This window comes from Leucoraja erinacea, chromosome 3 (assembly GCF_028641065.1).
Source record: "Leucoraja erinacea ecotype New England chromosome 3, Leri_hhj_1, whole genome shotgun sequence".
NCBI classification, from domain to species: Eukaryota; Metazoa; Chordata; class Chondrichthyes; order Rajiformes; family Rajidae; genus Leucoraja; species Leucoraja erinaceus.
The window spans coordinates 104839970-104912058 of NC_073379.1; the positions used below are offsets into that span (position 1 = coordinate 104839970).

Genomic DNA, 72089 nt, shown 5'->3' on the forward strand with positions numbered 1-72089 from the left:
ATGCCTTTGATGCAACAAAATTTCCCAAGCATTTACAGGAATGTGACAAGCAAAACCTGGCACTGAGCCACATAAACAGAGTACGGTCAATGTGGCATGTGTTCTTCATTACGCACCTCCAATTGCACACGCAATCTCCACGCTGGTCCCAGAGGATCCACAATACTGGAAGTCTCCACTCTCTGCATCTACCATGAAGCAGTGCAGACCCCCGCATGATGACCATGCTTCAGTCAGCCCCACAACTCCACCCCAACATCCCTTGACAGTTCCGCACGGCCAAAACATCTTTTGTGGTAGTAAATGTCTCTGATGTTCAGACATTTAAATATTTGGACAGCACGCAAAAAAAGTTTTTCACTGTACCTACGTGACAGTAAACTAAACTAAAAACTAAACAACTCACAGCTTCCCCGCTGCTCTTACACAGCTTCACAGAACCTGCCGCTGGATAAACCAGGAGACGTTGATCCTCCTATCGGCAGTGTCTCACCCATCATTTTATTATCCAAACTCTCCATGGTGTTGATTCATATAGGGATATAGCTTCATAAATGCCATTCTGATCTATTGAACCACTTCAGAGATCATACTTCAGAGAGAGATTATTAATAAGAACCAAACCAAACTGTTCAGTTTTGGGCAACATGATATAGGAAAGATGTTGTCCAGCTGGAAAGGGTATAGAGAAGATTTACGAGGATGTTGCCAGGACTAGTGGGTGTGAGCTATAGGGAGAGGTTGAGTAGGCTGGGTCTCTATTCCTTGAAGTGCAGGGGGATGAAGGGTGATCTTATTGAGGTGTATAAAATCATGAAACAGTTAACTCGGGTAGATGCACGTAGTCTCTTCCCCAGGGTAGGTGAATCGAGGACCAGAAGACATAGGTTTAAGGTGAAGGGGAAAAGATGTAATCGGAATCCAATGGGGTAACTTTTTCACACAAAGGGTGGTGAGTGTATAGAACAAGCTGCCAGAGGAGGTCTAACTCCCTCTTAAATATATCCAATGAACTGGCCTCAACTACCTTCTGTGGCAGAGAATTCCAGAGATTCACCACTCTCTGTGTGAAAAATGTGTTTTTTTTTAGTACCGAGATGAGAAAAAAAAATTTCACACAGAGAGTGGTGAATCTATGGAATTCTCTGCCACAGAAGGTAGTTGAGGCCAGTTCATTGGCTATATTTAAGAGGGAGTTAGATGTGGCCCTTGTGGCTAAATGGATCAGGGGGTATGGAGAGAAGGCAGGTACAGGATACTGAGTTGGATGATCAGCCATGATCATATTGAATGGCGGTGCAGGCTCGAAGGGCCGAATGGCCTACTCCTGCACCTATTTTCTATGTTTCTATGTCTATGTTTCTATGTAGTTGAGGCTGGGACTATCCCAACATTTAAGAAACAGTTAGACAGGTACATAGATAGGAGAGGTTTGGAGGGATATGGACCAAACGCGGGCAGGTGGGATTAGTGTAGCTGGGACCTGTTGGCCGGAGTGGGCAAGTTGAGCCGAAGGGCCTGTTGCCACACTGTATCACGCGTTGACTGTAACTCTATGACACACACCCAAACCCTCCAGCAGAGGTCACTAGATAGCTGAGAAGCAATGGTCTTCTGCAGGGCAAACCAAAGATTATAGCTCCTCTAGTATCTTTGGGCAAAACAACTTGAAACATTACGGTGCATGTTATATGCTGACCTGCTGCTCAGGGAAATATTTGAATGTTAAAAGAATAATATACCACATATTTTGTACATTTTATTCATTCACAGAAATAAATAAATTGATTTTTATATGCAAAACACAGCCACTGATATGCACGCAGCAACTAAGTTGGACTTAGTTGTTAAAGAACATTGAGTACATACAGACAAACACAAAAAGCTGGAGTAACTCAGTGGGTCAGGCAGCATATCTGGAGAAACAAAATAGGTGGCGTTTTGGGTTGAGTCCCTTCTTCAGACTGAGAGTTAGGGAAAAGGAGAACACAAGATTTAGACTGGTACTTAGGACCAAATTAATGGAATATTTGCAGAAAGCAACGATAATCATGGAATTGTGGCGCCCACAATGGTCCATTGTTGGCTGTGGGGTAGGTGATAATGAGTTATATAAACAGTGGAACTCAACAGGACAACAGTAAAACTAGTACGATGACTAGGGTGGGGGAGAGACACAGAGAGAGGGGATGGCAGGGTTACTTGCAGTGTGGTAGATAGTAGAGAGGACAATGAAGGAGGCATTTGCCATGCTTGCTTTTGTTAGTCAGGGTACTGAGTCCAGGAGTTGGGTCATGTCATAACTGTACAAGATGTTGATAAGGCCACATTTTGAGCAGTGTGTCCAGTCCTGGCTGTCCTAATATAGATAGGGGGTTATTAAACTGAAAAGGGTGCAAACAAACGATGTTACCGCATCTCTAGAGCAAATAGAGGAAAACTATTTCCTTCAATTGTGGGATTAGAGATAAGATCTTTAATGGAAAACAGAAGTTAATGAAAGGTAAATTCAGAACAACGTGTAATAGACAGCCAATGATAGACACAAAAAGCTGGAGTAACTCAGCAGGTCAGACAGCATCTCTGGAGAAAAGAAATAGGTGACGTTTTGGGGCGAAACCCTTCTTCCAATCTGATCTTGCAGATTTGGCATTATTGCTAAAAGTTAACATTTCCCCACAAGAGTTAAGTCCACAGTTAAGCTTACTTCAATAGGGATTCGGTGAGAAATGCCAAGAAGGAAATACAGCTCCAGATACAAATTTTATGAGTTGTGATGTTTGGGAGTAGAAGGTCTAAATGTGGTGTCATAGTCACTGGGGAAGCAGAAACTGGTGCTTCTAATTTGCATGTAAATTTGGTTACAAATGCTCTATTCAAATCCATCAGAATTTCAGACTGACCATAACTGAAGAAGTTATTGAATTTGTGGATAGACAAAAATGCTGGGGAAACTCGAACAGAATAAAAGAATAAAAGAATATTTCGAACAGAATAAAAGAATAAAAAGCAAGTGTGAAACAGCATACAAAAAACAAAACAAGAATATTTATAAAGTGTCATAAACAATATCTATAAATAAATGAAATCGTATGTGTCCGAAAAGGAGCAGGAAGAAGCCAAAGCTTATTAATTTCCACCCCTTCATGTTACATATTGAGAAAAACAACCACATTGTCTTTGGCCCACTAAGAGAATGCCTCCCCAGTTTACTGTAGTCTATATAGAGGTGGATAAGGGTATTATCCACAAGGAATCTGACATGATTATGGCTGTGGAAAGTCAAGCCATAGTTTAGTTTAGTTTAGAGATACACGCAGAAACAGGCCCTTCGGCCCACCGATCCACACATATTAATACTATCTGACACATTAGCGCAATTTTACATTTGTACACAGTCAATTAGCCTACAAACCTGTACGTATTTGGAGGTCGGTGGGGGCGCTGCGAGTCGGCTGCCCTGCCAGCAACGTATCCGTTATTTCGACTTTTTTTGTTTTTTTTAGTGTGTCCAAATGTTTTAGTGTCTATCTGTACATATGGTGTGGGGGATTTTGGGGAGGGGAAAGGGGGGAACCATTTACGATCGCCTCCTCCATGTCGCCTCCCTCACGGCCTAACATCATGGATTGGATCGGCCTTTCCCGGAGTCGGGCCTAGAGCTACAGCAGCGGGCGCAGCGTGGACTTTCCATCGTGGAGCGGACAAACCCTTGCCGGGGGTCGCCAGAGAGGAGTGCTCCGATCGCTGGCCCGCGGACTGATACATCCTGAAGCCGCGATCTGCGGAGCTTCAGCAGCGGGCGCAGCGTGGACTTTCCATCGTGGAGTGGGACGAACCCTTGCCGGGGGTCGCCAGAGAGGAGTGCTCCGATCGCTGGCCTGATAACTTTGGCATCATGGGGCTGTGGTCTGCGGAGCTTCTAGCCGCGGGCGTGGCATGGACGTTCAATCTGGAGCCTGGGATCCCTCGCCACGGATCGCCAGAGAAGAGCTCCGACCGCCGGCTTGCGGCCTATAACAGCCTGAAGCCGCGGACTCCGGTAAGAAAACGCCGATTCAGGACATCCAAGCCGCGGAGTGCGTTTGACTGTCCCAACGTCGGAGTTTCAAATCATCCCGGCGAGAGGGCCTGTACATCCGGCCATCCGTAGCGGCGACTGATGAGGGTTTATGGCCCCGACCACGGGTGAACAAAGGAGGAGGACTGGCTGAACTTTGTGCCTTCCACCACAGTGAAGAATGCTGTGGTGGATGTTTGTGTTAAATCTTATTGCGTATTGTGTGTTCATTTTAATTGTATCGCTGCTGGCAAATTCATTTCACTGCACCTTCGGGTGTATGTGACGAATAAAATTGACTTTGACTTTGTGGGAGGAAACCGACGATCTCGGATAACCCAGGTCACGGGGAGAACGTACAGACTCTGTAAAGACAGCACACGCTGTCGGGATCGAACCCAGGACTCTGGCGCTGAAAGCGTTGAAAGCGCGGTAAGGCAACAACTCTACCGAGCTGCAAAGAGGATTAAAACAGTCAAGGATAATCCCATTGAGCCACTGAAAAATTGGGCACTGGAGGAAGACCTTAATCAACCACTGAAGAATTGCTGAGAGAGTAAGAAACTGTCATTGCTATCACAAACAATGGGGATTTGATTTGTGACTTTGCATAGGGCCATCTCGATTCTATGGCAGGCACAAAAGGTGACTGTGGAACAATGGTACAGGTTTGAGAGATACTATATCTTAATGGACATATCTTAATGGGCTAATGAGAGAAGAAAAAGATTGTAGATGGAACAATATTTTGCAAGGTGAAAGGGGTCAAAGCAAGTATTTTGTAAAGGGAAGGGTGATGATTGTTTGGAAGGAAATTGGGAAAATATCCGATGAGAAACATCTTATATTCAGCATTTATATATTGTCTAAAAGTGGGCTAAAAGGCAGGTGGGATGCTTAATTGTTGAATAGGAAAAGAGGTAAATAGTGCAGTAGTGAGGTCCTACAGAAAAAAAAGAACTTTTGGAGAGTTAAATTGTAGAGAGCAGAGAAATCAGATTGAAAAGAACAAATTCAGGACCAGCCACGGGAAGTCTGGACATGTTTGAGTAAGAGGTGAAGCAACAATGTCCACAGGATACATGAAGACTTTTGAAGACCAGTATAATGTTCAGGGACAACCCTCAATATTTATTTGCTCATTATAGAGTTGAAGTGCAAAATAAACTGGAAAAGCATGGGCTTCCTGTGCTTTCAAGTATTGTTTTTTTACTACATAAGGGCAGCAAAATTCAATGAAATAGATAGTGTGGTGTACTGTAGGCACGATAAGATTCTTGGGTCTATTCCTGATAATTGCTCCCAGCTAATTTGGTCGGATGGAACAAAGGAACAAAGGGTTGAATTTAGTAATGAAGGCAAAATTCTTGGAGTATGTCCAAATATTGGATGATATGATGGAAGAAACTTGGAATTGAGTTAACTTATTAAGTTTCGTTGGGCCAGACATCTTTGTTCATCCATATTTATTTGTGATTTTTCAAGAAAGATCCAACAGAACTATAATGCAAATTGTTTAGATAGATATAGATATGCCATTTATTGTCACTATACATGTACAGTGAAACTGAAAGCTGCTCGTACTCAGTGCATACATACAATTTAGCACAAAAAACAAGAAACAGAAAAAAAAACAAAAAACAGAAGGGAGAGATGGGGAGGGGGGGGGGGGGAAATAGGTGCACAAATTCTGCGGCGCTACATACATATATACATATATACAGATGGAAGTCCGTGTTGGGCGGTGTAGTCAAGTGCATGTGTGAATTTGAATTTATAGTAGATATAATTATCGGAAAGCAACTATTCCTGAGTCTGTTTGTCCTGGATTTGATGCACCTATAGCGCCTTCCAGAGGGCAGCAGGTCGAACAGTCCAAACGCAGGATGGGAGCTGTCTTTGATGATCTTCTTTGCCCTGCTAAGGCAGCGGGAGGTGTAGATGTCCATCAGGGAGGGGAGAGGGCAGCCAATGATCCTCTGCGCTGTCCTGGTTACCCTCTGAAGCCTCTCCCTGTCTGCCATGGTGCAGCTGCCATACCATGCTGTAATGCAGTATGTCAGCAGGCTCTCGATGGACGAGCGGTAGAAGGTCAGCAGCAGGTTAGAGTCCAGGTTGTGCTTCCTGAGGACCCTCAGGAAGTGCAGCCGCTGCTGAGCCTTCTTGATGACCGCTGTCGTGTTGTCCGTCCAGGAGATGTCAGCAGCAATATGGACGCCGAGAAACCGGAAGGTGTTGACCCTCTCCACACACTCGCCGTTGATGTGTAGTCGGTGCTGTGCCTCCTGAAGTCGACAATGAGCTCTATTGTTTTCCTGGTGTTCAGAGCCAGATTGTTTTCTGAGCACCAGGTTGTCAACTTCAGGACTTCCTCTCTGTAGGCTGCCTCGTCTCCCTTCGAAATAAGTCCGACCACAGTAGTGTCGTCAGCAAATTTGACGATGCGGTTGTTGTTGTGGGCCGGACTACAGTCGAAGGTGTAGAGACAGTATAAGAGGGGGCTTAGCACACAGCCCTGTGGGGAACCGGTACTCAACCTGTGAGTGGAGGAGAGGTGGGGGCCGAGTCTCACAGTCTGGGGCCGGTTGGTGAGGAAATCCTTTATCCAGGCACATGTGACAGTGGGGAGGCCGAGAGTGACCAGTTTACCAATGAGAATGTCCAGAATGATTGTATTAAAGGCTGAACTAAAATCCACAAAGAGCATCCGGACGTAGCTCTGCCCCTGCTCCAGATGGCTCAGCACAGAGTGGAGAGCTACGGTGATGGCGTCTTCTGTGGATTTGTTTTGGCGATAGGCGAATTGGTGGGGGTCGAGGTCTGGTGGTAGATAGTCCTTGATGTGCTGGAGGACCAACCTCTCGAAGCACTTCGTGATTACCGGAGTGAGGGCCACAGGACGGTAGTCATTAAGGCTGGTGATGGTAGACTTCTTCGGCACAGGGACGATTGTGGCTGATTTTAGGCAGGACGGAATAACTGCCTGGGCCAGGGAGAGGTTGAAAATTCTGGTGAAGATGGCAGTGAGCTGGTGGGCGCACGCTTTGAGCACCTTACCAGGTACTCCATCTGGGCCGGTAGCCTTCTTGGGGTTCACTGCCAGGAGCACCCGTCTGACATCGTGTTCCCTGACAGTGAGTGGAGTAGTACAGGAGCTAGGTGAGGGTGGAAACAGGGCTGTAGCAGGTGAATGCTGCTGTTGTGATGTTTCAAAGCGGGAGAAGAAGCAATTTAGCTTTTCTGCCAGCGGTGCACTCAGGTCTTCTGACTTTGTGGCACAGCCTCTGTAGTTGGTAATGTCTTGTATGCCCCGCCATACCTCCCGTGTATTATTGCTGGACAAGTGGGACTCTATGCTCCTCTTATGGTCCGCCTTGGCTTTTTTAATACCACTTTTCAGATCGGCTCGAGCAGCCCTGTACAGAGCTCTGTCACCTGACCTGAAGGCAGCATCGCGGGCTCTGAGGAGTGTGCGGACCTGGCTGGACATCCAGGGTTTCTGGTTTGGGAAAACCCGTATGTTTTTGTCTACATCATGTTTTGTTTCATCAATGCACATGTATTCTGGTGCCTTGAAAGTAAGATGCCTAAAATAATCCTCAGAAGACATGTACTATTGGCAAGGTCAGCTTCCATTCCACATCCCTCATTCCCCTGCTATGAAACGGATGGGAGCCTTGCTCGGCCATTCCTGAAAGCATTTGCCTTCAAGACAAGATCAGATAAGATTTCTTGCACTCACAAAGTTGTATGATCAACTGTTATGATTATACCCTAATTTTTATATAGAAATTATTAAATGAGTTTTTTAATTCTCCAGCAGTCTTCAGGAATTTAAACTCATTTTCTCTAGATTAGAAATCCAGGATTCTCTTCTGAACAACTAATTCAATAACATAGACACAAAATGCTGTTGTAACTCAGCAGGACAGGCAGCATCTCTGGAGAGAAGGAATGGGTGACGTTTCGGGTCGAGACCCTTCTTCAGACCCGCCCGATCAGTCTCGAACCAAAACATCACCCATTCCTTCTCTCCAGAGATGCTGCCTGTCCCGCTGAGTTACTCCAGCATTTTGGTTCTATCTTTGATTTAAACCAGCATTTGCAGTTCTTTCCTACACATGTTGCAATAACATAATCACCATGATAATTCTGCTGTTCGAAAGACATTTCTTAGAATGCTGGTTCAAGGTGCAAAATCAAACTGCTGGAAGAACTCAGCAGGTTTTATTTCATTCATGTTTCCTGCATCTTTATGAATTAGTTTCTGGATTTTTATCTGATGGAAATGTAATTTGATCAAAATGATATTGTTTAGGGAAAAACATAGAAACATAGAAAATAGGTGCAGGAGTAGGCCATTCGGCCCTTCGAGCCTGCACTGCCATTCAATATGATCATAGCTGATCATTATGATCATGGCTAATCCATTTTTTTCAGTCGAGGAATTCAGAATAATGGACATAACTTTAAAGTTATGGCATACCAGGGTGATGTCAGGAAGAAGATATTTGCACAAAAGGCGATAGGAATGTGGAGTAATCCCCATTGCAAATATTAAGGATAGGCCACCTAAACAACATCAAAAAAGTTTGCTAGATTTTGAAAAATAAAATTGCTTGATATAGAGTCAATCTAGATAGATGTGATTCAGATACATATTTACTCATAATATAGCTGAAAGGTAGTATTGATTCAAGTTGAATGCCTGCTCCTGTTCCTGGGTCAAATATTAAAAGGAGAAACCAAATACAACTGTGTGGGTAGATTTCATCTTCCAATGTTCAATTTTGCAACCTTTATATAATTAATTATGCTCATTGAAAATAAAGATTTTGGAATTGGTAACTGAAATTTTCGAAGGTGAAGAAAATGCTAAAAAAAAACGGATTCAGGAGTTAGGAGAGTATGCAGAATATAAAATAGATACTAAAACTAAGATTACCTCATATGTAAGTTTGCAATTGACTATTATCTGAAACGACCACGAGGTGGCGGAAGATACAGAAGAGAATTATGCGTCTAGGGCACTGGGTTCAGCAATTGCAGGCAGCAACCCTGGCTGGAAATTTTCTATGGTTTTACAGTAAATATCCTTTCGTGACCACCGCGTTTATTTTAGTTTGCGGAATAAAAGTTCCATTCGCATTCAAAAGGACCAAAAATGCAATGCTCAAGGCCCTGCGGATGCATCCTATGTGAGATTAATATGTCACTTCTACAAGCCGCTGTGTGGCGCCATGTGTGCATTGAATCGGTTGCATTAATTGCCTTTTGTATGCGCGTCGGTGCAAAAAAAAAAAATAGGCTGGGGATTTTTTTTTAAAAGCATAGAGATGGGATGAATTTTGAAAAAATAAAGATGGTAAATTTTGTTGCATTTTGCTTTGCTGGGATGGAGAGGGGGGGGGAGGGAGAAAGCGAGCTTGTTGGGAATGACCTCAATCAGCTGTTGATCAGCTGGCAGCAGTAGCAGTAGCAGTAGCACAGCCTGCACTCTCAAGGCGGAAGCAGAGTGAATCACGCACAGGCGCACTCGGGTTGTTTTTCACACAAAAACCGTTTTAAGTGAGGTGGTAGGAATGATACCCCCGTCTTTTGTACAGACCAAAAGCCGGGGCACAGCATCTCCCACTGTCCGGATCCAGATGCTCCTGTTTAATAGCGCACTGGTCGCGCCTGCAGCTTGTGCAGCTTGTGCAGCCAAACCCAAACCCAGGCACTGAGTGAACAGTGGTGGAGAAGATCACATTGTTTTTTCCAGATCTCCATTTTTGTACATTTTTATACTGACACACACACACACACACACACACACACACACACATATATATATCTAGATATATAACCATGGTGCTGGGAAAGGTGAGGAGTTTTACAATAAGCTATGACTGTCCTAATGAGAACAATATCCCCGTCTATGCCAGCGGAGATTCAGTCTCCGGACGAGTGACTATCGAAGTTACTGGGGAAATCAGGGTAAGATCTCTTGCAATCCATGGACGAGGACAGGCGAAAGTGCGCTGGACAGAATCTCGGAATGCTGGTTCCAATACTGCCTACACTCAAAACTACACTGAGGAAGTGGAGTATTTCAACCACAAAGACCCACTAATCGGACACGAGAGAGGTAAGCTTGGAATGTAATGTATATGCAATGGCTTAAAATGTGTCCTGCAAGTTTGCGTCTTTGTATCCCGCTGTTACTCCCAATGCAAGGTGTTAGCAATCTCGGAGAGCACGTCGCTGGTCATATACAAGGAAAAAAATGCATGATATTATCCATCCGTAGAGACATTATGGATGCAAAAGTTCGACATCCTGCGGATCACTTTTCACTGGCAGTTTTGTTTGTCAAAAGTGGTGGGACTTTGACCAGGCTGGATAGCTCTAGCCCACTGGAACACATTGTTAATATCTCACTTATTTTGTTTTACAATTCTATCTCACCGATACGTTGAGATTTCACCCCCCCCCCCTTTCTCTCCCTGTGAACAGCCCCAATCGTTATGTAATTTGTGATACTATGGATACAAAATTCACATCTGCAGAAGCAAACTCCAAGCTTTTTGTTTTTCCCGAGCTTTGAGGTTTTTGTTCCTTCTTAGATATTGAGAACCATGTAGAAATGTTACAGTAAAACAAATCTGAGAACTGCAGTACTTTATATAATGCCCTGCCTGCATGCAATGGCTTCCACGTTAAATCCGTGAGTTTGCCATAATGTTTTTTTTCATACAAACAGCTAATGTAGTGACTATCAATTGCATACGACACTACTATTTAATCTAAATGCATCATGTACAGTGGCATACAGTAACACCTAACATTCGAATATCACTTCGACGAGGTGCTATGACAGCAAATGCATTTTTTTTTTGCTGTGGATTTATACAAGAACATATCTTGTCGCCATAACGTTGACAGTGCAAGTTTTGCATTATGCTTTTGCAAATCTAATATAGCTACTGTATCATTTTATTTTAATGGTTAGTTAAATGGTTAGTTGTTTTCCTAAGTTTCCACCCTTTGTTCAAAGCGGTTCAATCCTGTTTGGGACAAGTATTGGGGGAAGGGGGGGAGGTTGCTGTGAGACTTCTCTTCGCTCATTGGCCCACACTGTCAGATGGTGAGGATGACTTAATGCTTTTTGCAGAAAAACAATTTGCAATAGCTACTTTACACCTTCGTATGTTAGGTACATTGCCAGTGAAAATATTCATTTTGCATTAAATTATAATTTATCCCCACACGTTTTTGTGGTTTTGATGCCGTGCCATAATATTAAGTTTTGCAATGAAATTGTGATATTCTATTCCAATTTTGCCATTTATTTTAGGAAAGCACTGATGCGTTGAATACAGATTTTTTTTGGCTCGTTTGCATATGCGTTTACTTTGAACTCGCTGCGTTTTACTTAATATGTAAGAAAATAGTTGAAAATAATTTTGTATTGTGCCAATTCGAGTAAATTGATTCATTGTTTTTGCAATCTCTTAAAAAATAGCTATTGACACGCATGTGGTAGCTTTGAGAAGGCAGTGAGCGTCTTCGAATGTTTGAAATAAGAATTTCACATTTTCCTTTTTTTGTAAGTGAGCTTTCGTTCATTATTATCTTACTCCAGTTTCTGTCGCTCAGTTAAGATTCGTTGCAATTACACCACCCCAGAGCGCCGATTGGCCCTGCTATTTGTTAGACTGTTGCTAAGGCGCTGTTAACTTTTCATTAGTCAATGGAGTTGCCAGTCACATCACTCCTTCTGCCTCACGTCACATTCGGGGGGAAAAAAAAACCCTTTCTGGATAAAGAGTTTAAAATGTTTCAGGGAGGGCAACAGCCAAACACTGACAGTAATAATACATCGAGAAGAAAATATGCAATTTGCATTGTATTCAATTTTATTGCATGCATTTTATTCCTGAGAGTAAAAGCAATGACTATATTCTCCATAGCATAGGACAGGTTTAGAGGGATATGGGCGAAACGCAGGCAGGCGGGACTCGTGTAGCTGGGACATGTTGGCTTGTGTGGGCAAGTTGGGCCGTATCACTCTAAATACGAACACGATATAAATTCCGACAGCAACTCTATATAAGAATTTTGCAAATTACAGGTCCTAAATATTTGGACTGGAGGTGGGAATTAAAACGCATTGTCGTTTGAGAGCTTTTTTTGGAAATGCATTGACATTTGTGAGTTTTTTTTAATGCATTGACATTTGAGTTTGTTTTTAATGTATTGACGTTTGAGAGCTTTTTTAAAAAAAAGCGTTAACGTTTGAGAGCATTTAATTTGTGTGCGGGGGTGGGGGGGGCATGCTATTTTGTGCAATGCACTTGAACAAGCTGCACATACATTCCGACAGCAACTCTATATAAGAATTTTGCAAATTATTTACAGGTCTTTAATATTTGGACTGGAGGTGGGAATGAGTAGGAATTTAAAATGCATTGTCGTTTTGAGAGCTTATTGTGGAAATGCATTGACATTTGTGAGCTTTTTTGGGAAATGCATTGACATTTGAGGTTTTTTTTTAATGCATTGATTGACGTTTGAGAGCTTTAAAAAAAATGCATTAACGTTTGAGAGCATTTAATTTGTTTTTTTGGGGGGGGGGTGCTATTTTGTGCAATGCACTTGAACAAGCTGCACACATGCAGTTGGGGTTTTGCAAGGACTGCCTTGCAATGACTGCTCACATTGCTAAGTTAAGCACGCCCCTCCCTCACTCCCTCCCATTGCCCAGACTCCAGCCTCTCAGCTCAGGCTTGTGCTGTGCTGTGTGTCCTGTGGCTGATGAATACCATGTGGATGCGGCTGCGCTGGGCTGTTTGCACCGGTTCAGGCCGGCTCTCTCCGCTCACAGCCTCTCTGCCGACCTGATTGACAGCTCGCTACTTGTTTACCGCTCCACTGCAAAAAAAAGCTCAGTCTTTCTGCTGAGCTGGCAGAAAAGGCGGAGGCAAGAAATGCATCGAATCTGGAGCAAGATCAGCTACTGCTACTGCACAAAGGGGGTTTACTGATTTAATGCAAAATGCACACACTCCTTAAATATATAATATATATAAATACTGAAACTATAATATGAATACTGATTAAAGGTGATCTTGAACTTCAGATTGTATTCTTTGGCTATTTACATAGCTAATCCTTCATAGTTGGATGTGATGGTGTCCTTGCAAAAAATTTACTAAAGCTAATGAATCCTATTCCAACCACGCCTTGTAAATTCCCTCTTCAGTGATAGATAAGGGATTTTCAAATGGGACAGGTGCACTGTTAGAAAGGGTCACCAGTGAATGGAAAGCAGCATCAGGTTGTCACAGTATTGTGCCCCTGTAAACCGTGGTGTTCGGCAGAAAATATATAACGTAATATGGAAATTAAATGAAGTAGTTTGAGTTAAGGTCGCGTCATTGAGGCGAATAAGGAAGGTCAAGCTGTTTAATTGTAAAATTATAAAACCCCCGAAGGCTGAACGGTAGCTGTGCAGGGTGGAGCTAGTGGGACACTGAGGTTCCTGATAGGACCAACTTGCTGGAGTTCGCCTAGTAACTCTAAACAATAAGCTTCACTGTTCATTCCCCATCTCCAATAAGCGTACAGTGAGGCTGGGTGTTGGCGGTAGCTGGGAGGCAGAAGGAAGTTGCTAATTCCACACTAACCAGTATAATTAAAAGAGCAAGTTTAAAAAAAAAAAAAAAATCTTTAGCTGAGTTTAGTTTATTGTCGCGTGTACCGAGGTACAGTGAAAAGCTTTTGTTGCCTGCAAACTAATCAGTGAAAAGACAATACATGATTACAATCGAGCCATTCACAGTGTACAGATACACGATTAAGGAATAATGTTTAGTGCAAGATAAAGTCATTAAAGTCCGATCAAAGATAGTACGAGGGTCTTCAATGAGGTAGATACTAGTTCAGGACTCGGGACTGCTCTCTTGTTATTGTAGGATGGATGGTTCAGTTGCCTGATAACAGCTGGCAAGATACTGTCCCTGAATCAGGTGTGCCTTTTGCCAAGAGGGGAGAAGAGGGAAGGGCTAGAATGTGACTCGTCTGTCCTGCATTCACTATTAATTTGCAAACAAACTCAAAAGTTATTTGATTGACATTTGGCTAATGCTCCAAACTTCATTGCTTCCACAAAATAAGGTGAAATAACGTCCTCCATGAAAGTAAATCATCCAAGCGGGAATGCCGTGTGCCTGACTCTTCCACATTATTGTGGAGATATCTTAACTGGCCCCTGTCTTAATTAGCTTGTTGAATAAAGCTTTTACCAGTAGCTTGCAATGAAGGTGACTTTTCAGGGCAATCCAGAATGGGCAACTGATGCAGAATTCCCACTGATGCCCATGCAATAATAATATGTCCTTAACATTTGTGGATACAGTGAATTAAACCACAAATAGTATCAATTAAAATGGTTCCTGGTTGGCTTTCCATTACACGTTTAACTATGCATCGGGTTGTATTGTAGTAGAGTGTACATTACTGGCTATCAGCTATCGATCTAGTCATATATTTGAATCCATGGTGACCAAAAACGAAAGTTCAGAAAACTTAAATCTATCTGGAAGTAGAGCTAGCTTCAGTCATGTACCAATGAAATGATCCGGTTATTGTTTAAAAAATATATATAATGTTCATCGGAAAAGGAATCTGTCCTTACCTGATCTGACGTAACGTGTTTCACCAAATACATTAAAATGGGTGATAATTAACAGATCAGGGGGAGTTGATGGACACTTCTAGCACATCTGCATCCTGGGATAGTAATTTCTGGCATAAATTATTCCTATTTTTTGAGCTGCAGTTATTATTTCTTTTAATCAATGTTATTTTACTTGTATAACTGCTGATTGTTTATTTTATAACTTTTTTAAACCTGATTCTTTTGGTATATAAAATAACATGTTTGCTAATTTAAATTATTTTGTAATTGTTTTTAGATGATGATGATTCTGAAGAAGACCTCACCACAATACCTTCAGGCAGACATGAATATCCATTCAGCTTTGAGCTTCCACAAATGTAAGATTTGCACTTTTAATTTTTTGCTTCCTTCCTTCCTATGTGCTCCTGGAAATAAAAATATTTTCAAATAATTGTAGATTTCTGTTATAAATCTGTGTTTTGGGCGATTTTCCTTATTGACCATAGAGAAGCCTTAGACTAACTTGTGATTCTAATGAAGATGCCTGTTCAGACCATATGATCTTCTCCTTTGAGAGTAACAGCCCCTAAGGTTTTCCCTCTATTGAATTTTTAAATTCAAATGAGTCTATTCTGGGCTCCATTTGTTTGTGATCATTCCATGTGAAAATCAACATAAAATTACAGAAGGTGTACAGCACAGAAGCAGGGTATTTGGCCCTATGGGTCTGGCCTACTGCTTCATTCTTCTAGCCCTATCAGAATGACTATTCCGTTCTACTTTTGTAGATCCAATTCTTCTAAAATGCTGAACACCTGAGCTATTCCTTGCGGTAGCAAGTTTCCCATTTTCGGCACTTTGTTGTTCTCTGAATTTTTCAATTGGATATTTATCAGCAGGTTTGTTCTCTCCAAACCAGTGAAAATAACATATTTGCATCTGTGCCCTGTAAAACCAGAAGAAAGGAACCTGAGGGAGAACTTTTGTCAGCACCTGGCTTCACTTCCCTAGTTTGCATCATATTCTCTTCCACCCTACTATATCAGAAACTGAACATCTTCAACTGTACATTGAAGGTTCCTAGGCATGTATACTTACAAGAATTTCAATAGGGCCTCTCTGAATTTCGAAAGACTGTTGGATTGGTTGATCCCAAAGAAGTTGACTTGTGTTGTTCTATTAGTTGCTGCCATTGACTGGTGCTTTATTTCCTGACAGACCATTAGCTACCTCCTTTGAAGGCAAATATGGCAGTGTGCGCTATTGGGTAAAAGCTGAACTGCACAGGCCGTGGATGTTGGTAATGAAAGTGAAGAAAGAATTTACAGTCTTTGAACACATTGACATTAACACACCATTGTTGCTGGTGAGTGTTTGAAAGCTTTGGAAAGCTCGCACTGTGAAATTTTGTACACTTTCCATACAGGTCCATTTTTAACTCGATTTCAAGAATGCACAGTAGGGCCCTGTAATTAAAACCAAATGGTTACAACAAAAATATATTTCTAATGTCTGAAACACCAGAGAGCTATTATTAAATTCTTCATAGAGTAAATACAGACATTCCATTTATTGTGAATAGCTTGGTATTGTATTTAAAGTTATGTCCAATTGATATTGAATATTTAATAGATTTCAAGATTTCAAGACAGTGATAAAAGTTCACCAATGAAGAATAACTACTAAACAAATCCTCTTATCACGATTTAAAACAAAACACTGAGAAGTTGTAAACTCCTCTAACCTTGCCATTGCCAATTTATATTCAAAGTCCAACTCTAAATTGAGCAATATAATTACTAAAATAAACGTTATTGAGAATGGATAAACTGGAACATCAAAGTTACAAATGGGAAATATTGTGACTTTTGTCAGATTAGGCTAGAAAGTATATTGGAAATTGGAGTGTTGGACAAACCGTGTAAATGTAAGAATGTGCCACAACAGATATCATCATGGTTTAATCTAGACACTGACCTGCCCGCATAATGCAGTTCTTGCAGTTTAACATTGGGAGAATTTGTGCTCTTTTTTGCAGGCTGAAACAAATATATTAGGCTTTAATTAAAAATTGCATTCCCCAAAATCTGATAAGACTTAAAGGATGGTGAAAGAGTTGATTTCCTTGATAATTTGTGCAAATATTCATGAAGTGGAGGTCACCTTTGTGAACAATGCTCCCAATTGTTTTAAAATTACATCTGATGTTGGGAATTAACCAAAAGTTCTATAATATTTAAGTCCCATTCATTTTAACTTGTCTAGACAATATGTAGAATACTATCCACCAGTTAAGGGGACGGGCATTATGCACCACTTGTGCACTGCTCCATATAAACCATTAATATCTTGCACTTGAAAGTGCATAGCATAAATTGTTAGCTAGTTTGCTATTAATGTACCACCATATGTCATCCTGAGAGACTGTCTATTCTGAAGGGAGCAGGGGTATTTACTGTGCTTTCTGTTCTTTTTGCAGTCACCACAGGCAGGCACAAAAGAGAAAACTCTTTGTTGCTGGTTCTGTTCCTCAGGCCCAATATCCCTAAGTGCCAAAATCGAACGCAAGGGCTACACACCAGGTAAAAATCTGGAGCACTGGAAAATTATTTCAATCCTTGGTTTTTGATTAATTAATGAATCAGCCAGGTAGCTGGATTGGTGCTTCAATTGTATTCATCACAAATGGACAAGGCTGGGGGGGGGGGAGGGGGAAATAATTGGCTTTCTTGTTCCCACTTTTGGTCAAATCAGTCGTACTTCAACTTGCCCTTACTGAAAATTACAGCCGTCTTAAATTCTGTTGAGGGGAGGATTAGGTTTGACTATTGTCAGTTAACCTTTATCGAATAGCCTGCCAGCATATGCCTTCCAACCAAGATTTGATTTTGGCCTGATCAAATACCAGAGGATGGCTGATACCAGAGTGAGTCACCAAATCTCTGGCACAGTGTCAAAAAGTCAGAGAGATTTTCCACAGAGTTATTTTGTGATGGCAATAGGCAACAAAATTTAGCTAATCTGGTTTCTTTCCAAATCTTTTCTTTTTAATTTTTAGTAAATTAAAATATATTTACTTATTTTGTTCCATCACATTTTTACTATGAAGATACAGGTGCACAACCTTTTATCCGAAGATCCAAATAACGAAAACCTCCGAATAGCGACATTTTTTCGGTCCTTGAAGAAAGGTCCTTGAAAACGTTCACCGAGGGCGGCCCGCAGAGGTGACAGCGGAACCTCCGGTCGGTCCTCGAAGAAAGGGGAACTAAATCCCCATCCATAAAAGAGAAGGTGAGGGTATATTGCGCGGGAGGGTTAATAATTGACAATATGCTGCTACCTGCCCGCTGAGTTAAAAAGTTCCCACGGTAGACACGATACACAGTGTATCGTGAGTCTTGCGTGAGAATTTTTTAACTCAGCGTGCAGGCAGCAGCAGATTGTCGCTCCCTTCAGTTTCACCCCACCTACACCCCTCTGCTTCCCGGCCATGTGTGTGACCCCTCCCCTCTCCAGCTCCCCGCTCATTGCACCGGCGCGGGGGCTTTGTACTGTCTTCACGTCGGCGATGGCTGCAGGGCAGTGCAGTCACCAGAGACGTCAGGACCAATTGGACGTCGACCACCAGGCCCACCGCAAGCACGGAGATCCCAGAGACCCACAGCCGACAGCAGCCCAGCTCAGCCCCGCTCCAACTACAGAGGAACCTGGGTTGCGGATGACGGGGCGCAGCTCGGGGCGTCGTAGGGGCCCATCGGGGAGCGGGTTCCTGTTGGTCCTGACGTCTCCGGCCACCTGCTATCCTCCGGGAACTGTACCGCCCTTGCAGGAGAGTGGGGTTGTTTGCAGTTGCAGAGGGAGGGGGCAAGGGCGGTACAGTTCCCAGGCCCACTGCAAGCACGGAGATCCCAGAGACCCACAGCCAGCAGCAACTCCAGCCCAGCCCCGCTCCAACTCCAGAGGAACACGTAGGGGCAGAAGCTGATGGTGTGCAAGGTGTTCTTGGGGTGGCGCAGCTCGGGCTGTGAGCAAACTGCCACTTGTCGCCGTAGCGGCCCATCGGGGAGCGGATTCCTCTGGAGTTGGAGGGGGAGGGGGGTATTGTGCTGTTTGATCGCCCCCTGCTATCCCAGGGACAGGGAGACACAGCGGCTTTTTAGACTGGTGGGCAATCACTTCCAAAGTTCTGCCCACACAGTCAGTACACCTCTCCTACACTGCATTTCATACAAACATTTATTCTGCAAGAAAAAACGACATTGAAGACTCAAACTCGCCACCGAGTAACTGCCGGGATCAAGGCGCAAACTCGTGACCTTGCGGATATGAGCCGAACACTCTACCACTGAGCCAGCCATTAAAATTTACGCTAAAAAATTTCCATTCCGAAGACCGACAAATTCTGAATTACGAAAAGTGTCTGGTCCCAAGGCTTTCGGATAAAAGGTTGTGCACCTGTAATAAAATGGGTTCCGATTTCCATAACTCTTACTGGGATCAATGCTGTTAATATTACCATTGTTAAACAGTGTAGACTGTGTTAAAGCACAAATACTATCAATTTAGTAGACTGCTGATTGATAATACATGTTGATGAATAAATAAATGTTGTTTAAATGGCACTTTAAATTATTGTCTTTAATGAGACTGAATACATATGGTGGACATAGTGACACAAATTACATTGTGCACTGTGTATCTTTTCTTGTGCAGGTGAATCAATTCACATATTTGCAGAAATTGAGAATTGTTCTTCCCGCATGGTTGTGCCAAAGGCAGCCATTTACCAAACACAGACTTTCTATGCCAAAGGGAAAATGAAGGAAGTTAAACACCTTGTAGCCAACTTGAGAGGAGAATCGCTGTCGTCTGGTAAATCAGAAAGTTGGAATGGAAAACTACTGAAAATTCCGCCAGTGTCGCCGTCGATTGTAGACTGCACAATAATTCACGTGGAGTACTCGCTAACGGTAGGTGTTGAATCGTGTGCTGACATTGCAAAATTATCATTGGTGACACCGGACCTCTTAAAGAAGGTGGCTTACCATGTTATCATTTTCTTGCTTCAGTTTCTGTTCACCCTTTTCATTTTCTTCTTTTAGTCTTTGGTTAAGTATATTTAGTTGTCGGAACATCGTAGATAAGTGGGGATCCTTTAGCAGCCAGTTTCCCTCCGAATAATGAGCCCAAGGAGTGAAATTGGCTGTCAAGGAAGGCCCAAGAAACTGTATGGGAAATGTTCATGCTCTTGATATTTTTATCAAGAAATTTTCATGCTCTTGATATTTTTCCTGACCCTTTTTAGGTTTCCTGCTGTAAGTTGGAAGAGTGCAAAATTCCCTTTTTCCCAGGTAACTTTTGTGAATGCAGGTGTTTGTAGAGACAAAAAAAAAAAAAATTAAGTGTCTTTTTAATGTTTGTGTATATTTCTTTCCCATTTAAAAAACTATCTTCTCCATTCTCTAGATCAACCCGCACTACATCCCGGCCAAGAGGGCGTGAAGGTGACCTGCTCCCAGGCCAATGCCGCTCTGTAACCGGCTGTCAGGAGGTGCGCGGGGTGACTTGCCCTGTTTTTAAAACTGTTGAAACATTTTTTTTAAATTATTCTTAAGGGGAGACAGTTAGCTTCCACTTATCCCTCCTGTGCTGGCCCAGTTGAGATTGGAGACTCACTGTCTTGGGAATAGTGTCATTTTATATTTTGGGAGAATTTGTCCCTTCTCTAGTAACTTGCCATTGTCCACCTCTGCTGCACTTTTTTTTAAATTCCGCGGTAGCTAGTTTAACCGTGACCATTCTAGGATGCGTTACAAGGTTTAAAAATCTAACCTTGTTAACGTCTTTCTCCTAAAGTGTGTGACCTTGTTTCCTACAGAGAATATAGTAGCAACAACATTTTTTTAAAAAGAAATGCAACTCTTGTTACTGTGTGGTCAAATTAAAAATTTCCTTTCTGTAAAGCTCTACAACAATTCTCAAATGAAGATATTTGTTCTGAATTAGAAAATAGTCCTGCATTAAAACTCCAGTCAATTGTTTTTGTTTTCCCTCCACTTCATAGACAATCCTAATCTAATGCACATTTCAACTCCCTGTGGATGTATGAATGTAAATTTAAATTGTTTAATTTTTGTGTGATTTTCCTTAAAATGAAAGTGCAAGGCTAGAGTTTTAAAAAACACCATATACCGAAGTTGCAGATTCTACATACACCCTCCGTATAGATTAGACACCCTTAACTGACATAATATTTTGATTCCCCACATTAGGTACAGGATACTGAGTTGGATGATCAGCCATGATCATATTGAATGGCGGTACAGGCTCGAAGGGCCGAATGGCCTACTCCTGCACCTATTTTCTATGTTTCTAATCTGAATGAAGAATTGATGAGAAAAACAATCAGCTGGAGCTTGTAATCACTTATCAAAAACTTTACCTCCAACTCCAGTGATCGATATAGAATCATAAATTGAGGACAGGATCTGTGATGCCCTTTGCATTAAATAATCTGCAACTATTTGGGGTCCAGAATGAAATGTGGTTACCTCCTGTGAACTATTAAGGTTACTGTTTAGCAGTTATCTTTGAACCTTTGTTAGCAGCTATCCAATATTGGACAAGAATCAAAACCATTGGTAGAGGATGGTGACAGGGAAGAAAATTGGAAGATAATTCTTATTTGAACGCACACAACCAAAACTGCACACAAGAGTATTTCTGAAAGTCTACAAAAGTAGATGAGTTGCTTTCACATACAAACTTTTTTTGAGGAGAGACCCAAGTTTTAATGAATAATGTACCACTATACTTCTGAATACAACTCTTGGCATTTAACCTTGTATTTTCAGTAGCGGAGCATTCTGGGGTTAATTGCAGTGCCTTCTGCCAAAGCTCACAGGGCTGATGCATACCAGAGTACGTTGTGAACTTCACAGACAGGGAAGCTCTCACAGTTTTGATTCCAGTTCTACCAATATGAATGATAACAGCCGGACATTGGTGAAGGCACTACTTTTGGCCTCAATGTTTCCAAAATTCAGGGATTAGTATTTGCCTAACAAAACTGATGAAGTTTCCTGTTCTACAGATTGCTATCCAGCGGGCATGCTGGAAGTGCATGTGTATGGAAATATATTGGAAACTGTATTAGTTGGACCTTTTTGGTAATGGCACAACCACCTTCATTATCCAGGTGTTCATGTGACATGTAACCACTTGGGTGAGGTACCACAGGGCTGGGCTGCTGCCATTGGAACCATGCTCCAACACGAGTTGCCACCCTCTGAAGACGAGGGGTAAGGGGAGAAAGATGGAAAGGAGAAGGAGAATGAATCGGCAATTAAAATCTCCCTATTTTTTTTCTCTCATAGGTCTATGTGGACATCCCAGGGGCAATGAATTTAACATTAAATTTACCACTAGTCATTGGAACGATTCCTTTGCATCCCTTCGGCAGCCGGACATCCAGCGTCAGCAGCCAGTGTAGCATGAATTTGAACTGGTTGAGTCTTGCACTGCCTGAACAACCTGAAGGTAGGTGAAAACGCCAGAAAGTTTGAAATTCATCATAGACATCTCCCACTATTTGTCAGCTGGGTCAAACAACCACTTAGAAGTAGCAATGAGCAAGAGTCTCAAGTCTTGGAGATGCCCATGGCTAGAGGGCATGGCTATAAGGTGAGACTAGCAAAGTTTAAATGAGACTGTCAGGATGATATATTTTATGCAGTGGGTGGTGGGTGCCTAGAGACATATAGAATAGTGGCATTGAAGAGGCGTTTGGATAGGCACATGACTATGGAGGGCTGTGCAGGTAGACAAGATTAATTTAACTTGCCATCATGTTCAGCGCAGATATTGTTGGCTGAAGGGCCTGTTCCTGTGCTGTACTCTTTTATGTATTGTGTACAGTTTTGGTCTCCTAATTTGAGGAAGGACATCCTTGTGATTGAGGCAGTGCAGCGTAGGTTCATGAGATTGATCCCTGGGATGGCGGGACTGTCGTATGAGGATAGATTGAAAAGACTAGGGTTGTTTTCACTGGAGTTTAGAGGGATGAAGGGAGATTTTATAGAAACGTATACAATTATAGAAGGACTGGACAAGCTAGATGCAGGAAAAATGTCCCCAATGTTGGGCGAGTCCAGAACCAGGGGCCACAGTCTTAGAATAAAGGGGAGGTCATTTAAGACTTAGGTAAGAAAAAAAGTTTTCACCCAGAGAGTTGTGAATTTATGGAATTCCCTGCCACAGAGGGCAGTGGAGGCCAAGTCACTGGATGGATTTAAGAGAGAGTTAGATAGAGCTCTAGGGGTTAATGGAGTTGAGGGATATGGGGAGAAGGCAGGCACGGGTTATTGATAGGGGACGATCAGCCATGATCGCAATGAATGGTGGTGCTGGCTCGAAGGGCCGAATGGCCTCCTCCTGCTCCTAGTTTCTGTGTTACTATGTACTCAAGTGGAGTTACAACAAACAGAAAGATCTTTCAAATAGATGCAGCAATGTTGTGTAAGAACTAATTAAACTGATCGCTTTTTAACGGATGAAATAGAAGTTTGGTATTCCAAACAATATTGCCATCACAGTGGGCTGGACTAATTGCTGGCCATTTTAAATAATTACCATTGACTATGTTTCATTTTAGCTCCGCCCAGCTATTCAGAAATTGTGTCCGATCAGCAACGACGAAATAATCTGGCTACAACGGCAGTACGGGATGAATTAGAAAGATTGTTCGAGGGACCACTGTTTGCCTACATCCAGGAATTTAGGTACCAGCCTCCACCTGTGTATTCAGAAGTAAGTATTTTTGGTCAGTTGGAAGAGTTAAGTGGCATGAACCTCTTAGCAGTTGGAATCTCTAGGTATAGAGAATTAATTCAATTGGAACTTGTTTTAGAAGGCATTTAACATTATGATATGTGTTGTTCTTGTACTTGGGAACAAAGAGAAAACATAAACAGTTGTTGGATCTTTATTTGGTTTGGCACCTCTAACTATTATAACTGGTCCTGCGCCAATGCAAGTAGACAACTGTCCCTACTTCCAAGCTCCATATCCAAGGTAATGAGGCCAGAGGAGTTTCTGCAGTTTAAACCATGGCTGTTGAGAGCATGATTTGGGGAAAGTTATGAAGGATGTTTCTGCAAGAACTTGTGCCTTAATTTCCATAGACCAGACGTCTGGCTCCTTTGACCTACCCTTAACAAAAAAAAAAAAGAGGCTCTTCTCGGGTCTCCCTCAGTCCTTTCCACAATTGTGTGTGTTAATACACTGGACGTTGCACTGTGAGGTTCTCATCTCTGATACATACTCTGATTTGGTGATCTGAATCCAACTTCCTTTGATCAGACATGGGCATCATCCGTCCTTTTTGGAACATTGTTGGGAGAGTGTTCCCATCATGGGAGCAGAAGATCCATGTTCTCTTTGCACGTGGAATCCTTGTCCACTCCATCCTTGAGATCTCATTTGAAGATTTGCAATTACCACAAAGAAAGGAAGTTGGCTTTGGAAGGACCATGTCAGGACCCTTTCAAGTTGTGGTCTTTATTGCTCTCCAGCAGTTGCTGGATGTGGACTTTCTATGTATAACTGACCACATCTCTGTGTCTGTCACCATTATGTGTCTCCATGGGCAGTAGGCGTGTTACTGTCTAAATTTCTTGGGCAGTACAGGCAGCCCAGAAATGAAAAAACTTAGCAGTCACTTAATTAGAGCTATCATGAAACAAAACAGTTGCTTAATTTCAACAATTGTGACCCTGTGTTTTTATTTTTCCAAACCAGCACTATTTGCCATTTTTATTACTGACCCATCAAAATAGGTACCAATGGAAGTAATATTCACACACCGTCTTTCATCGTGTCACCTTCCATCACTGAGGCTTCCTCTAATACGCTGAGACATCTATTCTTCACTAATGCTGGCCTCTTGCACATCCTACTTTAGCTGGTCATTCCTTCAGCCACTAAAGTCCAAAACTAACAAATTCTCTAAATCCTCCCACCCACCCCCAATACCAATTGGATTATAAAAAGTGGATTTATTATGGGAAACAAAGAAATGAGTTGAACAGGTACTTTGGATCTGTATTCACTAAGGAGGACACAAACAGTCTTCCTGATGTAGTAGTGGACATGAGGATATGGGGTGACGGAGATCCTCATTAGGCAGGAAATGGTGTTGGGTAGACTGATGGGACTGAAGGCTGATAAATCCCCAGAGCCTGATGGTCTGCATCCCAGGGTACTTAAGGAAGTGGCTCTGGAAATCGTGGATCATTTTCCAATGTTCTATATATTCAGGATCAGTTCCTGTGAATTGGAGGGTAGCTAATGTTATCCCACTTTTTAAGAAAGGCAGGTGACAGAAAACAGGGGATTAGAGACCAGTTAGCCTGACAACGGTGGTGGGGAAGATGCTGGAGTCAATTATAAAAGATGAAATAATGGCTCATTTGGATAGCAGTAACAGGCTCGGTCTGAGTCAGCATGGGTTTACGAAGGGGAAATCATGCTTGACTAATCTTCTGGAATTTTTTGAACAAGTAACTAGGAAAATTGACACGGGAGAGCCAGTGGATGTAGTGTACCTGGACTTTCAGAAAGCATTTGATAATGTCCCACATAGGAGATTAGTGGGCAAAATTAAGGCACATGGTATTGGGGGTTGAGTACTGACATGGATAGAGAGGTGTTTGGCAGACAGGAAACAAAGAGTAGGGATTAACGGGTCCCTTTCAGAATGACAGGCAGTGCCTAGTGGGGTACCGCAAGGCTCGGTGCTGGGACCGCAGCTATTTACAATATACATCAAGATTTGGATGAAGGGATTCAAAGTAACATTAGCAAATTTGCAGATGACACGAAGCTGGGTGGCAGTGTGAACTGTGAGGAAGATGATATGAGAATGCATGGTGACTTGGACAGGTTGGGAGAGTGGGCATATGCATGGCAGATGAAGTTTAATGTGAATAAATGTGAGGTTATCCACTTTGGTATCAAAAACAGGAAGGCAGATTACTATCTAAATGGTGTCAAGTTTGGAAAAGGGGAAGTACAACGGGATCTGGGAGTCCTTGTTCATCAGTCTATGAAAGTAAGCATGCAGGTACAGCAGGCAGTGAAGAAAGCAAATGGTATGTTCGCCTTTATAACAATAGGAATCGAGTATAGGAGCAAAGAGGTCCTTCTGCAGTTGTACAGGGCCCTAGTGAGACCATACCTGTGTGCAGTTTTGGTCCCCTAACTTGAGGAAGGACATTCTAGCTATTGAGGGAGTGCAGCGTAGGTTTACAAGGTTAATTCCCGGAAGGGCGGGACTGTCATATGCTGAGAGAATGGAGCAGCTGGGCTTGTACACCCTGGAGTTTAGAAGGATGAGAGGGCATCAGATTGAAACATATAAGATTGTTAAGGGTTCGGACACGCTAGAGGCAGGAAACATGTTCCCGATGTTGGGGGAGTCCAGAACCAGGGGCCACAGTTTAAGATTAGAGGGTAAGCCATTTAGAACGGAGATGAGGAAACAGTTTTTCTCACAGAGTGGTGAGTCTGGAATTCTCTGCCTCAGAGGGCGGTGGAGGCCGTTCTCTGGATACTTTGAAGAGAGAGCTAGATAGGGCTCTTAAAGATAGTGGAGTCAGTGGATATGGGGAGAAGGCAGGAACGGGGTACTGATTGGGGATGATCAGCCATGATCACATTGAATGGTGGTGCTGGCTCAAAGGGCCAAATGGCCTACTCCTGCACAGATTGTCTATTGTCTAAAATTGTCTTTCAAAGGTTTATGCTATTAACTTCCTATGTGCTCAAATTTTGTTAGTGTTTTTATGAAGTATCTTGGCATCAGTTGTAGTGTTTAACAACAATGATACACACAAAAAGCTGGAGTAACTTAGCGGGCGGGACAGGCAGCATTTCTTGAGAGAAGGAATGGGTGACGTTTCAGGAGACGACCCTTCAGACTGAGAGTTGGGGGAGGGGGAGATACAGAGTTAAGAAAGTGTGAGAAAGAGACATCAAAGGGAATGTAGATCAAGGAATATGTAAAATAGATCATTGTTAGTGTGGAGAAGGAAAAGCAGTTGGATAAAATGTGATCAGGGACAGTCGGACTGATTGGAGAACTGGGAAGGGGGAGGGATGGAGAGAGAGAAGGAGAGCAAGGGTTACTTGAAGTCAACATTCATACTGCTGGGGTGTAAGCTGCCCAAGTGAAATATGAGGTGCGGTTCCTTTAATTTGCTCTGGGCCTCACCCTGACACAGCAGGATGTCCAGGACAGAAAGGTAATTGTGGGAATCGGAGGGGTTTAAAGTGTTCAGTAACCGGGAGATCGGGTAGGTTTAGGTGGACTGAGTGGAGGTGTTCAGCGAAACGATCGCTGAGCCTGCGCTTGCTCTCACCGATATATATAGGCGTCCACACCTGGAACAGCAGGCACAGTAGATGATGTTGGAGGGGGTGCAAGTGAACCTCTGCCTCACCTGAAAAGACTGTCAGTCCTAGGACTGACTTGAGGGAGGAGGTGTACAGACATAGTGAAAATGTCCGTTTGGCTCACCATGCCGATATGGACCTTATTGCCCGTTTACACAAATTTCATACGGTTTCACCGGAACTGCATCCTTGTATGCCTTGCCTATTCAAGCACCTGTCAAAATCTCTATTAAATTGATTGCAAGTCATTTCACATCTGGCTGTCCATTAGTATCTGCTTTAAAAAAAAAAAAAAAAAAAAAAAATGTTTTTTTCTCAAATCCCCTTTGAACTCTTTCCTCTCGCCTTTAAACTTTGTATTCTATGCCGTCACCTATGAAGAGACGCATGCTTCATATGCCGTTCTATGTTAATGAATGGCACCTTGCCATTCTATCCATGTTGTTACTTTCAAGAAATAATGCACTTGAACTGCATGGTCACACTCTTTCAGTAACATTCTTTCACACCCTTACTGGATATTCCCAGTTCTCTTTGATCACCTAAAATGCATCACTTCACAGTTGCCAAGATTAAATTCCATCCGCCAACATTCCTTTTGAATGATATCCCACTGTAGCCGTGGGCAGCATTCCTTGCTATCCTCAAGGAAGGTTGAGTCTAGCACCCTATCCTCAGTTTTCATGTCATCTGTAAACCTACTAATCATATCTCCTACATATCACATAGAAACTAGGTGCAGGAGTAGGCCATTCGGCCCTTCGAGCCTGCACTGCCATTCAATATTTAAGAGGGAGTTAGATGTGGCCCTTGTGGCCAAGGGGATCAGAGGGTATGGAGAAAAGGCAGGTACGGGATACTGAGTTGGATGATCAGCCATGATCATATTAAATGGAGGTGCAGGCTCGAAGGGCCGAATGGCCTACTCCTGCACCTAATTTCTATGTTTCTATGTTCCAATATGATCCTGGCTGATCATCCAACTCAGTATCCCGTACCTGCCTTCTCTCCATACCCTCTGATCCCCTTAGCCATAAGGGCCACATCTAACTCCCTCGTAAATATAGCCAATGAACTGGCCTCGACTACCCTCTGTGGCAGAGAGTTCCAGAGATTCACCACTCTCTGTGTGAAAAAACATTAGCATCCCAGCACTGATCAGCTTTGGAACAGCTATTTCCAAAATACCATCACCCTGCTGAACTCACAGGCCCGACGCTAGCCATCTTTATACTCTTTTCTCTGTATATATTTATTGCCTATGTACTAGTTTAATTCATCCACATTGTACATATTGTTTTAACCAGTATTTTTACTACCTTGCACTCTGATTAGACGCTAAACTGCATTTCGTTGTACCTGTACTCGTATTTGTGCAATGACAATAAAATTGAATCAAATCAAATCAAATCAAAATCCATGTGGTGCACCAATGGTCATAGAATTAAATCTGGTCTTGTTGATCCGGAACAAGGCTAATCACTTCAACTATTTCTATAACACCAGCCACATTGCCTCTGCTGCACTTCCTAGGCATTTCTTAACCTCTCACTCCATCCATTTCTGTACTGAGGACCATGCAAAGTTTTGCCATTACTAAATGTATCTGCTGTTTTCATTGATCTTCTGGATATTGATTCTTGTCTAGAGTCCAAATTCTCATGTCTATCTTTTTTTTGCATCCTGGATGTTCCCAATCAACTACATCCAAGCAACACTCCCTTGGATCGGTATCTTTTAGTCATCAATTTTTCTCATGTTCCAAGATAGACAAAAATGCTGGAGAAACTCAGCGGGTGCGGCAGCATCTATGGAGCGAAGGAAATAGGCAACGTTTCGTCCCGCATTTTTGTCTACCTTCGATTTTCCAGCATCTGCAGTTCCTTCTTGAACATTTTCTCGTGTTCCAGCTCTTGAATCCATTTAATAACATGGAGATGTGATAAACCATTGAGCTCTTCTTTCTGTCCTTTTTAAGCTTTCAACGCCAGCAGTATCTAACCTTTTTTGTTTTTCATCCAACTCTTACACCTACCCATCTGTTCATAGAAACATAGAAAATAGATGCAGGAGGAGGCCATTCGGCCCCTCGAGCCAGCACCGCCATTCATTGTGATCATGGCTGATCATCCACAATCGGTAACCCGTGCCTGCCTTCTCCCCATATCCCTTGACTCCTAAGAGCTCTAAGAGCTCTATCCCTAAGAGCTCTATCTAACTCTCTTTTAAATTAATCCAGTGACTCCGCTGCCTTCTGTGGCAGAAAATTCCACAAATGCATCACCTTGTATGTTCCTAATGTTGCTCAAATTACATAAACTACCCTTTATTAACCCATTAGGTTATATAGGTTTACAATTTGGTGTCAGCAGTGAAGAAATGCTCCCTTCCTTTATTGACCTTTGAAAAATGTACATACAAGTTAGCAACAAGGATTTAGCATATCGCTGCTGTTGGACATCAGCTCAACATGATATTTTAGATACAACAATTGTGATGTCACCAAGGATAGAGTACAGATTGAATTAATTGACTTGCAATCAGAGGAATACAGTGTGGAAAGGGGCCCTTTAGCACAAAATGCCCACGACAACCAACATGTCCCACCTACATGGGATATGTTCCCAAACCTTCTCCCAATCTTTTCTCTACATGAGCAGGTCCAATGAACTTGCTTTGCAGAACATAGTCTTTACAATGAGCACAATGTGGCATGGTTTTGACGCTAAGAATATGCTGCTCTCAAAAGTCTAGGCACGTCTATTTGGGTGTTGCAGACTTTCCTCTGACATCTAGCACGTCCATTGCTAAACTAGAATTCCTCGTTAATCTTCATGTACCTAAATTTAGTAAACTGCTAGGGCCTTAAATAACTAAGCAATAATTATAGTTCAGTACACTATTTAAAGTTGAAACTACTTCTTATTAAGATTTTAGAGTTTCCCATGGTATTTTATTGGGATTAGTTTGGCGAATCCCAAATTGGGGGGGTGCTGTTTGGTTTAGAAATACAGCGTGGAAATGGGCCCTTCAGCCCACTAGGCCCGCACTGAAAAGCAATCACCCATACGCTCATTTTGTCCTACACACTAGGGACAAATTACAGAAACCAATTAACCTACATAACTTTAGAATGGTGGAGGAAACCAGAGTACCCGGAGAAAACCCACACGATCACAGGGAGAACGTACACATATGCACAGACAGTACCCGTAGTTGAGATCGAACCACAGCCTCTGTTGCTTTAAGGCAGCTGTGTCACTGCTGGATTACTGAAAATATTAAAATTTGCAGATATACATGCGCAAAATCCCATACTTCAATTTTGCAGAATAATAGTTTCACCCGAAGGAGATGGGTGTATGGAATGAGCTGCCAGAGGAGCTAGATGAGGCAGTGTAGTTTAAGACATGTTGGACAGGTACATGGAAAGGAAAGGTTTAGAGGGATATTAGCCAAATATAAGAAAACGGGACAAGCTTCGATGGGGCTTCTCGGTTGGCATGGATGAGTTGAGCAGAAGGGTCTTTCACACTGACTCTAATAATGGCAATATCATAGTTTTTTTTTACTGCTACAAAATATGACCATATGTGAGCAGCATGCTAGCCAGTTTTAATTTCTTGTTAAAATCTTGATCCATGAGTACATTTTTTTTGTTTAACTTCAACAGAATGAACTGCATTAAAATTTAAATGAATCTGTATTTTCTTAAAGTTGTGTGCCTATTCTGCATATAAGATGGTTTGAAGCCTCCAGCATTTAAATTTAAATGCATGAAATATGTAAGAACGTGTCATGGTTGCCTCAAACCCTGGTTGTGGATTTTTTTATTTTGCATGCTGCTCTCGAACAGTACTGTTCCCGATTTTATTATAATGACAAAGCCAGCATAAATTGTGGTTTAAGTTTGAGTTCAGTTTATTGTCACGTGTGCCGAGGTACAGTGGAAAGCTTTTGTTGCGTGCTAACCAGTCAGCGGAAAGACAATACATGATTACAATCGAGCCGTCCACAGTGTACAGATATGTGATGAAGGGAATAACGTTTAGTGCAAGATAAAGTCCAATCAAAGATAGTTTGAGGGTCTCCTATGAGGTAGATAGTAGCTCAGGACTGCTCTCTAGTTGTTGGTAGGACGGTTCAGATGCCTGATAACAGCTGAGAGGAAACTGAGAAGAAATGAAGAGGGAGTGGTCGGGGTGCGACTCAAGTCAGGGTGCGACTTGACTTTGATTATGCTGGTGGCCTTACTGAGGCAGCATGAGGTACAAATGGAGTCAATGGAAGGGAGGTTGGTTGTTTGTGTGATGGTCTGGTCTGCGTCCACAATTCTCTGCAACCTCAGGCAGTCTAGGATGGAGCTGCTGCCAAACTGTGCTGTGATGCACCCTGATAAAATGCTTTCTACGACGAATCTGTAGAAATTAACTAATTAATTACAAATTTGAGGAACTTTATAGAATTATTAATGCCATTGAGCTTGAGCCTACTCCTCTCATAGACAAATCCCAGCCATCTGATTTTATTCACGAAAACTATATGCAAGATCCACATGACTTTCCTTAGATTCATAGTGCCATCAAGTTAGTACATTCAGTGCTTAAATGTTCTATTTAAACCTTGTCAGCTGGGTTCATTAATTTTTCAAACTCATTCTACTTTCCAGATTGATCCTAATCCAGATCAGTCAAGTCAGAACCGTGAAACAAACGCAACAAATTGTTCTACCCGCTGATGGGCTTTGTGTGGCCATCGAGCCTGTTCTTTCGTGGTTTTTAAAATGCATCACGGCACCGTTGAGGGCAGAAGACTCAACGCGAGGCAGAAAGGAAGCTCAAAGTGATGCTTTGTGACAATGGACAGACAGAGACAGCCAATGCTAATGAAAGCCGGAATCTGTGGCTTGGAACGCTGCTGTGGATGCCAGAGGAAATCGTAACTTTTTCGTGGGGCACCTGCGAGAAGCAGCTGAAGTGTGAACAGCGGCCACAGTTTGGCATGACTTTTAACACCATTTTCCTGGGGTCTCAACCTTAACTGAAATTTGCACATATTATTCAGTGCTTGTGTTGCGCTTCATATTCCATTCAGTCTTGATGATGGCTGTTTTTTTATTTTCATTTGTGGTGACTGCAGACATCAAGTTAGTGATTTTTGCCTGGGGTCTGCACAGTTCGAAGATCAAGTCCGCAGTGTACCAACCTGATGGAATGCACTGATGTTATGTAGCCTGGACCGACCGTACCTGCTTTGCACGTGCTCAGTATTGTCTTCTCAGGCTGGCCTTGCAACACCAACCTAACTGTGGCTTCTTTACAAACATCAAATGCCTTCAAGCCAATATGTGTTGCTACTTGTTCTTTTGCAACCTAATGTAGTAGAATAGCAACAGATCAAAAACTTGGAATAAGACTGCAAAGAAATTCTCTATTAATTTCCCTTCCTCGGGAGAGCTGTCTTTTGTTTTACTATTTGTTGCATTGCTACTATACACAGTATCTTTGTGTTTCAGACTGCCTAAAACACACAAATCTCAGGTGAATTTGTCACTTGCCAAATTGTTGGTATTCTTTTGTGTTTTGATTAAATTGCACTGTTTCAAAATGAGGGACGATTGCAAAATATGGTTGGACTTTGAATTCCTATTTTCCACCATAGCCGCTGCCATATTTGACCGTAATTACATCCCTTCTATTTTGTTACCCTCGTCCCGACGTTTCAGGTCAAGAATTAGTTAACCTGTTAACACGCACAAAATAAAATTGGCGTCTTGTCTGAAGGACTTCATTTCGTACTGGGCGCTAACTATTCACCAAGGTCAAATGGGCATTTCTGTTGTGAACGCAAGTCCTCCTCACAGTTAAATCAGTTGCAGGAGCGAATGTCTTATTCCACAAGTGGCCTTTTTGTAAAAAAAAAAGTTTAAGTATGTTATTCTGTTTTGCCAAACTTAGGTGTAGCACCCACATGGAGTAGTTTGGTGGAAGGATTTGACTGTTAATTAGTTACATTTTCTTAATCATTTTTTTTTCCCAGAGAGGGCATTGAGGTTCACGGTATTTTGCGAGTGTCCCTGGTGTATGAATTGTTTTGTGGGGTATTTGGCATTATAGGGCATTTGATGTTTCTATTTGGGTAACCCTTATTTCTTTCTTTCCAAACTAGGGATCAACAAATTGCTTAAGCAGGTATAAAACCTGATTTCCATAGAATAAGTAAAAAAAAATTACAAAAACGAATGGGATCGATCAAAATTATTCCACACCCTTTGCAGACCAAACATGGCCATTGGTGATCATGCTCGGTTATTTTCATTTCGGATCATGAGTGCACATATTTGAATATATGCTGAATCTGAATTTAATTGTGAGTTTTAAATATAACTATATATTTCTTCAATATTGGTCGATCCCCAACTTAAAAGACAAAGGACTGCGGTCCAGTATTCAATCCAGTTTCCTGATTTTTTTGTTAAAAATTGGGAATAAATTTAAAAATCCAATATGTTCTAGAAACCAAGTGCAATATTTAACAATTTTTGTAAGATTTTTTCCTTGACCGTGTACTGACTTTTTTTTTTAGTTTGGTGCTGTAATTTTGTAGATTTTGTTAAGGAAACAAAGATCCATGTTCTGTATGGTTTCATTTTTGTTTAGCTGTTCGTGTAAAATTAAAATGTTTTGCTATTGAATTTTGCACTAATTCGCATTTTTTGCTGATTCAAAATGCACGTCAAATAATGTTAAAGGTGTAAAACGACACAGTTCCAAACTGTCTAGTGCAGGGAATACCAGGTTTGATTCTTGTGCTGAAGTAACTGATCTCATCCAGGCTGTCAGCAATGGTTGGCATTGAGCAAAGGCTTAGAAAACATGTCCATGTTTGTTACTATCTGGCACCCCCTGCTGGAAGACATATATGCAAGTAACTAGCTGAAGCATTAAGAGTTTTCATGCCCCCATGGCCCAACAGGCCCTGCAACACTTGCTGTCATAGAACAACATAGAAACATAGAAATTAGGTGCAGGAGTAGGCCATTCGGCCCTTCGAGCCTGCACCGCCATTCAATATGATCATGGCTGATCATCCAACTCAGTATCCCGTACCTGCCTTCTCTCCATACCCCCTGATCCCCCTAGCCACAAGGGCCACATCTAACTCCCTCTTAAATATAGCCAATGAACTGGCCTCAACTACCCTCTGTGGCAGAGAGTTCCAGAGATTCACCACTCTCTGCGTGAAAAAAGTTCTTCTCATCTCGGTTTTAAAGGATTTCCCCTTTATCCTTAAGCTGTGACCCCTTGTCCTGGACTTCCCTAACATCGGGAACAATCTTCCTGCATCTAGCCTGTCCAACCCCTTAAGAATTTTGTACGTTTCTATAAGATCCCCTCTCAATCTTCTAAATTCTAGAGAGTATAAACCAAGTCTATCCAGTCTTTCTTCATAAGACAGTCCTGACATCCCAGGAATCAGTCTGGTGAACCGTCTCTGCACTCCCTCTATGGCAATTTGATTGATGGATATTTCCAGCATTTCCTTTCACCCACCATGTCCATATGAATCATTGATTGCCCATTCACACCAGTTTTATGTTACACCAGTGCAAAGTGCTGGAGTAACTCAGCAGGTCAGGCAGCATCTGTGGAGAACATAGACAGGTGACTATTTTTCAGGACCCTACAGTGTGAAGAAGGACCCCAACCCGAATTGCTACCTATCCATTTTCTCCAGAGATGCTGCTGAGATACTCCAGCATTTTGGCTTGTATCTGTGCCTGCATATCCTTGTATCCATCATAGCACTTTCACATCCACTCCAGACTAGGGGCAATTTATAGAGGACAATTAACCCACAACTCCGCACGGCTTTGGAATTTTGGAGGAAAAAGGCGAAAACCCGTGCAGACACAGGGAGAATATGCAATCTGAACACACACACAGCGCCCGAGGTCAGGATTGAACCAGGGTGTCTGGTGCTGTGAGGCAGCAGCTCTACCAGCCGTGCCAGTGTGTTGCCCAATTTGATCTTTGATAACAAATATAAGATTGAGAAACATAGAAACTAGGTGCAGGAGGAGAGCTAGCTACGGGTCATCAGCCTGTAGCTAGCTCTCTCCACAGAACCTGCTTGACCACTGGGCTACTTCCAGCATTCTCTTTTATTTCAGATCTCCAGTAACTGTATTATCCTGCATCTCACAGCCTGAGCACTACTTTCTTTTCCCCTCTCCATTCTCATTCATCTCCTGCTAGTCATATCTCCTCCAGAGACATGACTGCAATGAAGGTTCATCCCTACCTTTCAGTCACCACCACACTTGAGTCATTCACTCAGACAGATAGTCAATTTGCTCTGACCATCCTCTGAAAATTAAAACATGCTGATTTCTATTATTCCTGGTTCAGTTCAAAGTCGCAAATCTTAATGTTATCTCTAATTCTTTCTCCATAGATGCAACTTAAACTGATGAATGCTTCCAACATTTACATAATTTAGATTGCCAGCACCTGCAGTTCTTTCATTTTAATAGATAGAAACATAGAAAAATATGTGCAGGAGGAGGCCATTGGGCCCTTCAAGCCAGCACCACCATTCATTGTGACCATGGCTGATCGTCCCCTATCAATAACCCGTGCCTGCCTTCTCCCCATATCCCTTGACTCCACTATCCCCTAGAGCTCTATCTAACTCTCTCTTAAATCCATCCAGTGACTTGGCCTCCACTGCCCTCTGTGGCAGTGAATCCCATAAATTCACAACTCTCTGGATGAAAACGTTTTTTCACACCTCAGTCTTAAATGACCTCCCCTTTATTCTAAGACTGTGGCCCCTGGTTCTGGACTCGCCCAACATTGGGAACATTTTTCCTGCATCTAGCTTGTCCAGTCCTTTTATAATTGTATATGTTTCCATAAGATCCCCCCTCATCCTTCTAAACTCCAGTGAATATAAGCCTAGTCTTTTCAATCTTTCCTCATATGGCAGTCCCGCCATCCCAGGGATCAATCTCGAAATCATATCAGAAAACACTAGAATTCCAATTAACCCCAGTTACAAATTAAATCCTTGTGAAGTAAAATTGGACAGGGTGGGTAATTCACTGCAGCTAATGTATAAATAGGTGAACTATTTGAGTATTGTGAAATAGATTATCCACACAAACCAACGAGAAATATCCCCTATCTCAGTAAAAAAAATACTAGAAATGTTACTGCTTTGTTCAAAGGTGAAGTCAAAGCCATCCTTTTTGACAATTACTCTTGGGTGTGGCGATGTGCAGTTGTATTGCAATTGTCGAAATTCAATGTCAATTTTTTTGTTTTACCCCTCCCATCTTGGTTTGTAAGGTCTGTAGTTTTTAAACATTTTATATGTATTGTGTGAGTACAGTGTTGGATATCTAATTTTTTATTTAATATTAATTTTCGCAGCACAGTTGCTGTCGTTTAAACTTAAATGAAAACCAAAGCTATTGACTCTACAGCATGAACCAAACCTTGTACCTGCAATATTGAAGCCCTCCCCTCTCCAGCAGATGGGACAAGCTACATCAAATGTTTGCTACCTCAGTGTGTGATATTTGAGCAGGTCCAAATGGAGGTTGGCTTCCTAGCTTCTTGTCATCCAACCTCGCCTGATCTACGGGCACTTGCTAGCTCTTGCCCCAACCCATCACCTCTTCTTATCAGCTCAATCTTCTCTACTCCCATCAATCTGAAGACGGGCCCTGACCCAAAACATCATCTATTTTCCTCCACAGATGCTCCCTGTCCATGTGTAGTATGTTTCCTGTTCCAGTATTTACTATTTTATAGGGTCAGCTGTACAACTATAGCAAAGATGTACTGTTGCATTGTGTGGTAACCAGTCCAAAAATAATCCGAGGAAACAATGAAATAATATTATTCCGATATTAAATGTGAATTTTACGATTCTTACCATTTGTTTAAAAAGACCAAGATTTATACTTTTGAATATAGCAAAAATATCTTGAAGAAATTAGTCTGAAGAAGGGTTTTGGCCCGAAACGTTGCCTATTTCCTTCGCTCCATAGATGCTGCTGCACCCGCTAAGTTTCTCCAGAAATTTTGTGTACCTTTAGGCGAGGAGATGTTGTTTGTATTAAAAAGAAATGGCCCAGATATGGATGTACTATATTGCCTTGAGAGGACTGAGACAATGGGGGAATTGTTAACATATCTAACACGTTGCTGGAGTCCAGAAGATTGATGTGGGGCTTATGATAGATGAGTAACCTGCACAATTCAATACAATGAAAAGAGCACATAAAGATTTGTGCTAACTCGTCATGTTAAGGTTGCAGCATCCATCCAGCCAGCATTGTGCTGTTGATTTAACCAGAACAAACACATTGCACAACGCTCGGCAGCAAACCTTCCGATCTCTCAACATGTCAAGTACCACGTAAACAAGAGCAGAAGTAATGAACCAGAAGATGTGATAACCTGCTCCTTCCCCAGTGGCGCAGATGGAGATCACCATTATAAATGCAGTCTTTGCTGAGTTCATGTCTAGCAGTGGAGATGAGAGCTTTGACCTCCAACTCTGGCCTGGACTGATTGATAAAAGTATCTGAAAATATATTGAGAGGAAAAAATACTGCCACATCTTGCAAGACTTGAAGTGTTAATTGGAGGATGTCGTGCCCTTGGGATTAAAACCTCCTCTGGTATCTTTGATTGAAACCATCGCAAGTTATTGTACGTGTGTGGCTTGTGGTCGGAGCAGGGGCCAGTTGCAGTGTGGGTGCCAGATCACTACAATGTCAAGTCAAGCACCAGTTGTGCTTCAGAAGACTTTCATGGGATGAGCCACGGCAGGCAGCTGCGTCATTGTGCTGCCCTCAACAAGCTACTGACAGCAAAGAACACTGCAAGATGAAACTGCAGACAATTGCCATAACTGCTGCAGATACCAATGTTAAATCCTGCAAAGGAATCGGTTGCTGCACTTTTTTAAACTGATAAGGGACCCGTTTTCCAGAGTTTCCTTTAAACTTACTGTGAACATTACAGCATTTACTATAATACTGTATAACATTTTTTTAAAGTGCATTGATTGATGTGTAGACTACAGATGCTGGATTCTTGAGCAAAAATCAAAGTGCTGGAGGTAGCACCTGTGGAGGGAAATAGGCAGATGTTATTTTGGATCAGGATCCTACCAGACTGATCAGTTGACTTCTTCAAATATTTTGCTTTTTGAAATAAAAGTGTATTTGTGTATTAATAAGTATAACATCCCATAGTCAGGACACCAAGAAGGGTCTTGAGCAGAAACAGCACCTATTCCTTTTCTCCAGAGATGATGCCTGACCCGCTGAGTTACTCCAGCTTTTTTTGTCCAACCTGGCCCTTAATGTGAGTAGGATGAAAGAGATAGTTGTTGACTTAAGGAAGTGAGAGGGTAAACAGCTCTGTGCTCATCAGTAGAACTGTGGTGGAGATGTCGAGAGTATCAAGTTCTTAGGCATTTGTTTCACTAGCAACCTAATGCCCCTGTCCCACTTAGGAAACCTGAACGGAAACCTCTGGAGACTTTGCGTCCCACCCAAGGTTTCCGTGAGGTTCCCGGAGGTTTTTGTTAGTCTCCCTACCTGCTTCCACTACCTGCAACCTCCAGCAACCACCTGCAACCTCCGGGAACCGCATGGAAACTTTAGGCGGGGCGCAAAGTCTCCAGAGGTTTCCGTTCAGGTTTCCTAAGTGAGACAGGGGCATTAACCCGTGTTTCATTAGCAACCTAACCTGGTCTCTTTACATTGATGTGGTGATACTGAAAGTGCACCAGCCCCTTTGGCATCTGAGAAGATCTGGCATGTCCACAAGGATTTTCTCAAACATCTACAGATGCAGACAATGTTGTGTGCTCTTGTGAGATGACAGCAATGCACAAAGGAGGAGAAAATGACATAATATTTCAGCGGTGGGTAGATCATGTCCATTTAGTTTATTGTCACGTGTACTGAGTTACCGTACAAAACCTAGGTGTTCTCTCTGATACATCGGTATTCTGACCGGATGCATCTCCGTCTGATATGACAACACTTTTGCTCTTGACCACCTGAACCTGCAAAGAGTGCTGAACACCTCCCCGTCCATCACATGCTCATCAGTTCCTTCCATCCAGTCCATATTGGTGCATCAGGAAGGCTGGAAGTATTGTCAGGAGTGCCCGTCTTCCTAGCCATTCCTTTCTGTGAAAAGACACATGAGTTTGAAAGTTTGGACATCCACACTTAAGAACAGCTTCTTCCCCACCGTTATCTAAATCCTGAACCTATTACCTCTTTGGTGCCTCATTGGCCAGGTCTTCTTAACTCTACTTCATGCAGTTATTCCATTATTGTATGTTAATATTAGTTTTGCATTGCTCAGATTTTGCAGATTTACTCGGAATGTTGCAGCATTCTGCTGTTTTGCATATATTGTTTTAATTATTCATGTATTTAACATGACTGTATGTGTACCATTTACTGTATGTATCCCATTAACCTTTGAGCTTCATGTGAACAATGGATTTCAGTACACACTGGTGCAATTTAATTTAATGTCATTTAAGCTAATTGCCCAGTCCAGCACCACCAAAGTCCTGAGCATGCCTGATTTTGTGAATCTCACTCTCTGCTGTAGCTGTGTTGACTAGTACCATCAGTGTTGAACAATAGTCCAAAAGGCCATGAATATTATGAATATTTTGGCCTGAAAATTGGAACTAATGGAATGAAAGTGGACCTTGTGCAGAGTCACAGAGTTAACACAAGGTGCTATTCATCAAGAAGCAAAGTTGGGAACAAATCATTTATGTTGTAAAATCAGGGGATTTTGTGCACCAACTTAATATGCAAGTTGAATCTGCAAGCAAACTCAACACTAGCACTTATTTCAATAGGGTTTGTATACAAAAACAGGGATGTAATGCTGAGGCTCTAAAAGGTGCTGGTAAGGCCGCATTTAGAGTATTGTGAGCAATTTTGGGCACCATTTCTGAGGAAAGATGTGCTGGCTCTGGAGGGGGCCCAGAGGAGGTTTACGAGAATGATGCCAGGAACTATGACAAAGCGTTTGTTGGCACTGGGCCTGTACTTGCTGGAGTTTAGAAGAATGAGGGGGGGGGACATCATTGAAACACTTGGAATAGTGAAAGGCTTGGATAGAGTGGATGTGGAGAGGGTGTTTCCACTAATAGCAGTGTCTAGGATTAGTGGTCGTAGCCTCAGAATTAAAGGACGTTCTTTTAGGAAGGAGATGATAAATGTCTTCAGTCAGAGGGTGATGTACCTGTGGAATGCTTTGCCACAGAGGCCAAGTCAGTGGATATTTTTAAGGCAGAGATGGATAGATTCTTGATTAGTACAGGTGTTGGAGGTTATGGGGAGAAGGGGGTTAGGAGGGAGAGATAGATGAGCCGTGATTGAATGGCGGAGTAGACTTGATGGGCCGAATGGCCTAATTCTCCTGGCTGACCATTGCTGTATTGCTGCTGAGATTTGTAATGAGGGGAGGATGGCATAGTTTGCATTGAGAAATGTTATTTTGCACTTGTTACTTATAAAAAGGACCTGCCTTCTAGCGAGACCCTTTTATCTTATGTGGCCAATGCTCATCCCTTTGCTCCATCAGTGGATGCTGAACAAAGACATCCTCCTTTCCCCACTGACCCTGTAGCTCCGTGATTAATGATCCGTAGGCTCTGGGTCTCTGTACACCTCTTCTTCTGGCACCAGATTTCAACAGGTGAGTTTACCGAGTAAAGCCGGATGAAGATCCACGTTTCTTGGACTAATCTGGCAACAAAATCTCACTGCATGATTTCCCTCCATGTTCCCAGTGCGTAGCTGGCGCTAGGGTCTGCATTCAGCTGCCTTGCTGGAGGATGCATTGATGTAAGATCCAGGGAAGTCAAGTCTCCACCTGGATTCTTCCCTCTCAGATGGTCTTGAATCCCTCAAAATGAAAAGGATAATAAGGTCGTAAGTGATAGGAGCAGAATTAGGCCATTCGGCCCATCAGGTCTACTCCGCCATTCAATCATGGCTGATCTATCGCTTCTTCCTAACCCCATTTTCCTGTCTCCTCCCCATAACCCCTGACATCCGTACTAATCTGCAGAGCCATCCCCATTATTAAGGACCCCTATCAAATAACCATATAATATAACGATATAACAATTACAGCACGGAAACAGGCCATCTCGGCCCTTCTAGTCCGTGCTGAACACGTATTCTCCCCTAGTCCCATATACCTGCGCTCAGACCATAACCCTCCATTCCTTTCTCGTCCATATAACTATCCAATTTATTTTTAAATGATAAAAACGAACCTGCCTCCACCACCTTCACTGGAAGCTCATTCCACACAGCCACCACTCTCTGAGTAAAGAAGTTCCCCCTCATGTTAAACCCCTAAACTTCAGTCCCTTAATTCTCAAGTCATGTCCCCTTGTTTGCATCTTCCCTCCTCTCAGTGGGAAAAGCTTATCCACGTCAACTCTGTCTATCCCTCTCATCATTTTAAAGACCTCTAAGTCCCCCCTTAGCCTTCTGCGCTCCAAAGAATAAAGCCCTAACTTGTTCAACCTTTCTCTGTAACATACGGAGCTCTGTAATCATCCATCACACCACATCTTCTCCATTCTGCCATCTGGGAAGAGGTACAGGAGCATCAGCTGTAAAACCAACAGGATGCTCCACAGCTTCTTCCCACAGGCAATAAGACTGGTTAACGGACTGTGTCCCCTCCCCATATATCAAACACCGACACATCTAACCTCGCCCATACTTTGACAACTGGGCACCTGTCAAAGCAAAGCCACTGTTCGGTCTGAATGTCTGTTTTTATTTCAATTTTGAGGCCTAATTTAGATATGTTAATTTTAATTTTAAAGCTTTATGTATTTATTCTGTTTTTATTAACTGCACTGACGGGAACTGATTGAGAAACAATTTTTTGTTTCTTCTGTGTATGTAAGTACTCGGTGAAAATGACATGAAAGTAAATACTGAATGCTGAATACTAATCAAGAATCTATCTTTCCCTGCTTTAAAAATATCCATTGGCTCGGCCTCCACTACCTTCTGTGGCAAAAGGTTGTGTGTGCTTCCCAGAAGCCTGTCTCTCCCTCATCTTGAGGACATGCTCCTTGTCATCCACAGAGGCCTGCCGTTGTGGGAATGGAAGCTCTGGCCATTGATGAGCAAGTCTGGGTTATTAAAGGGAGCTCCTGTGGACAGATGGGTCCATACAATGGCTGCCAGCACCTTTGTGAAAGCAGCCATGTTAGACAGAGAAGTAATTTTGTTTGCAGTGCCTAGGTGATCTAGTGGTGAACATCGAATTTGGAGATGTGGCAGTGATCTGCTGCAGCTGCTTGAAAAGATCCTGTGCTAAGGAAGTTGAAATCAGGTTTATTATCACAGATACATGGATCTGCAACATCCAGGTTCAGGAATAGCTCCTTCCCCACAGCCATCAGGCTATTAAACTCAACTCATGCAAAACTCTGAACATTAATAGCCCATTATCTATTTATTTGCACTTTATCTGTTTATTTATTAATGTGTGTATATATTTATATAAGGGTACATGGACACACTGATCTGTTCTGTATTCTTGCCTACCATATTCTGTTGTGCTGAAGCAAAGCAAGAATTTCATTGTCCTATCTGAGACACATGACAATAAACTCACTTGAATCTTGAATCTATATAGTCGGCACAGGTTGGTGTGGTCATAAAAAGAATAGGAGTAGAATTAGGCCATTCGGCCCATCAAGTCTACTCTGCCATTCAATCATAGCTGATCCATCTCTCCCTCCTAACCCCATTCTCCTGCCTTCTCCCCATAACCTCTAACACCTGTACTAATCTATCTCTGCCTTAAAATATCCACTGACTTGGCCTCCACAGAATCATCATCCTTTGACTAAAGAAATGTCTCCTCATCTTCCTATGAGAACATCCTTTACTTCTGAGGCTCTGACCTCTAGTCCCAGACGCTCCCACTAGTGGAAACATCCTCTCCACAGCCACTCTATCCAAGCCTTTCACCTTTCTGGCCTGCTTTCACGCTGCATGTCTTAAGCCTAAAATAAATGAGATGAGATACAGATACAGCAAAAATATAGCTTGCAGCGGTATTGCAGGCACATGTACTCAAACTAGCATAGAAAAACAAATTATACATGAACACCATATAATTTTAAGTGCAAAAAACAAAATATTAGTGCAAAAGCACAATTAGAGAAAAGTCTGTTTTTATACAAATGTCTTGGGTTTTTATTGCACAGTCGTCTATCTTTTAGTGTTTTATGTATAATATATGCACTGTTTTTGTGCGTTTAAGTCCATGTGCCTGAGATCCTGCCGCAAGCAAGATATTTCATTGTACATGTATAACACCATACTCGTGCATATGAAAATCAACTTGAATCTAAACGTAAATATATAGCTCCATAATTAACTATCTGCGATTCTTCAGGTGTAGTGTCACCTCCTTTGCAATAAACACCAATAAACCATTGGTTTACTAATTACAGTACTTGTTGTGCCTGTATGGTATTTTCTTTTTTGTTTCATTGACAAGAACACTTAGCTCCTGATGCAGTTTCTCAACTTAAAACATGAGAATTCTACCCCCCCCCCCTCCCCACCCCCATCTTTCAATCTACATTTCTCTGTATCAAAAGAAAATGACCAATTGCTAGAATTTAGTCACCTAGAATATTGAATGATAGGGATAAAATGAGTTGTAGTTGAAAGTTGAGAGAGAAGAGCTATAATATTATACTCTTCATTAAGTGGCAGAGAAAGTGAGATGGAGAGTTAAAACTGACAGAACCAGCACCTGAGGCACGGGTTCAATTCTGACCCTCGCTGCTGTTTGTGTGATGACTACATTCTCCCTGTGACCGAGTGGGTTTCCTTCAGACATACCAGTTTCCTCCACATACAGTTATAGAGTCATATAACATGAACCATCACATGAACTTATGCATTGATGAATGGCTTAATACTGCTCTTAGAACTTATAAACCAATAAAGCCATGGCCTCTGGTCCTGGACTCTCCCACTAGTGAAAACATCCTCTCCACATTCACTCTATCCGGGCCTTTCACTGTTTGAATGAGATCCTCCCTCATCCTTCTAAACTCCAGCAAGTACAGGCCAAGAGCCTTGACAATTGACAATTCAACTGGACAACAGGGAGCTGGGTCAAATTTAAAGTTTAAAGGATACTTTCAAGAGAGAGCTTTATTGGGCTCTTAAAGTTAGCGGAGTCAGGGGATATGGGAAGGGATATGGGGATCATCCACACTGATTGTGGATGATCCCATTGAATGGCGGTGCTGGTTCGAAGGGCCAAATGGCCTTCTCCTGCACCTATTGTCTATTGCCAAAAGTGCTGGGCTAACTCAGCAGATCAGGCAGCATCTCTGGAGAAGATGGATAGGATCGTGAAGATGTTTTGGGTCGTGACCCTTCTTCGGACTAATGAGGAGCTGCCTGACCAGCTATGCCTGCACTTTGTGTCTTCAGTTCTTCTATTGCTCTCTTTTTGAGTTGAATTTCCTTTGTTTCATTGGAGTACCTAATTTTCCAAAAAAGGAACAACACATTATATCACAGAAGTCAGTTTCCATAACAGAGATTTCATTGTTATGACCATTAACATAGTCCCATATGCATGTGGAAATTATAATTGTTTACAGAAGAAATGAGCGACATGAAGATTGAACACAGGTGAAATTAATAACAAATTTAGCATTATTTATTTTGTTAGTTTTTCTCAGTATAGCTTGGCAAATAATAGTTTTGTACTAAATTGTTCTTTGAATGTTTGGTACTTGTACTTGGGACAATGATGATATTTGTGAAGCACTTTCAGATACAAGACCGTAAATCAACACCAAATGCACCGTAATGGAAATCCTGGTAAGGGTGCTAGTCATTGGAGAGTTTCTGGTGAGTAATCCCTCTCTGCTCCAGCGATGCCCTTGGCAGCTCCTGTAAAGATTACAAATCAACTCAAAATAAATGCACTTCAAGGAAATCATCTTCAGCAAATGCTGTAACTGCACAATTTAAAGCTGAGCCTTACCAGACAAGAGACAAGTGTTTAATTGTCATATGTACTGACAATGGAACAATGATATTCTTGCTTACAGCAGCATTAAGGGGCTGTCCCACTTGGGCGACCTAAGCTGCGAGTTTAGAAGAGCTTGCCCTGGACTCAAACTCGCAGCATGGTGGACACGATGTCCTAGGAGGTCATATGAGGTGGCTGGAACTCTCCTTCATGGTCGAGGGGGGTTGCCGCCTACTCGCGGCCTCAGCTAGGCCGTGGAACATTTTTCAGGATATTGAAAACATTTCCGCGAGTAAAGTTTGGTCGGCATGGGTCATTTTCACTCGTAGTGCAGCGGAATGGGGTCGTTATTTACTTACAGGCAGTCGAGGGCAGCCGTAGGCCATCTCCTTCGCTGTCCGGCCATTTTGATTGGTAGGTAAAATGTCCGCTAAACTTTATTAAACTTCTTAAAAGTGTCTCCACTCCTTCTCCCCCTCCCCTTCTCTCCCCTTCTCTCCCTTTCCCTCTTCTTCTCTCCCCCCCCCCCCCCCCCCGCGCTTTCTAAAGGACTAACTCTGTGGCAGCCGTTTACCTTCCTCTTCATCGTGCAGACAGCGCTCCTCCGCTTTCCCTGGCCCCCACCTTCGCGATGTGTTTGTGTGTGTGTGTGCAGCGCGGTCGGTAGATGCAGCTCGCGGTTTCAACGCGGCCGGTCGATCCAGCCCGAGGCTTTCCAGGCGAGTGCCCTCGAGCTTGAAGGTCGAAGACACCCTTCTGGACTCGCGGATTAGGTCGCCCAAGTGGGACAGGCCCTTTACAGGCCTGGTAACACATAGATAACATATAATAAACTAAAGTTCAATCATTAATTCCCATCATGTAAGTAACTTGCAGTGCAAGTAACTGGTAAGAAATTTGATGAAGGAAATAATATGCTTGCAATTAAAACACATTTAGTGAAGTGCTGGGTAAACATAGAAACATAGAAATTAGGTGCAGGAGTAGGCCATTCGGCCCTTCGAGCCTGCACCGCCATTCAATATGATCATGGCTGATCATCCAACTCAGTATCCCATACCTGCCTTCTCTCCATACCCTCTGATCCCCCTAGCCACAAGGGCCACATCTAACTCCCTCTTAAATATAGCCAATGTACTGGCCTCAACTACCCTCTGTGGCAGAGAGTTCCAGAGATTCACCACTCTCTGTGTGAAAAATGTTCTTCTCATCTCGGTTTTAAAGGATTTCCCCCTTATCCTTAAGCTGTGAGCCCTTGTCCTGGACTTCCCTAACATCGGGAACAATCTTCCTGCATCTAGCCTGTCCAACCCCTTAAGAATTTTGTAAGTTTCTATAAGATCCCCTCTCAATCTCCTAAATTCTAGAGAGTATAAACCAAGTCTATCCAGTCTTTCTTCATAAGACAGTCCTGACATCCCAGTAATCAGTCTGGTGAACCGTCTCTGCACTCCCTCTATGACAATAATGTCCTTCCTCAGATTAGGAGACCAAAACTGTACGCAATAATCCAGGTGTGGTCTCACCAAGACCCTGTACAACTGCAGTAGAACCTCCCTGCTCCTATACTCAAATCTTTTTGCAATGAAAGCTAATAAAGGTCATCGGAAGTCACTCGAAACGAGTATGACTGTCCTCATGGAAGACACCCGTGCGTGACTTTGTTTAACGTGGGGAGACTGGTGCACAGACAGCCATCCCACGGTCCTTGACAGATCTGGGTCAGGATCCAGTGGCATAGAGTCTAAGACGGGCCCTTTTTCTGCTGCAGCCTTCCCAGCCGTTGTGACGCTCCACTAAAGTCAGCCATCATCCTCCGCCTGTTTCACCGATGAGGCCTTGGTTGGATTGTTCTTTGTCAGAGTCTTCTCCATCGACCTTACCGCCATGGGTGGCCACACCAGGAGCATAGCTCTAGTCAGCATCGCTCTCAGGATCTCAGGACCACACAAGCTTCTCCACCACGACAAGGTGACAATCCACGGAGACTGGGTAAAGATACAGTCATTGAAATGTAAGATGCAGATAAATATACAAGTGATCTCCCCATTATGGCAGGGTTGCCTTCCTCAAAAATGGTCTGCAATGCGATTTTCTGGAATGCAAATCCTCGCCTTTTGTGCCTGCATCAAGAAACACAAGGTGAGAAAAAATTAATGTTGCATTCATGCATCTACTTTTTTTTACATAAATTCCATGAGAGGTATTATCTTCCATAAATAACTAAAACTCTAATTTGTGCTCTTCTGATTTTTCATTTTTTTCTATTTGCGCAAAAACGGTACATGATAGCGCTACGGTTCTTTGCCACCTTACTCACCATTCCCCTGTGCTCCAAGGACAACAAGTTTTGTTCCGATCGATGGTATATTTTAAAAGTTATTAAGGTTAAAAATCTTTAAAACCGCACATGCGCAGATTAGTCTCCTCTCCTGTCAGTCACCGCCACGCAGATTGGTCTCCTCTCCTGCCCGGCGAGGAGAATATAAAGCTGAAGGAGCAGAGTGAACATCACTAAAACTCCGCCGGCTGGAGCTGCGTCTGCAGGCGCATCAGGTGTGCCGAGTGGCAGAGCCCACTTCACGGCCTCCGTGGTGCCCAGCTGCAGGCGCCTTCGGCCGCTTCGTCTGACCCGCTAGGCCACGGCCGGGGTTCTATGCGGTGATCCAGGAGGTATCGAAACCGCTGCGGGGAGGCCTTGCAGCGGGGCCCAATTTCAAAATCCACGGAGAAATCTATCTCTTCCTCTTTTTTCAGTTTTTTTCCTGCCTCATGTCTGGTGGGGGAGGAGGGGGAATAGAGGGATAGGAAGGGGGAGAGGGGGGGGAAGTAGGGATTGGGGAATAGAGGGAGAGAAGGGCAGTGGGGGAGGTGATGAGGGATATGGGGGGAGAGGATAGGGGGAGGTGAGGAGTGGGGGGTAATGAGATAGGAGGGGATAAGGAGGGGAGATAAGTTATTGAGGGAGGGATGGACTGAGGGTAAGGAAAAGGAGAGAGAGGGAGAGGTGAGGGAGGGAGGGAAGGAGGACAGGGAAAAGATCCTGGGGAGGTGAGGAAGGAGAGTGGAGGGATAGAGGGTATAGGAGGAGGGGTGGGGAGGGGGAGCGGAATTATGGAGGGGAGGGAGGGAGTGACTGGGGGGGGGGAAAGGAGAGGGGGGGGAGGTGAGGGAGGGATTGGGGAGGGGAGGAGGAGAGGGGAAAGAAGAGGGAGGGTGAAGCGGAGGGGGAGGGAATGCTGGGGGATGAGGAGAAATGAGCTGTGCCTGTGCAGTTGGGGGCTATGGGTGTGGTTGAATATTGCATTGGGGGAACGGGTGAGTGGTGGAATATTGTGTTGGGGGAGCAGACCCAACGGGTCTGCACTTAGTCAAGAATGTCTTAAATATCTGGGTAGTAATATGTGAAGCCTGTGAGTGTTAATTTCCGTTACTTGAACAATTGTTACGCGGGGAACCTGCAGTGCAATATTACATTGAGTGACACTAATTTCTTAAGATCAATGAGGTAAATTTCTATGTAAATAATATTTTAATTTCATTTGTTGCAATGTTTCAAGACATTTTGCAATCCAGTTTTCAAACTCTTTGTATACTTTGAGTTCTGGTCCAACCAGGGACTTGAAACAAAAGAATACAGTAACTTATGGTACAGAAAGAGCCTGCTTATTTTTCTCCAAATGTAGTTCCATGCCGTAATATTTATTTTTGCCTACAACACTTCAAATATATTCTCCTCAAGTAAGACCAAATACTTTCAAGGAGTTCAGGTTCAGGCATTCTCTGAATTCTTTCTTTCTGTGAGATCATGAAATGTAATCAATTTAATTCTGTTCAGAAATCGCTAAATATCACTATTTTAACGATTTCCCATTTAAATAAGCTCTCCGTTGTCTTATTTTGAAAACAATAAAGTCTGAGGGTTGATAGCTCTCTCCTAAGAAGGGGAATACAACATGTCGGACATCTTTCCCCAAGTTCATTAATTGCAAAAAGCTGAGATTGATCAAATATACTTTGTAATTGAATTGATATTTACAGTGCCCTCCATAATGTTTGGGACAAAGACCCATCATCCGTTTATTTGCCTCTGTACTCCACAATTTGAGATTTGTAATAGAGAAAATCACGTGGTTAAAGTGCACATTGTCAGATTTCAATAAAGGCCATTTTTATACATTTGGTTTCACCATTTAGAAAATACAACAGTGTTTATACATAGTCCACCCCCAATTCAGGACACCATAATGTTAGGGACAGAGCAATGTCATGTAAATGAAAATAATCATGTTTACTATTTTGTTGCATATCCTTTGCATGCTTTGAAGTCTGCGATTCATGGACATCACCAGTTGCTGGGTATCTTCTCTGGTGATGCTCTGCCAGGCCTGTATTGCAGCTATTTTCAGCTTGTGCTTGTTTTGGGGGCTAGTCCCCTTCAGTTTTCTCTTCAGCATATAAAAGGCCTGCTCAATTGGATTCAGATCGGGCGATTGACTTGGCCACTCAAGAATTGACAATTTTCTAGCTTTGAAAAACTAATTTGTTGCGTTAACAGTATGTTTGGGATCATTGTCTTGCAGTAGAATGAACCGCCGGCCAATGAGTTTTGAGGCATTTGTTTGAACTTGAGCAGATAGGATGTGTCTCTACACTTCAGAATCCATTATGCTACTACCATCAGCAGTTGTATCATCAATGAAGATAAGTGAGCCAGTACCTTCAGCAGCCATACATGTCCAGGCCATAACATCCCCGCCACCGTGTTTCACAGATGAGATGGTATGCTTTGGATCTTGGACAGTTCCTTCTCTCCTCCATACTTTGCTCTTGCCATCACTCTGATATAAGTTAATCTTCATCTCATTTGTCCATAAGACCATTTTCCAGAACTGTGGTTGCTCTTTTAAGTACTTCTTGGCAAACTGTAACCCAGCCATCCTATTTTTGCAGATAACCAGTGGTTTGCATCTTGCAGTGTAGCCTCTGTATTTCTGTTCATGAAGTCTTCTGCAGACAGTGGCGAAATCCACACCTGAAGAGTGCTCTGATTTGTCGGATAGGTGTTTGGGGTTTTTTCTTTATTATAGAGAGAATTCTTCTGTCATCAGCTGTGGAGGTCTTCCTTGGCCTGCCAGTCCCTTTGCGATTAGTAAGCTCACCAGTGCTCTCTTTCTTCTTAATGATGTTCGAAACAGTTGATTTTAGTGAGCCTAACGTTTGGCTGATGTCTCCAACAGTTGCATTCTTGTTTCTCAGTCTCATAATGGCGTCTTTGACTTTCATTGGCATAACTTTTGTCCTCATGTTGACAAACAGCAATAAAAGTTTCCAAAGGTGATGGAAAGACTGGTGGAAAGACTTCTTCTTCTTCTTCTTCTTCTTCTTCTTCTTCTTCTTCTTTGGAGTTTTACGGCAGCCGGCATCCACAATGTTGCATTGCTGCCACCTTCTGGCTTCACTCCACAGTCCTCGTGTCTTTACTTTATATCCTTTTTATAAGGCCAGAGGCCCTCAAGAAATTAAACAACAAATTTACTCCTTTTCCTTCCCCTCCATACTCTAGAATGTTCTTTTCTGATATATCTGTCATTCCAATTTTCTTCATTTCATTGATCAAAACTCTTCTTTCTGTTGCATATCTTCTACATGCAACTAGAGCATGCTGAACTGTTTCCAGCTGATGGCATTCCTCACACATCCCAGTAGGGTGTTTTCCCAACATTTTTAATGTGCTGTTCAGGTGGGTGTGTCCTATCCTCAATCTTGCTAATACTACCTGTTCTCTCCTGTTCCCCCCTCTTCTTGCTGTAATGCCCACTCTGTTTTGTAGCGAATAGAGGTGTCTCCCCTTTGTCTCCTGTTCCCAGTATTGTTGCCATTCCTGATTTATTTTCTTCCACACAATGTGTCTTCCTTCAGATTTGGATAATTGTAGGTTTACCTCTATGTTCCTTTTTTTAACGGCCTCTTTTGCTAATTTATCCACTTTTTCATTTCCTAGCACACCAATGTGTGCTGGGACCCACAACAAAGTCACGTCACTGCCCCTCCTTGTTACTTGGCTTAATAGTGTCATTTCACTTGCACTTTTTGTGCAATGTGACAAATAAACCATTGTATTGTATTGTATTGTAGTAGTAGAATTTCATACACTAGGTCAGGCCACCTATGGGATGCACCAGACCCAATACTCTGGATTGCCCCCTTAATGAGTCGCTACAAATTAATATTTTGCATGGTTGCACCTGTTCTATCCACCGAACTGCCATCAAAATAGCGTAGAGTTCCACTGTATATACTGCCAAATAGTTATTTGTTCTTTTGCAAATTTCAACATTCATCCCTTGCACTACCACAGCTGCCCCTGTTGGAGGAAAGACTAGGTGCTGAGAGCTCTCTTATACCTGCATTAAGGGGGCAATTAAACACACCTGAGCAATTACAAACACCTGTGAAGCAAAACATTACGGTGTCCTGAAATGGTGGGAATGTATAAACACTGCTGTAATTTCTACATGGTGAAACCAAAATGTATAAAAATGGCCTTTATCAAAATCTGACAATGTGCACTTTAACCACAAGTGATTGTTTTCTATTGCAAATCTCATATTGTGGAGTACAGAGGCAAATAAATAAATGTTGGATCTTTGTCCCAAACGTTGTGGAGGGCACTGTACACTTAATGACATTTAATCAAGAAGAAGGTATAGGCTTCAATTTTGCTGAAAAAGTGTTTTCCACCCTTTAGACATAGAATTGTTGTCTTCTTACTGAACGCCTGTTGAATAGAAAACACACTGGACAAAAGGCTCCTGATCGTCACAGCCTTGAGCAATGCTTAGGCCCTTCATGATATAATTAGGTCATGTGGGTGAGTTTGAACAAACCCTGCCTTTGAAAAATGTCAGAGCTACACCCCTTCCTATCACATTCAGAATCCTGCAACGCAACTAAAAATAGAACGCACAATTATATTAGTCTTAGAATTAAAGGACGTTCCTTTAGGAAGATATGGAGGAATTTCTTTAGTCAAAGGATGGTGAATCTGTGGAATTCATTGCCACTGAAGGAAGGCTGTGGAGGCAAAGTTAATGGACATTTTTAAGGCAGAGATAAGTTGATTAGTGCGGGTGTCTGGGGTTACGCGGAGAAGGCAGGAGAACGGGAATGAGAGCGATGGATAGATCAGCCATGATTGAATGGTGGAGTAGGCTTGATAGGCCGAATGGCCTAATTCTGCTCCTATCACTTATGAACATGAATTTATGAAAAAATAAAACAAAAATCTTTCAAATGCACTTAAAACTTTTTAGTTCACGGGATACACGGTGAGTTGATCTGGATTCAGAACTGGTTTATTCATAGAAGATGAACACTGAGGTGGAAAATCAATATTCTGGCTGGAGGCCTGTGACCAGTGGAGTTGCACAGGGATCTATGCTGGGGCCTCTGTTGTTTGTGGTATATATAATGACTTGGACATACATCGAGTTGTGTTGGTTAATAACTTTGCAGCCGACACCGAGATTACTGGAGTTGTGGACAGTGGAGGAAGGCTGCAATGTATACAATGGGTGAAATGGGTGAGGAAATGGCAGATGGAGCTTGTAAAGGAAAGGTAAATGATCAATGACAGGACCCTAATGCCCCTGTCCCACTTAGGAAACCTGAACGGAAACCTCTGGAGATTTTGCGCTCCACCCAAGGTTTCCGTGCGGTTCCCAGAGGTTGCAGGAGGTTGCAGGTAGTTGAAGCAGGTAGGGAGACTGACAAAAACCTCCGGGAACCGCACGGAAACCTTGGGTGTGGGGCAAAGTCTCCAGAGGTTTCTGTTGGACATTTTTTTAATGATTTTTTTTTTTTTTTTTTTTTTATTTTTTTTTATGATACTGCCTGTAAGGGAAATTCATTTCGTTGTCTCAAATTGAGACAATGACAATAAATTTGAATACAATACAGAATACAATTCAGATTTCCTAAGTGCGACAGGGGCATTACTACAGCATTGATGTGCAGAGGGTTCTGGGGTGGAAGTCCACAGCTCTCTGAAAGTGGTAACACACAAGTAGATAGAATGATAAAGAAGGCATATCATTGCCTTCAATGATCAGGACATTGAGTGCAAGAGGAAAGAAGTCAAGATGTAGCTCTGCAAGACTTTGGTTAGGTCACACTTGGAGTATTCTGTGCTGTTTTGGTTGCCCCAATGCTGGAAGGATGTGCAGCTTTTGGAGAGGGTGGAGAACAGATTTACCAGAACGTTACCTGGATTACGCGGTATTAGTGCAAGGAGAAGTTGGACAAACTTGCCATGTTTTCTTTCAAATGCCAGAGGTTGAGGGGACACCTGATGGATGTATATAATGTTGCGAGCGGCATAGATCGGGTAGACAGTCAGAAGCTTTATCCCCAGGTGGAAATGTCAAAGACTGGAGGGATTAGTTTTAAGGTGAAAGGGGCAAACTTTAATAGAAATGTGCAAACCAGATTTTTTTACGTAATAGGTGTGCCAGGGGTGGTAATGGAGTTCGATACAATAGGAGCATTTGGGAGGCTTTTGATTAGGCACATTGATATGCAGGGAATGGAGGGGTATGGACCATGTACAAGCATGTACAGGCAGTTGAATTTCATTTATCTTGACATCATTTTCAGCAGAGACATTGTTGGCTCAAGCACCTATTCCTGTGCTGTACTGTTCTATTTTCTATGCTCTAGGCTTTAAATAAATAAATGAAACAATAATAATTAAAAACTATTTTGATGCAGTCATTGACCTAAAAAGTGCATTCTGTTGTTCTTGCCACTGATACTATTGCCAGTATTTTAAGCTCTTATTTTTTTTTTATCTCTCAAAAAAGTACCTTATCATATCTTATGGGTTTACTAGCAGATCTGTCATTAAGTCCTGGTGTTTTCTATTTGGACGCGTACTGCATGTGCTGAAAGCCTGAACTTGCTGTTACGTACATGGTAACTGTCTTACTGAAAACTGCAAACACATTGTAATAGACCAACGCATTGTTATCCATTCACCTTCTAATATATGCATCCCGTGCTTTATTAAAGGTTCCTTTCACTCACTGCAAATCAATTCAGCTTCACACAGACTTCAGGAAAGGGACACACACAAATCCTCCACAATTGCAGGAGTGACTTCAAACTGGTATCTCTTATTCTACAGCTGAAAAATCAGATTCCTCAGTTCACCGTACAGAGTTAAACTGATTGAACTCGTAAACATGAGCAAATGGAGAACATGACTTCCAATAAGTGACCTTGATCAATTAACTAATGTCAAAGTCACAGATGAACTTAAATAAAAATAGCAAATGCTGAGATCGTCCAAGTAAAAGGTTGGTCCAGGCGATCCTAACTGCTATCCTCAAAAACCTCTGAGATAATAGACAAGAAGTTCTTGGAAGCTCTGTTGATTTGCACTGCATGGAAATGAATCTCACCCCGGTCACTCTCTCTTCTCCCCTCCCCTATCTGGGCCTGGAAGCTGCCGAGGGAGCTGTGAGGGCTGGTGATGGCAGCAGTAGGTCCAGCCTGGAAACAAATGGGAAGGCAGTGGGGGCTGGGGGTGGCATGAGCAACCCGGTCTGGAAACCTGGCGGGCAAAGTCGGCAGGTCCATCTACCAGAACCAAAATCCCTTATAAAGAGGTTCATAATAACACGGGATTACTGGATTGAGATAGAGGTACAACCATGATTGGGTCTGATGGGCTGAATGGCCTGCTCTTGCTCCTATGTTTCAATACTTCTGAAAGAAGGGGGAATTTTTTTCAAGGGAGCTAGAAATCATAAATGCATTTAGGAAATGGTTAGAGTTCAGAGTAACAGCAGACACAGAGGAAATCACTTTCCATTCATCGTTTTTAGATGTTAAATTTCAAGTTAGAAAACATAGAAAATAAGTGCAGGAGTAGGCCATTCGGCTCTTCGAGCCAGCACCGCCATTCAATGTGATCATGGCTGATCATCCATAATCAGTACCCCGTTCCTACTTTTTCCCCATATCCCTTGATTCCGTTAGCTAAATCTCACTCTCTTGAAAATATCCAGTGAATTGGCCTCCACTGCCCTCGGTGGCAGAGAATTCTACAAATTCTCTCTGGGTGGAACAGGTTTTCCTGATCTCAGTCCGACGTAAATGGCCTACCCCTTATTCTTAAACTGTAACCCCTGGTTCTGGACTCCCCCAACATCGGGAACATTTTTTCTGCATCTAGCCTGTCCAATCCCTTAAGAATGTTATATATTTCCATAAGATCCCCTCTCATCATTCTAAATTCCAGTGAAAACAAGCCCAGCTGACCTATTCTTTCATATATCAGTCCCGCCACCCCGGGAAATAATCTGGTGAACCTACACTGCACTCCCTCAATAGCAATAATGTCTTTCCTCAAATTAGGAGACCAAAATTGCACACAAAAACAAAGACCAAAAACTGCACACAGGAGTTCAAAACTTCGGTCTCACCAGAACCCTGTGCAACTGCAGTGGGACCTCCTTGCTCCTATACTCAAATTCTCTCGCTATGAAGGCTAACATGCAATTTGTTTTCTTCACTGCCTGCTGTACCTGCATGTTTACTTTCAGTGACTGATGTACAAGCACACCCAGGTCTCATTGCACCTCCCCTTTTCCTAATCTGACACCATTCAAATAATAATCTTCCTTCTTGTTCTTGCCACCAAAGTGGACAACCTCACATTTATCCACATTATACTGCATCTGCCATGCATCTGCCCACTCACCCAACCTGTCCAAGTCACCCTGCATCCTCAAAGCATCCTTCTCACAGCTCACACTGCCACACACCTTTGTGTCATCCGCAAACTTGGAGAGTTGGAAGCTGGGAAGTTTATTCCTATTTGTTGCCGCACCACCAGAATTTCTGCAAAGCGATTGTCCGCCTTCAGCATGATCTAGGCGTGAAACATAGGAACAGATAGTCTATTATTCATGGGGACTGAGGCTCATCAATGTGGAGATGTAAATCGCAAAAGCAGATCTGAAAAAATATTTCAAGAGGGATAAATCACCAATGCAAGAAATAATACGTTTAATTTAAAAATATATACAAGGTGCATGGTTCTTTTAGGTGCAAAAAACAAACAAACTCAAATCAGTTCATTTCCATGATGTAAACATGAGTCTAGTGCAGGAAAGTGGCAATGTGATTGAAAAAAATCACCAATGATGGTATTGAAGGGCCCAGCAGGCACCTCGGGCTGAACAACTTTCTTATGTACTTATTTTCCAGTGACATTAGTTGCAAAATGAAAAGCCGTTACAAAGACGCTTCCCCAATATCACTTGAGTTGTAGGCACAAAATGGAGAGAAGGAATGGGTGACGTTTGCGTCGCGACCTTTCTTCAGACACAAAACGTCTTGACCCAAAACTAAATAGTGGGGGGAAGGGAGACAAGTTGGAAATACAAGGGTGGAGTTAAAGAGAGAGTAGAGGAGAAATTAAGAAAGACACCAGAATTAACGGGACAGTAGGTAATGGAATAAAAGTGTTATATATGAATGTGCGAGGTATAAGAAGTAAAGTGGATGAGTTTGAGGCACAGTTAGAGATTGGTAGATATGCCGTTGTGGGGATTACAGAGACATGGCTGCAGGAGGATCAGGACTGGGAAATGAATATTCAGGGTTATACGTCCTATAGAAAGGACAGGCAGGTGGGCAGAGGAGGTGGGGTAGCTCTGTTGCTGAGGGATGAAATTCAGTCCCTTGTGAGGGGTGACAAATGGACTGATGATGTAGAGTCGCTGTGGATACAATTGAGCAATTGTAAGAGTAAGAAGACACTAATGGGAGTTATCTACAGGCCCCCAAACAGTAGCCTGGATACAGAGTGCAAGTTGCAGCAGGAGTTAAAACTGGCATGTAACAAAGGTAATGCCACTGTGGTTATGGGAGATTTCTATATGCAGGTAGACTGGGGAAATCAGGGTGGTTCTGGACCCCAAGAAAGGAAGTTTGTAGAATGCCTCCGAGATGGATTCTTAGAGCAGCTTGTACTGGAGCCGACCAGACAGAAGGCAATTCTGGATTTAGTGTTGTCTAATGAACCAAATTTAATAAGGGAACTCAAGGTAAAGGAACCGCTTGGAGGAAGTGACAATAATATGATAAGTTTTCATCTGCAATTTGAGAGGGAGAAGGTTAAATCAGAAGTGCCAGTGTTGCAGTTGAACAAAGGGGACTATGGAGGCATGAGAGAGGAGCTGGCCAAGGTCAACTTGATAAGGATCCTAGCAGGAATGACGGTGAACCAGCAAATTCAGGAATTTCTGGGCATAATCCAGAAGATGCAGGATCATTTCATTCCAAAGAGGAAGAAAGATTCTAAGGGGAGGAAGAAGCAACCGTGGCTGGCAAGAGAAGTTAGGGACAGTATAAAACTAAAAGAAAAGGTGTTCAACATAGCAAAGAGTAGCGGGAAGTCAGAGGATTGGGAAACTTTCAAAGGACAACAGAAGGTAACAAAAAGGGCAATACGGGGTGAAAAGATGAAGTAAAAGAATATAAAGAAGGATAGTAAAATATGTTTTTGGTATGTTAAGAGAAAAAGATGAGTAAAGCCAAATGTTGGTCCCTTGAAGGCTGAAACAGGTGAAATTATTATGGGGAACAAGGAAATGGCAGAAGGGTTGAACAGGTACTTTGTTTGTGTCTTCCTTAATGAAGACAGAACTAATCTTCCCGATGCACTGGAAGACAGATGATCTGGGCAGTGTGAACTACGAAGAGGATGCTAGGAGGTTTCAGGGTTGAAACCTGCACAGGTTGAGTGAGTGGGCAGATGCGTGGCAGATGCAGTATAATGTAGATAAATGTGAGGTTATCCACTTTGGCGGCAAGAACGAAAGAAATTTGCATTAGGCGAAAAATAGTATTGGGTAAACTGATGGGACTGAAGGCTGATAAATTCCCAGGGCCTGATGGTCTGCATCCCAGGGTACTCAAGGAAGTGGCTCTCGATATCATGGACACATTGGTGATCATTTTCCAATGTTCTATAGATTCAGGATCAGTTCCTGCGGATTGGAGGGTAGCTAATGTTATCCCATTTTTCAAGAAAGGAACGAGAGAGAATATGGGGAATTATAGACCAGTTAGCCTGACATTGGTGGTGGGGAAGATGCTGGAGACAATTGTTAAAGAAGTAATAACGATGCATTTGTATAGCAGTAAAAAGATTTAGTCCAAGTCAGCATGGATTTATGATGGGGAAATCCAGCTTGACTAATCTTCTGGAATTTGTTGAGGGTGTGACAAGTAAAATAGATGAAAGAGAGCCAGTGGATGATGGAATTAAAAGTAGCACCAGCAAATTTGCTGGTGACACAAAGCTGGTTGGCAGTGTGAACTGCGAAGAGGATGCTAGGAGGTTTCAGGGTTGAAACCTGCACAGGTTGAGTGAGTGGGCAGATGCGTGGCAGATGCAGTATAATGTAGATAAATGTGAGGTTATCCACTTTGGCGGCAAGAACGAGGAGGCTGATTATTATCTCAATGGTGTCAGGTTAGGAAAAAGGGAAGTGCAACAAGACCTGGGTGTCCTTGTACACCTGTCACTGAAAGTAAACATGCAGGTACAGCAGGCAGTGAAGGAAGCTAATGGCATGTTGGCCTTCATAACAAGAGGATTTGAGTATAGGAGTAAAGAGGTCCTTCTGCAGTTGTACAGGGCCCTGGTGAGATCACACCTGGAGTATTGTGTGCAGTTCTGGTCTCCTAATTTGAGGAAGGACATCCTTGTGATTGAGGCAGTGCAGCATAGGTTAATCCCTGGGATGGCGGGACTGTCATATGAGGAAAGATTGGAAAGACTGGGCTTGTATTCACTGGAGTTTAGAAGGATGAGAGGATATCCTATAGAAACATATAAAATTATAAAAGGACTGGCCAAGCTCGATGCAGGAAAAACTTTCCCAATATTGGGGGAGTCCAGAACCAGGGGCCACAGTCTAAGAATAAAAGGGAGGCCATTTAAAACTGAGATGAGAAAAAACGTTTTCACCCAGAGAGTTGTGAATTTGTGGAATTCTCTGCCAAGGAAGGCCAATTCACTGGATGAATTTAAAAGATAGATAGAGCTCTCGGTGCTAGCGGAATCAAGGGATATGTGGAGAAGGCAGGCACGGGTTACTGATTGTGGATGATCGGCCATGATCATAATGAAGGGAGGTGCTGGCTCAAAGGGCCAAATGGCCTCCTCCTGCACCTATTTTCTATATCTATGTTTCTGCGTCACCCATTCCTTCTCTCCAGAGATGCTGCCTGACCCGCTGAGTTACTCCAGCATTTTGTGTCTACCTTCGATTTAAACCAGCATCTGCAGTTCTTTCCTACACATCACTTAAGTTGAACAGGGATGATTTCTACTTTTTTGCTGTTGTGTTAGTGTGCAGTTTCGTTAAAGAGACCCTTTGAACACTAATTTTGTCCAACAATACTTAGTTTATTGTCACGTGTATCGAGGTACAGTGAAAAGCTTTTGTTGCCTGCTGTCCAGTCAGAGAAAGACAATACATGATTCCAAACTAACCATTTACAGTGTATAATAATAAAGGTATAATAACGATATAATAACTAATAATAATAATACATGATATGGGGGATAACGTTTAGTGCAAAGTAAAGTCAACAAAGGCCAATCAAGGATATCCCGAGGGTGGCCATAGAGGTAGATAATAGTTCAGCACTGCTCTCTGGTTGTGGTAGGATGATTCCGTTGCCTGATACCAGCTGGTTAGAAACTGTCCCTGAATCTGATGGTGTGCGTTTAGACGCTTCTATATCTTTTACCTGATGGGAGCGGGGAAAAGAGGGAGTGGCCAGGGTGTGACTCATCCTTGATTATGCTGCTGGCCTTGCCGAGGCAGCGTGAGGTATAAATGGAGTTAATAGAAGTGAGGTTAGGAGGGTGGTAAATTTATCTTTTGCTACTATTTTATTTGTCTCTGCTGTTTAAACAGACATTTGAGGAGCTGCAGCATCCCTTGTTCAAGACGCAGGAACAGAATTAGGCCATTCAGCCCATCGGGACTGCTCCACCATTCAATGGGATATTGGCTCTGTGACTGACCCCTAGTGGAAGGAGCATGTTGGGGGTGGGTATTAATTTGCACCTGTTAGAGAATCGTTTGCAGATAAATAAGTGGGGGAATGGGATTGACAGGACTTATCTGAGAATTGGATTGAGCTTGATGGGCAAATAGTTTATCTCTCTGTCATGAGAGAATGTGAGAAAAATAAGCACGATAGCACCAAGTTTTAAATATTGCGGAAAGTATCTAATCGCTGGTGGGAGAACCTACGTAACAGTCTCTGACAAAACCTGGAGGTGTTTTCACTGACAATGGCAAAGCAGATGTTTGTAGTAGATTTGTAAAGTTAATGCAACCTGTGGACATTGGTGACAAATTACTAAATTCAGATTCAGATTCAGATTCAGATTCAGAAAACTTTATTGTCTGTTGTAACAGAAAATCTTCTTTGACGTGGCTCAACATACAGACAGGACAATGTACTGATAAGCAGTCATACAACACAGATTTCTGCGAGCACACACAGTGTGTATCGATCTTAAAAGCAAATATAAAGATTAAAAACTGTATAAATAGACAAGATAAAAGTTGTGGATACGTGTAAAGTGACAATGCGTCAGGGTTAATTTGTCCATTGTTCATTTTTTATTTAAGCTGTTTATGGCAATGGGTATGAATGAGTTTTTGTGGATGTTTTTCTTGGATAGGGGGACTTTATATCGGCAGCCTGAGGGCAAAAGTTGGAAAGACTTGTGCACGGGGTGGGTGGGATCCTGTGTAATGAGATTGGCTTTCCTTTTAACCGCCTGGGTGTGGAGTACTGATAATTGATTTCGAGTTTTGCCAGTTATTTTGCTTGCCTGATTGATGATCCGGGAAAGCTTTGATTTGTCTTTGACAGAGGTGAGGGTGAACCAGGATGTGATGTTAAAGGTGAGTACAGATTCTATAAGTGATTTATAGACAGCTGTTAAAATGTCCTGTCTGACATCAAAGCTCCCGAGTTTCCTCAGCAGGAACAGGCGTTGCTGTGCCTTCTTGTACACAGAGTCTGTGTGTTGGGAGAAGGACAGGCGGGTGTCAATCTCTGTGCCCAGGTATCTAAAGGCCTCTACCTGCTCAACTGTCTGCCCATTCAGCCTCAGAGGTTCAAAGAGAGGTTGAGGGGAAGATGTTCGCCTCCTCCCACAACACAGCTCCTTGGTCTTGGAGATGTTAAGCTCCAGAGAGCTCTCTTTGATCCACAGCATCAGGGTGTTGACCTGCTGATAGTAGGCAGCCAGAGAAGTGTGATCCTTGATGTGGGGCCACCAGGGCCATATCGTCTGCATACTTAAAAAGGGAAATGTCACTGTTATTGTTTGTTATGTTGTTTGTGTAGATGGAAAATAAAATCGGTGATAAGACACAACCCTGGGGGGACACCAGTGTTTAAAATCATGTTCTTGGATTTAAAACCATTTACCACCACATGATAAAGGTTGGAGATTTCCGTTTGGAAACTGTTGCAGAAGGATAGTTGCACTATCCTGAATGTCAGCAGTGAGCTCTCAATGAAGACCTTGGGAAGAGGAAGGCATTTGTTGTTGTGTTTCATGATCATAAGGTATTCAAGACCATTATCCTAAGATTGCTTCATAACCAGATCTGCATAAGGACTGTAATATCTCTGAGCAATTCAGATCATATCAGGGCCATACGTTCAAACTTTCTGGTGAGATATTTCAACTTTATGTGTGAGATATTTGTGAACACACTCCTCGTTAGTACTTTTGTAACATACAAGGCCCAATGCCTCGAGTACGGGGCAAATCCATGTTCAAGTTGAATGGTGCCAAAATAGCATAAACACAAACTTAACATTTTGGATTCAGATGAGTTATCTTGAATTTCTGCGGCAATTTTAAAAGAATCGCATGTTGGAGAGTCATTAATATCCAGAGAGAAGCAAGGAGATATCTCTCAGATTCATATATTCTCTGGAAGTAGCAGGTTCCATCAATGCCAGGAGCAATGTGCAGAGGATGAGGCCACGGTGTTGTAAGAATGCTAATGATGCCACTGCGACATATAGTCTAACAGTTTGATCTCAGTTTCAGATTGTGTACCAACTACTTCCTTATGAATTATTCCTTCTGCCCACACATTGCTCCACCTCCACACCAATTAAACCATGCTGTTGATCAAGAGCGGAACTCACTATCAAAACATGGAGGGGACGGGGGACACAATTTTTTGGCACACACACACACACACGCGCGAGGCTTCGGAGGCTCAATCCAGCGCTAAATGCAGCTCAACTCTGCCTGCCTCACCGGGTTAACTACAGCCCTGTCTGGACTGACGGGATACCAGCGCTGCTTCTCCCCGCTGGCCATATTTCCCGCAAGCCCAGGCAGGTTAACTTGGCGGGGATGTCCCCCACCTCTCAAAACATGGGGGGAGACATGTCCCCTTTGCCCCCCCCCCGGGTTTTCCGCCACTGCTGTTTATTGCAGAGCACAATTTCCTTCAACAGTAGGATGGAGTGGATAACACCTGATGCTGACACTTAAACTGCACAAGCTTTCATCTGTGATACCGCCAACCTTTTTGCATAGTCGGGTCTCAAAAAACGATGATGGGCCTTGTTGGGAAGAGAAGGGTGCAATCTACCTAGCTATTGAAACCAAGAGCTTGGATGGTCCAACAACCTGTTGCTCGTTGTTTGCTGAAGGCTTATTTGGAGGTAAACTATCTTTCTCTTTCTGTGCCTGCATGCAAGATGCAAGACGTTTTTTTCCTGACCCTTAGAATTGATCGCATACGCACACTCCTAGTTAGTAGTTTTGTGTCATACGAGGCCCAACTCCTCTATTGTGGCTCAAATCCATGTTCAAGTTGAGTGCCAAAATAGCATCAACACAAACCAAACATCTTGGATTCAGATGAGTTGTCCGGGGGGGGGGGGGGGGGGGGGGGGGGGGGGGGGGGGGGGGGGGGGGGGGGGGGGGGGGGGGGGGGGGGGGGGGGGGGGGGGGGGGGGGGGGGGGGGGGGGGGGGGGGGGGGGGGGGGGGGGAGAAGAAAGGAGGACCTAGCGTGGGATATTCTGTAGCTTTGACGGCTCTCATTTGGGATGACTCTGCAGACCTTGGGTATGCAAAACAAAGAATATCAATGTGGCTTGTCACAAGTACAATAAAGTATCAATTCATTCATTAATTCATTCATTCATTTATTTGCAATCTGCACCTAACCTGCAGAAGTACCTAGTATAGTATAAAATGTGTAGATTATGAATCAGTCTGATTGTGAATGCACTGATTTGGCAGCTGGAGTGACCATGCATGCTTAACAAAGATTGTATTTTCTTTTGACACAGGTTATATTGACTGCCTAAAGCTCATTTGCTTGTGCTATGTGTCAATTCTACATTATATTACATCTGGATTAGATTGGATTCAATTTATTGTCATTCTCTCATAAGAGACAACAAAATGGATTTTCCTTCCAGTCAAGTAACATTAAAATAAATAATAAATAAAACATTTATTTTTTTTAAAAGCACAAACACAGAAGTCCACGACACAACATAACCCCACAGCGGCACCGAAGTTGAGGAAGGTACCATAGTCCAGCCAGCCTCCCCACCGATCTTCCCAGATGTTCACCCGTGGTCGGGGCCTCCCGAGCACCCGCAGTCGATGCTCAGGCCCTCTCGCCGGGCTGATGGAACACCGACGCCGAACCCCGACGGAGAACATCCTCAGCAGGCCCGGACCTCCAGATCAGCCGCCTCCCACTGGAGTCCGCGGCTCCCGAAGTCCACAGTCTGAGCCGTGCGGAGTCGCAGGACTCCGCGATGTTGGTCAGCGCCGCCCGCGTTGGGAGCTCCGCAAACCACAGCTCCGCGATGTCGGTGCAGCAGGCCCAGCACTCCGGGACTCCAAACGGCGATCCCCGGTAAGGCATCGCCCGCCCCGCGATGTTTCCAACGCTGCGCCGCTGCTGCTGGAGCTCTGGTCGGTCCCGGCAGGAAAGGCCGCGCCAATCCAGTAGGTAGGTCGCTGAGGGGATGGGGGGGGAGGGGCGAGGACGTGACTCGAATAATAGTCACATCCTCTCCAGGAAGCGACTGAAGGACGGTATCCCCCTTACCATACCCTCTTCCCCCACATAAGGACATAAAAACCCCACAAAAAACGCACTTCAACATAACAAAAAAAAACAAAAAGATATCGGACTGAGGGTGGAGGCAGCTAGCAACAGCGCCACCGGATGTCCATGCAGTCGATGACTAGTTTTCTGTCAAGATGCTTGCACTATGCAACAGTCCTCTGTGCCAGCTGCTTTTGGCCCTGTGTAAACAGACAAAAATGAAAGACTAAAGTTGCAATATGACAACACCTCTCTTGAACATGACATGCAATCCATGCACACTGCTAAAATGTATTTGACAAATATTCTACTGCCATGTCCACTATGATAGAAAAGAAGGCTGGGGCATCAGACCTACATCAGACCTCACAGCTCGGTAACCATGGATCAATCCCAACCACCTGTGCTATCTGTGTGGAGTTTGCATGTTCTTCATTTGACCTTTATGGGTTTCTCCATATGCTCCAGTTACATCCCGCATCCCAAACAAGTGAAGGTCAGTAGATCATAGAAACATAGAAAATAGGTGCCGGAGTAGGCCATTCGGCCCTTCGAGCCTGCACCGCCATTCAATATGATCATGGCTGATCATCCAACTCAGTATCCTGTACCTGCCTTCTCTCCATACCCCCTGATCCCTTTAGCCACAAGGGCCACATCTAACTCCCTCTTAAATATAGCCAATGAATTGGCCTCAACTACCTTCTGTGGCAGAGAAGTCAAATCATTCTAATTTGACCCTGTTGCATAGGTAAGGAGCAGAATCTGGTGGGAGTTGATTGCAATATGGAAAGAATAAAATAGGATATGTGCAGAATTCTTGATTAGTGAGATAGTGAGGGACTCTGGGAAGAAGGCAGGAGAATGGGGTTTAGGAGGGAGAGATAGATCAGCCATGATTGAATGGCAGAGTTGACTTGATGGGCCGAATGGCCTAATTCTGCTCCTATAACTTAAGAACATGAACTTATGATTACTGTAACTAGGTGCTTGAGGGTCAATGTATACTTGGTGGGCCAAAGGGTGATTTCCATGCAATATGGTTCAGTGACTCCTTGACTCTATTTGTCCCATAACATTAAGGGTATGCTCGCGAATGCCCTTAAAATCTGTAAAATTCAAATTCCTGCGCAGAGCCTTGTCTGAAAATGCACCGGTTATTTCACTGTGTGTCCCCAACAGACAGCTAATGTAGTCTTCCCATCAAAATGCTCATCCATGTTATCTGCAGTGGTCTCTGCCTCCAGGCTTTGCCCACTGGTGCACCACATGCAGATCCTGTCGAATTATGCTTGTAATAAAGCTCGTACCACGACGTAAACAGAGTATATCTTTAATCTGTACAACAGCAGCAACAGCAATCAACCTCGTGTGCAAGCCCAGGCAACTCCCTAACTGCCCACACCCTGGGTTACAGTCACATCCGGTTACTGGAGCCTGGCTTCTGGCACACAGGGCCCTAGTGCCCCTCTGCTCAGCCTTACACTATTATTGCATAATACCACAGATCCCATCTCCAAGCAAGCAGCATCTGAGGATGGAGGCTGAAAGTGTGGCTTTGATGCTGCCATGATGTGTTTCCACCAGCGATCACTTACCTTTCACTTATTGCTTGATCACGTTGCAGTTCCTATGAACTGAAATGGAAAAAGGGACAAGGGCCAGATTGTTGTGGGGAGGAGAGAGGAACTAAGAAGTGCACATCTGCAGTAATCAGAAGAGAATTGCAGGTGCTGCAAACCTGAAAGTTAGTTTTTCAAAATCAAAAAACATATAAACTATGTTCCCCCCCCCTCTCTCTGTCTCTCTCTCTCTCTCTCGTCATGATCCACATCCAGCCCTCCCTGTGCTCCCTTTCCTGTATCCCCTCATCCAGTCCCACGTCACCCATTTTTGTCTTCCTCCCCCATCCTCTTGGTTCCATGCACCTACTATAGTGAAAGGCTTGGATAGAGTGGATGTGGAGAGGATGTTTCCACATGTGGGGGAGTCTAGGGCTAGATGTCAGCCTCAGAATTAAAGGACGTTCCTTTATGAAGGAGATGAGGAGGAATTTCTTTAGTCAGTGGGTGGTGAACCGGTAGAATTTCTTTGCCACAGATGGTTGTGGAGGCCAAGTCAATGGATATTTTTAAGGCAGCGACCTCTCCCTAAGTGGCTCCATTTGGCATCTTTTGCCTTGTCTGCTTCCGCCTAGTACCCACCTGTCTCCCAATTCCATTCCCACCCCCCGCACTACCTGGCTCCTTCTGACAGTCATCCTTCACATCTCAGCTCGCTACCACCTACGGGCCCCGTGTCTCCCCCCTCTTCCTCTCCTCTGTTTGGTAGCACTGCACTGATGTAGGATCTCAAACCTAAACAATGACAATTCCTTCCCTACCCGCACACATACTGCTCGACCTGTTGAGTTCCTCTGGTAGTTGGGGTTTTTTCTCCAGATTCTGGGGTCTGCTGAATCTTGTCTCTCTGTATCAATCAATCAAATCAACCTTTATTGTCATCTTGCAAAGCAACAGTTGCACCGTGCAAAATGAGAAGACTTTTCCCAGGGAATACCGGAGCATCGCACATGAAACTTAAAACATTTCACACATAATAACAATAAAAACAATCCAGTCCCTGATGAAACAGTATAAATAGTTAAAAGCAGGTAAAACAGCAACATTAAAATACAGTAAAACCAATCATTAAAAACAATCATTTTATGAAAACGGTCCCCTCTCTCCACAGAGGCTACTAAGGATTCCCAGCAATGTCTGTTTTAGATCAGGAGAGATGTGGGTGGAGGGAATACGGATAGGAGAATAATTCATGAGACAACATTGCTTTTTATAGCCGCTGCACTGCTCATCATATTGCTAATAGATTTCCCGTATTGGCCAACAGTGTATCTTGCTTGAGGGGTGTTGGACATGTAAGCAAATCTGTCTCACTGTGGGTAGATGTTGCTCCTCTGCCACTTTGTTTGCCACCTTCATCTGCTATTGTGCTATTTTTGAATGTCTTCCAGATCAGCCATCCAGCACACTTTGCATCTTTCCTTTTCTGTGTGTCCTGGCTGGTTTTCATTGCTGGAGACCAGTTTTATGATGCCACTTATCCACTCGCATATTCATTCCTTTCGAAACATGCAGATAATTGTAGAGTTGCTGTGATAATGTAGATAAGCCTGCTCCTGAATCATTAGGTGTAGGAAGGAATTGCAGATGCTGGTTTAAACCAAAGATAGACACTTATTGCTGGAGTAACTCAGCGGGATTGGCAGCATCTCTAGAGAGAAGGAAGGGATGACATTTCGGGTCAGTTCTATATCTCCCTCATCATCTATATCTCTTGTGCCCCCTCCCTTACCTTTCAGTCTGAAGAAAGGTCTCGTCCCAAAACATCACCCATTCCTTCTCTCCAGAGAAGCTGCCTGTCCCACTGAGTTACTCCATCATTTTGTGCCTATCTAGAATCAGTAGGGACAGGTTCATCACTTGCCCTGGTCTCATATCAAGGACTATCTAATTCAGTCCCAGTTTCTTTGAATGTATTGACAAAGGGTTTGTAAACAACAACATTAGTCTACAACGTAAAGTATTGCTGCATTGCGAGAAGATAGCTCATTTTTTATAGTGTATTATAAAAGTGTGCTTTGCCTATACTTGATGTGTAGCAACATCCGAAGGGATGCGGTAATATTATTATAAACTATCAGCACAAAAATAACATTTCCTTTTAGATACCCCAACCGAAAGCTCCAACTAACTTCATCTCCAAGGCAAAACTCTATCATAAAAAAAATATTTATTAAAGCTATCAACCAACCACCCACTTTCAAATATTAATTATTAATTATTACACCTCCTCTATCACTCCACAATACAAATGCTCTCAGTCGTGGGGTAGACTGACTCCCCTTCCCCCACCCCACTTCGAGCCTGCACCGCCACTCAATATGATCATGGCTGATCATCCAACTCAGTATCCCGTACCTGCCTTCTCTCCATACCCCCCGATCCCTTTAGCCGCAAGGGCCACATCTAACTCCCTCTTAAATATAGCCAATGAACTGGCCTAAACTATCTTCTGTGGCAGAGAATTTCATAGAATTACCACTCTCTGTGTAAAAAATGAATTTCACATCTCGGTCCTAAAAGATTTCCCCTCTTATCCTTAAACTGTGACCCCTTGTTGTGGACTTCCCCAACATCAGGAACAATCTTCCTGCATCTAGCCTGTTCAACCCCTTAAGAATTTTGTAAGTTTCTATAAGACCCCCCCTCAATCTTCTAAATTCTAGTGAGTACAAGCCGAGTCTATCCAGTCTTTCTTCATATGAAAGTCCTGACATCCCAGGAATCAGTATGGTGAACCTTCTCTGTACTCCCTCTATGGGAAGAATGTCTTTCCTCAGATTAGGAGACCAAAGCTGTACGCAATACTCTAGGTGTGGTCTCACCAAGACCCTGTACAACTGCATTAGAACCTCCCTGCTCTTATACTCAAATCATTTTGCTATGAATGCTAACATACCATTCGCTTTCTTCACTGCCTGCTGCACCTGCATGCCTACTTTCAATGACTGGTGTACCATGACACCCAGGTCTCGTTGCATCTCCCCTTTTCCCAATCGGCCACCATTCAGATAATAGACATTCATCGCCATTTGTACCCATAGTTTTCATACTTTAGTTTATGTAATCCTATAAAGATGAAATATTCACATTTTCCAGCTGTCAATGCTGATCAATACTCTACACAGGAAGCATTGAACACTCTCTTTCCTCTTTACAGCTTAGTGCATGCCCCAAGCACTGAGCCCAGGTGGCTTGTTAAATCAAGCACACTTGTGTAACATTGAGCTAAAAATCTGACTTCAAATGTTTTTTGCTCCATTGGCGTTAGGCTTTCGTTCCAAAATTAATGCAGATGGCTCTTTATTTTAAACAATAGCTCAATCTGGAAAAAAAACTGTTAGTGTTTGGCAACAGGCCTCAGCCAGCCATTACAAAGCTAAGAAGGGAAAAAATGCAAATGTCATGGGATGTAGAGGGTGAGAGGGTTGGGGCTTAGGAGGAGGGTTGGTCAATAATGATGAGGTTGAAATGAGGAAGATTGATGGTCAGAGGAAATATCCAAAGGGTTAAGATCAATCATAAAACAGTGAATAGATCAGATTGCTGTGTTGGCTGATTTTGTTGCTACTGCTGCAACATCTGACGGTTCTTCTATATTCATCCCTCTATCCATCCACCAATTACATCTCCACCAACTCCCCTCTCTCCTCCATTCCTCATGGAGTGATGCAGTGTTGAAGCAGGTACTTCGGCCCAACTTGCCCACACCGGCCAACTTGTCCCAGCTACACTGGTCCCACCTGCCCACATTTGGGATAGATAGATAGATAGATAGATAGATAGATAGATAGATAGATAGATAGATAGATAGATAGATAGATAGATAGATAGATCCTTTATTATCATTCAGACCTTTCGGTCTGAATGAAATTATGTTGCCTGCAGTCATACACAGAATCAATAATAACAAAACATACAATAAACACAAATTAAACATCCACCACAGTGAGTTCACCAAGCACATCCTCACTGTGATCGAGGCAAAGTCTATCCCTCCAAACCTGTCCGATCCATGTACTTGTTTAACTATATCTTAAAAGTTGGGATCACCCCTGCCTCAACCATCTCCTCTGGCAGCTTGTTCCATACACCCACTACCCCTTCTGTGAAAAAGTTACCCCTCAGATTGTTATTACTACCCAACCTTTACCCTAAACCAACTTTCTCCTTCCTCTCTTCCTTCTCATCGCCCCTGGTCCACCCTTCCCCTTTCTTCCCTCTCTGTTCCCCCTCTTCAACTGAGTCATAGAGCACAAATGTGGATTCTATTGTCCACCACGTCCATGCTGAACATCACACAAACATTTATATTAATTCCATGTACCAGTACTTTGTCTATAGCCTTCTATACCTTGGCTAGGTACTTCTTAAATATAGAGCGAGTCTCTGTCTACACCACACCATCCCACAGTCTGTTCCAGATCCCAAACACCCTCTGGGCAAAGAAATTCTTCCACAGATCCCCTCTATGGTAGGGAGGTTAGAGCCGATGATGGACTGGGCAGTGTTTACGACTTTTTGCAGCCTTTTCTGCTCCCTGGATACTCAAGTTGCCGTAACCAGGCCACGATGCAACTGATCAGCATGCTCTCTACTGTGCCCCTGCAGAAGATCGAGACAGTTCTCTTTGACATACCAACTGTCCGCAATCGTCTCAGGAAGTAGAGGCGCTGATGTGCTTCCTTTATGATTGCATCAGTGTTCTCGGACCAGGAGCGATCTTTGGAAATATGTACGCCCATAGGTGTTCTCTCACGACCATATGTACAGCCCGTATGGTCATGAGAGGTCTCGTATGGTTGTGAGAGGTCACCCTGCGACATGTTGCCAGGGGTCGCTTGTATGGTCATGAGAGGTCCCTAAAGAATGGTAGTGTCTTTCTGGTCACCGCTGAATTTTCAACATGTTGAACATTTTGGCGACCTATGACGGGTGCCGGCAGTCGCCTGTAAAGGTCGCGTAAGTGGGACAGGCCCTTTAAAACATTGATTGCTTCTCGTTCCGCATTGGCAGATCCACTGAGTTTTCCCAACATTTTCTATTTTTGATTCAGATTTGTAGCTCGGAAATTAGAAAATAGGTTATCAAGTTTGATCTGATAAGAATGCTTGCGAGATTCAGAAAATATCGATTAGAATCTTTTTTTTCTCAGTCCGGGTGATGCCTAAGAATATAATAAGGATGATTCTGAATTTGAATATACATCTGAGGTCATCCTATAATTGTTGCTGAAAGATTGATACAGAACTTAATTGAAGAAATTCATGGTCATATTTTCAATGGGACCAGAAGCTAATACTACACCAACAATCAATACCAGTACAGTTAAATGGGTGGTACACAAAAAAGCTGGAGAAACTCAGCGGGTGCAGCAACATCTATGGAGCGAAGGAAATAGGCGACGTTTCGGGCCAAAACCCTTCTTCAGACAGTTAATCCAGAGACAGTTAAATGGGTGGAAGGGAATTCAAAAATCAGTAAATCAATTACACATCTGAGATTGTGGACGTGTTTTACTATTTAAAAAAAGGAGGGAAGCAGAGCAGCATATGTAAATATGCATGACATCAGTTATGTTCATTAGGCCACCAGAATAAACATTCTATGCCTCATACCATTACGGCATATTTTAATCAAACGTTAATTTGTATTCTATTGTGTTTACTCACGATTCTATGATCTGAGTTACACCAAAGCAGTTCATAGTCTAAGATACGCGATCGATGTTGCAAAATGAGATCTTCCAAATGCAATGTGATAAATTACAAGACATTCTGTTTTAATAATTCTGATTGATCTTTTTTTCGTGTCCATCTTGTTACAAATGTTGACCTCGTTGTCATCCCGAAAAGGACGCAAGCTTCTAGCGACAATCAGTGGGAGCCATCACTTGTCGCAATAGATGATGGTGGTAGCAGAATTAGCTCGGGATACTTCCAGTTACCAGCCCC

General features: G+C 43.0%; 1 protein-coding gene and 1 long non-coding RNA gene across 5 annotated transcripts; one reads left to right on the forward strand and one right to left on the reverse strand.

Annotated features, from left to right (window-relative positions):
* The first annotated feature begins 9545 nt into the window (after positions 1-9545).
* Positions 9546-33876, forward strand: LOC129695904 (arrestin domain-containing protein 3-like). 4 transcript variants are annotated; one of them, XM_055633352.1, is made up of 8 exons: positions 9546-10190; positions 15022-15103; positions 15945-16092; positions 17206-17308; positions 19443-19699; positions 20035-20080; positions 20196-20280; positions 22106-22244. In XM_055633352.1, exons 1-7 carry the CDS (start codon positions 9911-9913, stop codon positions 20264-20266), a joined length of 987 nt encoding a protein of 328 aa, XP_055489327.1. In that variant the 5' UTR covers positions 9546-9910; the 3' UTR covers positions 20267-20280; positions 22106-22244. The 4 variants fall into 4 exon arrangements, with proteins under 4 accessions (XP_055489327.1, XP_055489326.1, XP_055489328.1 ...); XM_055633351.1 differs by lacking the exons at positions 20035-20080; positions 20196-20280 and adding exons at positions 23383-23537; positions 31852-33876 and having other exon boundaries at positions 9552-10190; positions 22106-22268; XM_055633353.1 differs by lacking the exons at positions 9546-10190; positions 15022-15103; positions 17206-17308; positions 20035-20080; positions 20196-20280 and adding exons at positions 23383-23537; positions 31852-33876 and having other exon boundaries at positions 22106-22268.
* A 5210-nt stretch (positions 33877-39086) lies between these two features.
* On the reverse strand, positions 39087-45473 carry LOC129695905 (uncharacterized). Its single transcript, XR_008723251.1, has 3 exons — positions 45308-45473; positions 45060-45213; positions 39087-39405 (listed from the first exon to the last, which is right to left on the reverse strand). It is a non-coding gene; the product is annotated as an uncharacterized LOC129695905 (long non-coding RNA).
* Between the last annotated feature and the right edge of the window lie 26616 nt (positions 45474-72089).

Coding starts and splice junctions, on each gene's coding strand:
- LOC129695904 (XM_055633351.1), top strand. CDS start 9,911: ATGGTGCTGGGAAAGGTGAGGAGTTTTACAATAAGCTATGACTGTCCT. Junction 15,104..15,944: donor AGCTTTGAGCTTCCACAAAT/GTAAGATTTGCA, acceptor ATTTCCTGACAG/ACCATTAGCTACCTCCTTTG. Junction 16,093..17,205: donor TTAACACACCATTGTTGCTG/GTGAGTGTTTGA, acceptor TTCTTTTTGCAG/TCACCACAGGCAGGCACAAA.